At 38.0% G+C, this 72,089-nt stretch overlaps 2 protein-coding genes across 2 annotated transcripts; both read left to right on the forward strand.

Moving 5' to 3' along the window:
* The first annotated feature begins 5,823 nt into the window (after window positions 1-5,823).
* On the forward strand, window positions 5,824-49,269 carry vsnl1a (visinin-like 1a). The gene is made up of 4 exons (XM_084090696.1): window positions 5,824-6,086; window positions 13,085-13,251; window positions 46,081-46,296; window positions 47,585-49,269. The coding sequence occupies exons 2-4, from the start codon at window positions 13,090-13,092 to the stop codon at window positions 47,780-47,782; spliced, it is 576 nt and encodes a 191-aa protein (XP_083946822.1). The 5' UTR covers window positions 5,824-6,086; window positions 13,085-13,089; the 3' UTR covers window positions 47,783-49,269.
* A 1,285-nt stretch (window positions 49,270-50,554) lies between these two features.
* On the forward strand, window positions 50,555-52,780 carry sf3b6 (splicing factor 3b, subunit 6). Its single transcript, XM_084090951.1, has 4 exons — window positions 50,555-50,731; window positions 51,182-51,300; window positions 51,439-51,577; window positions 52,440-52,780. Exons 1-4 carry the CDS (start codon window positions 50,702-50,704, stop codon window positions 52,527-52,529), a joined length of 378 nt encoding a protein of 125 aa, XP_083947077.1. The 5' UTR covers window positions 50,555-50,701; the 3' UTR covers window positions 52,530-52,780.
* Window positions 52,781-72,089: the final 19,309 nt, after the last annotated feature.

Here is a 72,089-nt window from a genome sequence, read left to right on the forward strand (position 1 = left end):
AGACCTGATTATGACAGCTTTAAAGGGTTAGTTCACCCAAAAATGAAGATTCTGTCGTTCCAAACCTGCAAGACCTTCCTTCATCTTCGGAACACAAATTAAGATATTTTTAATGAAATTCGAGAGGTTTCTGAACCACCCATAGACAGCAACGTCATTGCAACTTTCAAGGCCCAGAAAGTTAGTAAAGAAATTATTAAAATAGTCCATGTGACTAGTACAGTGGTTCAACCTTAATATTATGAAGCGACAAGAATACTTTTTGTGTGCAAAAACAAACAAAAATAATGAATTTCTTCTCTTCCATGTCAGTTTCCTAAGCGGATCACGTAGTAAACACAGTGCAGCGCTTCTGGGTTCTACGTCAGAATGCCGGCTCATTTTTGGCCGACGCTGTTCATGTGAGCACCACGACTACGCGTGATAATGACGCAGGAGCTGGCTATGGTGAGCCGGCGTTCTGACGTAAAAGAACCCAGAAGCGCTGCACTATGTTTACGTGATCCGCTATAGCCGCCAAATAGCTCTTCAAGTGCTTAGACAGTTGGTTGCTGAACGGCTGGTTCAGTGTTCTAAACATACATCTTTGGTAAAGTCAGTTTTTGGTGTTCAATCCCTATTTAAGCCTGAAAATAGATAGAAGAATAGAAACATACTAAAAGAAGGGGAGGGTTTAGTGTCGGTGGTAAGGCGCATTGGAAAGCGCATTAACCTTTTAGCGCCACTTACCAGACATTTCGTTTCCAAACTGCTGCGATACAACAATGTCATAAAACGTTGCCAGATTCACATTAATCTGTTTCGGTAAAAAAACCCCCTGCTTTTAGCACTTCTTACTGGACATTTTAATTTGAAAGTGTCGTGCAAGAAGCAACGTAATATCATTTAGCAGAAATGTCGCCACTGGCCCATTTCTTTCCAATGAGCCTGCATGGGATTGTTAAGTTTATAATGGAAAAATGAATGAAATGAGAAATAAATGTTAAATGTTATATATTATGTTCCATAAGCATTTTACCCAAGAAACTAGTGGTAAACAAATTATATTGACAGTCTGGAGCAACCTGAGAGAAATTGAGAAATTATGGGTTTCCCTTTCTGTCAAAACTTTAACCTTTAACTTTAACCATTAGACAAATAATACTCTCAATTGATTGTTGTTTTGCATTCAAAAGCTTTGTCCATTACCAATATTAAAAGCAACGTTGTTGGACATCTTCAGTTTGTGTTTAATGAGGATGTTTTCAGGACTGTTTGTTCACTGTATTAGTAGCAATTTGTAGAATGTAAATGAACTGTAAAAATCTCTTCTTTTCCTTTTATTAATTCAAATGCATTTAATTTTTTGTGTTAATGTAGACCTGACCCGCATGGGTCGTTGTCCTCCGCCTCCACACCTGCTGGGTCTGGATTAGTCTGTGCCGCTCCACTAACGTCAAAACTCTCCACAGGCCTTAGGAGAATTCCATATGATGGATCGCCTCCGCTCTGCTTGAGTCAGCGGCCACCCTTGTGCCACCATGTTTTTTTCATGAATAACAGAGCGTCATAATCGTCTACATGTTGAATTTTACTTAGGTAACCTGTAACCTGATTTCATGTGGTCTGTTTAACAGAGTTGAATCCCATTTTGAAGCAAAATCCAAATGTAGCCAATTTTAAATGTCAAATCTTAACCTCTCCATTCCATCGAGCCTTTGTTGTATCAGTGTTCTCTCTGTGACATCTTCACATTCACTAATCTTGCAACAGCTGTATTTTGAGACTGTTACCCACTCGAGTGGCTGAATAGCAGGCGTCAGATTTTATCAAAGCTGACATATCGTCATCTTGATCTGATTTCTCTATAATTCCCTCAACAGGATTCAAAGTGTATGAATCAAATTACTGTGAGGTCGTGTCGGTTGCCAGTACGATAGTGTTAGTTTGCCATTGTCATATGAGCAAGAGTGCTTTTGCACTGAATAACATTGGATTTGGCTGTAGCAATTAACAGTGGAGTGACAAACTCTGAAATGTGTTAATGCCGTTATAAGAAATCTACCATAATAAAATATCATAACAATACCAGAACTAACTGTTGTATAAAACACTGCAATTCATGAACCTTTCCTTTTGAATTTTGCATAGCCCTGCTTGCTGCAATTTCCATATTACTCTTCAGTCCTTATTAATGTTTTTGCTTCTCAATCCAAGGCTTTAGCATTTCTTTTCAAAACAACTGTCAAATTTGGCAGCACTGTGCTTTTTCTCCCTGCCTGGGTGTGTATTCTGCTGTAGGATTTATTGTGCTATAAAAAAGACGTAATTTTGAGGCTGGCTGATCAGAGAGGTCTGGATAACCCCTTGATTCATTCCCACAGCTCTGATTCTGATTATAATAGACTAAATCCCCTCTTCATTCCTGCCATGACAAACCTTTGCACTTGCCAGGCTCTTCACTTGCACTGTAAGCTCTCAGCAGGAATTTTTCACAAGTGGAATCACTCATCAAAGCTTTGTGATTTGCAGTGACCCAGCGGAGTTTGATGTGATTGACGAGAATGCTTTGGATGCCTGCATGTACTGATGTTCAAATGATGCACAAGGCCTATTTGTGTAGCAGAATGGAAGCGATTTACAGAGCGATTCTTTAGTAAACAGGCACTGCTCTTCATTTTCTGCCATGTGATACTGAATTTATTAGCATGGTGTTAGTACAGTTTGCATTTTGCTTTAACACCCAGTAATATTCACTTGTATTTTATGAATTTTAAACACAAGTAGGACGATAAAATAACAGCACATTTTGACAGGATGCAATGCATCAAAGAAAGTGATTTCAGTCTCTCTCTCTTTAATATAAAAATGTAAAACTGCAAGAGATGTAATAGATTTATATGAGCATTCTGATTACACATAGAACTATCCATAAATTATTCATGACATTTTTAAGACACCTCCGTGAAAGTTAATGCATGAGTTTTGGTGCACAAAACATTTGGTAACACTTTACAATAATGTTTCATTTGTTAACATTAGTTAACATGAACTAACAATGAACAATACTTCTACAGCATTTATTAATCTTAGTTAATGTAAATCTCAGCATTTACTAACACATTTAAGATCAAAAGTCGCAGCTGTTAACATTAGTTAATGCATGTGAACTAATTTGAACATGAACATTTTTATTACCTAACATTATCAACAGTTAATAAATGCTGTAAATACAGTTTTCTTATTGTTAGATTATGTTAGTTAACTAATGTTAACTAAAGATACCTTATTGTAAAGTGTTACCAAACATTTGGCCAAAGATGGTCTCAAAACTACCGTTTTATATCTGTCAGGCTTTCCATCAAATAATAGCACACCACAGACCTAATTTTTCACTTTTCTCTTCTCGTCTGTTCCATTTGACACTTTTATTCTCAGTAGGTGGGTCACGAAACACTTTAGAATTGGTTAGTTTCAAAACAAGCTGCAGCTGAAAGAGTGGAAAGTCTGCAAATAACTTTAAAGGAGAAACTGTCATGGGACACTACTGTCAAACCACAACAGTGTTGGTGCTTTAAGAACCATATGCCACATATAATTTTAAAGAAACAGAGGGAAACAGTTTACACAACACCATTTTCTACTAAAAGCTGAAAACTTTATATGCGTTTTGGCCATTCTTTTACACGACAATGCCGTTTTGGGGGCCTGAAAATGTTATTGTAGGCTATAGGGAATAATGGGGTTGGTTGAATAGGGGAATTACAGTTAGACCACATCAAGGATACAGAAACATTAGTACTTATAGTCATATGGATAATCAGTTCACACAGAGCACTGATACAAACTTCTACACAGGATTTACTGTCATAGCTTAAAGGTAGGGTAGGCAATTTCGGAGAGGCAAGCTTTGAAAGCAAGCGTGCCGCACAAGCCCTGAAAAGTGAAGCCAAAACGTATCGATCGCCCCCCGGTGACTGGTCCTAGTATAGGTCATAAGCCCTGCCTCCCCGTGTTATTCAACGGGACGTGAGACCAACTAAACAATTTAATTACACTTCAAATATCTTTTTTCCAAAGGTGGTTTCTTTCATTTGCTGTTGTTTTTATCACGCTGATGTAAGTTCAAGTGTCTGTTTCAAAAATAAGTTGGTTTTTAGTTAGTTACGTGATGCGGTGGTGTAAAGTCATGATTGACAGCTGTGATTGACAGGTTCTCGAGCGAAGTAGTCACTGAAGCACCAACGGACATTTTTTTCGGGATCTTCGGAGGACTGAGGAGATTGTATACTTTATTTTAACAAGCCTCTTGTCGTACTGCAATCAATTTTTAAAAAAGTGTGCAGAATCCACTCTCCCTGAGTGCATTCTGCGAGAGTGAGGGCGGAGCGTTGATTTCGCGGCTTTACTTCCTGCTCACTACTGCGCAGGTCTGGTCCCGAGATCGCTACTGCGCAGACTCAAGTTCCAATATGTCAGCGCCATATCGGGACTCTGGCGGCTTCAGTTCTCATCAATGGAAGAGAGCGAAGGGGCGTCGTCCATCTTTTTTTACAGTCTATGTTTGAAAGCATGAGATCCCACCTTCCCTTCAGAGCGTCTCCAAAGCCACGCCTCCTCCAAAACACATGAACGTAAACAATTGCCTACCCTATACCTTTAACATAAAGTAACCAACGGTGCTATAAATCCTATAAAAAGAATTACACATGCTAAGTATGGATATGTGTTAGTGGATACATTATTGACCTTCATGACCTTAGACACAGTTGTCCTTACATGTCTCATACATACAGCTATCATAAGAATAAAGTTCAAACTGACAATTATCTTTCTACAAAATATGACTCTTGGTTAATTTATGACTCTCTGGAAGCCTGGGCTAAATGAGTAAACACTGTTACTGCATTCATGACATGGGTCAGACCCTCAGTCACCTATCAGATAGGCTACAAAATACAGACATTGTCTGTAACATAATTACCGGAATTAATACACTGGTTTTAAGAAAACTATGATTTTCAATTCATTGTTGTAAATTCACCTCCTTCAGTTGGCACAATTTTTCATTTTTTGTTAGATCTTTGTACCAAATTACCTAAGCTTTCATTTGTACCAAATTGGAATTGGGTGGGTGTAGCTTCATTGGGTGTAAAACTGACATATAAAAACTGCCTCATAAAAAAAAAAAAGTGTTATAGACTAAAGTTTTGTCACATCTAGGTAAAATTAGCCTATATGCACAGTGAAACATTAATCATTTTCAAACTGAGCACTACGCAACACATATCTGATATAGCCTACTTATTTTTATGATTATGATATATGATTAATTTTTACAGTATTATAACACTTTTTAAATCATTTAAATTCAGTTGACAAAAACAGGTAGCCTATAAGGTAAGGCAAACTTTGTTTCGCTAATTTAGTAAAGAGTTGTTAACGCGAATTCAAAAAGCTGCTTTGTTTGAAAATTGACCTCTCTGTGACATCGCTATAGGCTACATTATTGACAATCAGACAAAGCTTCTTTTTTTGCCCGCGAAATTTCGCAAATGCTTTACATTTACAATTCACAGGCTTATTGGCCTAATACGAATTGGTCTAGTGGACGTTTGTGTATTCTTGTGATCATCATTTTTAAAAACGGACCCCACTGAAAGCCATTGTAGCCTAAGTCACACATAGCATAATTAACACATGCTAAATATAAACCACAAGGAATGTGTGCATGTCGAAGACTTTGACATTTACTAACTTGCTGATGCCATTTTCAATCATTGTTCTATTCGAGTTCGGTCAGAATTTACACCACACACACACACACACCACAGAGCAGCGGACAAACACGAGATGGGTTGGTGTGGTGATGAACACAGACCGACGCTGGCTGACTCTGAGCTCTATTGTATCTCTATAGCGTAGCGTCACATCACCTCGAGCGCTGCGCGTGGACTGTCCTCGCTGCAGTAATCGCTGCGCCTCTCCTTTCACCCCAAAGAAACCTCACCGCAGCTGTCAGCAGATTAGTGAGCACTTCCATCGCGTTTACCTTTTACAGTCGCCCGAAGCAGGAATCGTCAGACCTTCTTTGGCTCTCCTTTTCGGTAAGCCCATCTATGACTATGTGTTTTCGCCGGAATAAGCAACCTTTAGAAAGTCGTTATGGATTGACGTGACGATTGTTGAGCTGGCTCATTAAGGCTATCTGCAGCATTGCAATGCATTGATTCATCACAGAGTATGTAATGTGCATGATTATGATATTTCAGAACACTTTTGCATAACTCCTCACCCTGGTAAACCACTTTCTTATATAGGCTATAGCAAAATGTATATGCATCAGTGTCTGTTGATTTTACAAATGCCATGAGTTAAAACAACTAAAGGGGATCCAGAGGACACAGTAGTAAAGTTGAGGTAAAAAATGTGAGCTTGCTATGTCAAATAAAATGAACACTGGTTGACAATGGCCCCAGGTGTACATGTCTGAGACAGCAGTGTGTCATAGCTACACTGTCATACTAGGGCTCGGTGAGAAATGTATTTGTCTGCACAGGTTGGTGAATATCATTTGTTTTGCATGCATTTTGACAGATTATCATCAGAACTCTGCCTGTATTGCATAACATTTTTCTTCTGGACAGTTTAAGAAAACCCCAAAGCCAACCAAGCATTAAAATTCTGAAAATTAATTTTAAATAAATGTTTGATGTCATATGGGGCAGTTTATCCTTTTGGTAATCATACTTGTCCTATACTATTTGTTCTAAAATATCTAGTTTTTGTTTTGTTATGATGGATTCCCATTGACATGACTTAGATTTGATTCCAAATTATGATAATGAAATTCCAACAAGATTACTTTAGAATTTTTGGACTAGGGGGATATCATAATACTGTGTTGTTGCTGTTTTTATACATCAGATAAAAAAAAAAAAAACTTTCCTCACTACTAATACAGTTTCTTATACACTGCAGGATCAATGCAGCTATAATGTACAAGGCCGATAAGAGCACAGTGACATTTTAAGCATGTATTTCCTATAATCGGTTACCCACAATCTTACAGCCTCAAGGTGATGCTGTGAAATAATGAAATAAAGTAAATACTTGTTATATAATGTGTCTTTCCAAATAAGCTGGATGTGCCAAATCACTTGGCTAGCTAAATTCACATGTGACATAATCTGTCAGGCTTGTGTGGATGTGAACACTGTTGTGATGAGTCGACTCAGGGTTTAAAACGCCTTTTGATCTCTGGACAGGGCTCAGTTTGCATAGTCATCATAATGCCTGCTAGTCAGTTCTTAGGTGACACGAATGCTTGTACAACATAACACAGCATCGTTGTGTTGATCATTCATAAAACAGCCTTTTCTGTGGTACAAACATAAGATGAGCTCAACATAGCACTATTTTAAATCAGAATATGGCGTGTGTTCTACCTCGTTGCTACTACTTTGAATACACCACTGCTAGTCCGTGTGTACTCCAAAGATCAGTTTAATCTATCTGCATTACAGCAGTGTCGCGTGAAAAGGCAAAATCATTTTAAAAGATTGATTCAACCTGTGCGTTATAGTCACAGGGGACAGAGTATTCTCTCTGGTCTCCTGTTGCAGCAGAAATAGCACTGATGCAGCCTAAATGGAAAATGGAGTGGACTATTGCTTTGTAGATAGACAGGCTCTTCGGTTCCTTTTATAGCCTGCAGTGACCAATTCTTTTCAACAGCATCAGTAGGTAGATCAGTGCTTCAGGTACAGATGGACCTTATTGTTCAGACTTACACTTCCCTTTTTTAATTCACATAGAATAATGCAACAAGTAGCAATATCTAATTTTTGGATGATCTTATTATTTATACTGGGAAAATTAAATGCTAAAAGTTAAAAATAGGTCTTTAAAGCTTTTGGAACTGAAATGAGTCTTAGTTTTGACACTGCACAAGGAAAATTTCTACAACCCTGAGACAAAAGATTCTCATGCATGCTCATAAAACATTCGTTAGAGCGCTCTTAAAAAGATTTAACAGTAGGAATTGGAAATTATTACTGCTGCATTTGCAATTTCTCTAGCTATTTTTGATCACTGTGCCACATGGAAACACCCCTCTGGAGAGTTTATTGGAAGTAACCTCAAATTTGGACACCTTTGACTGGAGGGTGTCTAAATTTTAAAGGATAGTTCACTTCACCCATGAATGAATATTAATTTACCCTCATGTTGTTCCAGACCTGTATCAATTTCCTTCTTTGGTGTAGAAGATATTTTAAAGAATGTTAGTAATCAAACATTTCCATTTTATGGACAAAAAACACACAAAATATCTTCTTAAATGTTCCACAGCAAAGAGAGAAAGTTATAGGGTTGGAACGACATGAGGGTGAGTAAATGATGACAGAATTGTGGTGACCAGGGGCTGTAAAACTCCAAAAAGGACAAACCCAAATGATAGATTTGTGTGCGACTGAAATTACAGGAGAAAGTCATATGGTGTTCACATGACATCAGGGTGAGTAAATGATGATTGAATTTTCATTTGCAAGCAAGCTATTCCATACTTAATTGGCAAAAATATTGTAAATCTTTGAATTGAGGAGAACAAACGTTTTTTTTTTGCCATTCCTATTGACCAATTACTGGATCCTTTGAACCTTCAATTTTGCGGCTTGACAGAAATCATGTAAATCTTTGACAATGATGGGATCATCTCGAGGAGGATTCAATTAGGAACGATGCTGATCATCTAATTAGTTTGAAATCATAAATCACACTCACAAAGAGGGAACGAGCGATACGACGATGCATTATCGCTGATTCATAGTCAGTTTTGATGCAGCTGTTTTTAGCACTCTTGAATCTGCTATGCTGTGCTTTTTCTCATGGGTGGATCCCTCATTAAGAATGGTATTCCCCAAGGAAACAGGGCTTCCAATGCACTCTGCAGATCAGGGAGGGTTACGCTCCTGCCATTAAAAGCTCACGACTCACAATCTGATGCTGTGCATGGGTTGGTGGCCTCATTTTCACCATGGATAAAATGTAGTTTTGTAGTATTTTCTACATCCATGTCTTTAGAGAACAATCAAGATTTATGTCCTTTACTCAGCCATTTGCTTGAAAATAAAATGCTGTTGTGTGGGAAACTAAATTAGCGCTCATTATCGCCAGCATCGCTGCTCGTTTGTCAGTCTCAGACTGAAAATTAATTTTAATGAACTTTGAAGTGCAATGTTCTCATCTAGTATTGACGTGAGCCTCGATGAGTGTGATGAGAGCTCATCTCTATGATTTAGTAGTGGTGAACAAATTAAAAAGCGTCAGAATTACTCAGAATTTCATCCACAGCACTGCTGCCCTGCTTCTGTCTATCTCCGTCTCCTCTCTGTGTTTTCATCGTATCCAATATTAATGTAGCAGAAGGAATCGGCTTTTTAGATTTGCAAAAAAAAAAAAAGAAAAAAGTAAATGTCACATTGAAGCTTAGGAAGTGATGACCTTTTGGTAATTATGCGATTGATGCTTTGTTTAATTATCTCATTTCCCTGACAGTTACACACACATCTAGCCATCTAGGGTGAAAAGGGCTACAGGCTGCTCTTACAAGAAAATGTGGGCAGAATAAAACACTATACATCCTCTAAAGGCACAGACAAATTTGTAAAAAATTATAATTATAAGCTGAAATAAGGGATTCCGGTAACACTTTAGTTTAGGGTCCAATTCTCAATATTTAGTTGCTTATTAGCATGCATATTACTAGGATATTGGCTGTTTATTAGAACTTATAAAGCACATATTAATGCCTTATTCTGCATGACCATATTATACATTCCTTAATCCTGCCCAATACCTAAACTGAACAACAACCTTACTAACTATTAATTATGAGTTTATTGAGGCAAAAGTTGTAGTTAATAGTTAGTTAACTGTAACGATGAGGTAGAATCAAAGGAGGAAGCAGGATCCAAATCCACATGCAGCACTTTATTAAATAAAATCAGAACTTCACAGATGCAGACATAGACTCAGGACCAAGACTCAGGAACAGAACAACATTCCAAATCAAGAACCCACAAACACTGAAACAAGACACAGGGTTTAAATACAGAGACTAATAAGCTAAACAAGATAACAAGGGGGCGTGGCTAATCAAACACCTGGGGAGCCTAATAAACAAGAAAAACTACAAGGGACTACAAAACATGGTACAGGACAGGAAATGACAAAAGTCCACACAAGACAAGGGGAACATAAGACAGGAATCATAACAGAGCCCCCCACTTAAGGAGCGGATTCCAGACGCTCCTCAGGAAGTAGTCAAGGAGGGTGGTGGAGTGGAGGCAGACCCGGGGGCGGGATGGAGGGCCAGGCCCGTGGAGCGGAAGAGGGCCTGGAGACTGCAGCAGGATGGGAGGCCAGGGCAGAGCAGGCTGTGCAGGTGGCCAGGGCGGACCAGGCAGTTCAGGCGGCCAGGGCGGATCAGGCAATTCAGATGGCCAGGGTGGATCAGGCAATTCAGATGGCCAGGGTGGAGCAGGCTGTGCAGGCGGCCAGGGCGGAGCAGGCAGTTCAGGTGGCCAGGGCGGAGCAGGCTGTGCAGGTGGCCAGGGTGGACCAGACAGCGCAGGTGGCCAGGGTGGACCAAGCAGTTCGGGTGGCCAGGGTGGACCAGACAGTTCGGGTGGCCAGGGCGGAGACGACCCTTCAGGCGGCCAGGGCAGAGACGACAGTTCAGGGGACCCACTGCCCCCTCCCAAAATTTTCTTGAGGGCAGCTATGAGGTTATGCTCAGGAACAGACACCGGCTCAGGATCAGGAACAGACACCAGCTCGGCGGCGGCCATCTTGCCCGGAGACACCGGATCGGCAGACGTGACGTGAACAGAACAGTCTCTGGATCGGCAGATGTAACGTGAACAGTCTCTGGATCAGCAGACGTGACGTGAAGAAGCTCAGGTTCAGGAACAGGCGAGGTCTCAGGAACCGAAAGAGGCTCAGAAAGCGTGGAGGCGGCCATCTCTGCTGAGGGCTCAAGTTCAGGCATGGCAGCGGCCATTTTTGCCGGAGACGATCTCTCAGGCGTGGCGGTGGCCATCTTTGCCATAGACGATCTCTCAGGCGTGGCGGCGGCCATCTTGGCCGGAGGCAAACTCTCAGGCGACATGGCGACAGCCATCCTGGGAACCAGAATCAGGCGTGGTCGCCTTCTTGGCTGGAGACTCTCAGGCGACGTGGCGGCGGCCATCCTGGGAACCAGAATCAGGCGTGGCCTTCTTCTTGGCTGGAGACTCCCCAAAGCTGCTGCTAGATCCATTTGTGGTGGGTTCTTCTGTAATGATGAGGAAGAATCAAAGGAGGAAGCAGGATCCAAATCCTCATGCAGCACTTCATTAAATAAACTCAGAACCTTACAGATGCAGACATAGACTCAGGACATAGACTCAGTCAGGACATAGACTCAGGACATAATCAGAAACACCTGGGGAGCCTAATAAACAAGAAAAACTACAAGGGACTACAAAACATGGTATAGGACAGGAAATGACAAAAGTCCACACAAGACAAGGGGAACATAAGACAGGAATCATAACATTAACAGTGAGATTTTGACCCTAATCTAAAGTGTGACCAGGATTTCTCTCGGTCACACTTTAGATGCTCTCATCCTTAGTGTGATATTATGCACTGACACAGTCTATTCTGGAACGTTTTCTAGGTTCTTTCTCACTTTCCCTAATGTGTTTAGAGTATGAACACCTTCAAATTATGGGACATCACCATGTTTTGACAAGATCTTTCAAGTAAAAAAATCTGTAACAAGCTTTTTCACTGGTGGTCTCAGACGTTTGGTCAGAGTGTGTTTGTCCCATTGATCTAAGCCTACTTTAAATATATTCAGCCAGCATGAAATTATATAATCCACAATGAATCACTCAAGCCATCATATTTATTCAACTGCACGGCTTGCTTAGTCTTATTTTAGCCATGATATTAATTATGAAATGAGTATTTCCACCCATGTACATTTAGTATATTAGTGTGTGTGCGCTTAGCAAAATTACTTAATATCCCATTCAATTTGTATAGTCTCTCTCATCTACCATTCCAGCCGTATCCGACTCTATTCCATGCCATACGCGAGGGACCATGAATTTTCTTGGCAATGTTTTTTCTGGGGTAGGTTGCCAGGTCTTTCCCCAACTCTCCCCATTACATGGCTTTGGATTCACACACATGCATTCACACCTACGGCAATTTTGGCATGTCCAATCCAACCAGAGCACCCGGAGGAAACCCACGCTGGCACAGGGAGAACATGCAAACTCCACACAGAAAGGACTCCTGGCTCAGCCGGGGCTTGAACCGGGGACCTTCTTGCTGTGACCCAGTGAGCCACCGTGCCGCCATAGTTTGTACTATATATATATATATTGTTCCAAAGCAGTTTTTTTAATGAATTGTGCTTTACCCCAGTGAGCAAGCCAAAGGCAACAATGGCAAGGAAAGACCCCATAGTATGTTTGGAATGAAGAAGAAACCTTGGGAGGATCCAGACTCTTCTAGAAAAGGCCACCTCCTTGAGCTGGCACTTATTTAAACAATTTCATGTTCCATTCTATGAAACGTGCCTTTTAAGTTAGATTTTAATGGGGATTATGAATGTGATTTTGTTTCTGAATTTTGTAAGGTTTTAAACATTCTGTCTTTCTATTTCAAATAATTGCTGTTATTTTGCGATATATATTCATCACAGAATCCTGAAAACAGTACCACTGTACTACACAAAAATATTAAGCAGCACAACTGTTTTCAACATTGATAATAATAAGAAATGTTTCTTGAACACCAAATCAGCATATTAGAATGATTTCTGAAGGATCATGTGACACTGAAAATGCAGCTTTGCCATAACAGGAATAAATGCATGAAATAAATGCAGCCTTGATGAGCTTAAGAGACTTCTTTCATTTTACCAATCCCAACATTTTGAATGGTAGTATATGTGAGGGACATAAATGGCCTATAGTTTATGCAGTTAAAATGAATTACAGCTCAAAGTGAGATCACAGCTGTTTTATTTTTCTGTTCATTGCAGACACCATGGGGAAACAGAACAGCAAGCTGACCCCTGAGGTAATGGAGGACCTGGTGAAGAACACAGAATTTAATGAACACGAACTCAAACAGTGGTACAAAGGCTTCCTGAAGGATTGCCCAACTGGCCGACTCAACCTGGATGAGTTCCAGCAGCTGTATGTTAAGGTAGAGGCCCTAGTCGCTCCCTAGTTGCTCTGTGATACATTTCTCTATGTGCCGGCTTTTTGTTGGTCTTGCTCCAGACTGAAGAGTCATTGAGAAGTGCATCAGATGCGCCATGTGATTTACAAGTGAGTGGAAGAGCCCTCTGAGTCATTCAGTTGGATAGTCTGATGTATAACTGGCACCAAACTCAATTCAGATCTCATGGGCTATGCTAGCTGGCTATTCATATGGCTGGCTTCTTTATGGCGTGTCAAGCACAAATAGTTGTTGTTGTGGCATGTTTTAGTAGTTTAGTCATTTAGATTTATGAGGTTATATATTTCAGTTTTGACTCTTTTTGAAGGAAACATTTTGCTGCACATAACACAATGTCTGCTGAGTTTACCTACTGTACAACCTTGCAACTCCAATTATAACACGACACTCCCTGCTGCTTAATATGAATATGAATTATGTAAAGACATTATGCAAGATCATTTACATCATCTACTAACAACCAGAGTAAATAACCACAGGTCTCACGGCTCTGCTCAGAAACCACAATGCTTTGAATTGGCTTGAAATGAAAAAAAAAGAATGGAAACCTGCTGTAGGCCAAGCCTTTTAGTGATCAGGGATAGCGGTTTTCCGCAAAAGGATATCAATGAGAGAGTTTTATTAAAATCCGAGGGAGAGGAAATGGATGACCTCGCTTTAGCAGGGCGCTGAGTTCCTGCAGACTGAGTGATTGTGTGTGTGTGTGTGTGTGTGTGGTAGGTTCAGGTATACCCTAGGTTATGGGGCACAATATCCTCACATAGATGGCATATCCGAAATCCTTGTCCTTGTGGGGCCATTTTTTGGTCCCCATGAGGAAAACAGCTTATAAAGGGGGGCGGCAGTGGCTCAGTGGTTCATGTAGGTTGTCTACAAACCGAAAGGTTGGTGGTTCAATCCCCGGTTCCACTTGACCAAGTGTCGAGGTGTCCATGAGCAAGACACCTAACCCCAGCTGCTCCCGACGAGCTGGATGGCGCCTTGCATGGCTGACACCGCCGTCGGTGTATGAATGAGTGAGTGAATGGGTGAATGTGAGGCAATGTAAAGCGCTTTGGTGGCCATAGGTCTGTGAAAGCGCTATATAAATGCAGTCCATTTTAAATCATACAAAAATCTTTTTATTTCAAATAATTGCTGTTCTTTTGCAATTTCATGTAAATGTATACATACACACACACAGACATATATGTATATATATATATATGTATATATATGTGTATATATATATATATATATATATGTATATGTATGTATATATATATATATGTATATGTATACATACATGTATGTATATGTTGCTTATTATTGTAGAATCTTAAAGTATAATATAACTGTTTTTTATGTACATGGATTTATATGGATTATCAGCATGAACCTATAACTGTGCGTGCTAGGCGAATGTTTTCAGATATTTTATTTAGAATGAATACTACTTTCTGGCAAGAGTTTTTCCTTACCACTCATTAGGTTTAAGGTATTTAAATTTTCTCTCTCTGTACTAATATAATTGTTCTGTAGATGTAGAGGCAATAATCTGAGCTCCTCGATATTGTATAGAGCCAATAATATATGTCCAGAAATGGGCATGCTTTGTGTAGACCAAGCTTAGGAGGTTGCTGGCATTTTCTTTTGTTCTGTTTTTGTGGAAGCCATATGGTTGCTAAATTTAGCATCTTTTTTCAATGATTCATGCTTTTTCAATAATAAAATTGTTGCCAGACCAGACGGGATGAGATCAGTCCTACAGAAAAACGAACTCACTCTGTTATCTGCAGACATTTGATACAGTTTTTAATATTCTTTGGGGTTAAATGGAGTAGATTGCGTAAGTCCAACTATTGCTAAGTAGTGCAGCCTAAACAAATAGACGTGCAGGACTGATTATGAACTGGAATAAAATGATGTGGTCATATCTATTGCTACGGGTGAAAGTATAGAAAACCACCCGCCAGTTGCTGGTAAAACAAGCATCAAAGGTTGTCCCGATATAGGAGTGACACGATATATGAACATCTACTAAACAAACTTTATCATTGTGCCTTTTGTGTTTATAAGACTCTCAGGAGTACTTGATTCTGATTGGACAATAGTTGTATTGAGTGGTAAGAAGGAAGAACCAGTATGAGACACAAAGAGCTGAATGAGAGGAAGCTCAATTGCAAATAATAATAATATATACACTAAAAAATACACATTAAAAAGTTTGGGGTCTGTAAGATGAATACAGTAAAAATATTTTTACAATTTAAAATAACAGTTTTTATTATAATTTCATAATTATAATTTAGATGTAGTAGACATATTTTGATTTCAGAGATTGTATGATAATTATAGATAATTTATGTATTTATAATTATAAATATTTTCATGTTAACACATCATTATTTCATATCCATATATTTACTTATTCAGTAAGTACCTATGAAATAATGGGATAGTGAGTCAGCCAGTCATTACTGCAAAATAATCCATTTAAGGTGATTATAAGACCCCTCCAACTTGCTTCAGGGTTTATCGGTTGACTACACAGTTTTACTGGGTTTGTACATTATTCCTTAAGTGTAACAACCTAAATAATGGAATGAACATGGAGTTAGGAAAATGGCTGGCTGGCTATTTAAAGAGACAATATGCGGCAAAGTTCCCATTTCTATTTATAGCATTTTACTTAATACCTCTGTGGATATCTTTTCATACTAGTGCCACACTAACTACTACAGTACATGGGAAATGATTAACCTTGCGGCTAAACGCTGTGCAACGCCTCTGTGATTAATCTGCCAATAGTATCCAGAGGTGATGGCTGTACATGGTGTCAGTAGTGATCCCTTTGTTTCCTGGGGTTTGACTGTTTGCTGCGGATTCAGATGTTAATACTATGACAACAGTGATGAGGTGCAGTGTAATGTACTTTAGGTTTGTTTTGTGCTAAATGAAGCACTTGAAATGGCGCGTGTTCAGATCTAATTGGCAGTTGAAAAGATGAGATACACAGTGATGTGATGGTTGGTTGGATACCAAAAATTTGACAGTAAATCTTTTGAATAGATTAGGGATGGGGGATGCAAGGGATGTTAGCTTTACCAGAGGATTCCAACGTGCTCCTTTTTGACACCAGTTTGTTACATCACCCTAAGCAAACAGCTCAGACCTCAATTGTGTGGCCAAACGGAGGGCTGTGGTGGATCGAACATCGACCTAGATCTGATCTCACAGCACATGAATGTGGAATGACAGGATGACGTCTGGTTTGCGGCCCTGTTGTGGAAGGCATAAACAATAATGTGGCTAGACATCTTAACATTAAATACTGGGCAAACGTGAAGATTTCTTTCTTTTATTTGATGGATGAAAATGTGAAGGTTTTTTCATCACATGAATGTGTTCATCTTTTTTTTTGTTACTTTTAATTCAAACTTTTACATCACTTATGCTAGTGTAAAGGTAACACTTTACAATAAGGTTCCATTTGTTAACAATAGTTAACATGAACTAACAATGAAAAATACTTCTAAAGCACAGTTAATAGTTAATATGTACATTTCAACATTGAATCAAAATTTTATTTTTTTAATGGACCATGAACTAACAGTGAACAATTGTATTTTCTATTAGCTAACAGTAACAAAGATTGTTGCATTAACCAATGGTACCTTATTGTAAAGTGTTCCCAGATTTTTTTCTTCTTAAAGGAAGTGGGTCGAATTTATTGATTTATTTAAATTCATTTTAATTATTATTGTAATTAATTTTAGAATGATAACAATTATTACCTAAAATTAATTGTAATTAGTTTAACAACAACAAAACTGCTCATTATGACATTTTATGGGGATTTTTAAGTTGCTTTGTCTGTCATTGTCCCTTTCCATAGATCGAACACATGAAAACAAACACCGTCTGAGACAAGCAGGCACATCATTGAAGTTGACTCCGATTGTAGTCACTACCAGCAGATTTTCTAAAATTAGTGAATGATCTTATACACTTTCATTTTCCCAAGCTGAGCATGAAAAACATGCATAGGCTGTCTGAACCTGTTTTTCTTTGCAGTTGTTTTATATGTACAAGGGTCAATGACGTATAAGGATTTTCGACAGGTCAATTTTAAAATACAAAAAAAAAAAAAATCTGTTGCAATTGTTTAAACATTAAGGATGTAGTGTACACCTAAATTCATTTAAAAAAATGTATTTAAGTGATTTTAGTGTTTTTTCATCTAGATGAATTGTCCGTAGCCTTAAAAAATGTCATGTGGTGCGACCGTGATTTATCTTAAAATGAATTAATTTCCTTAACATGCTTAAACATTTTTTTTTTACAAGTTCTTAGTAATTAAAGTGTTTAGAAACCAAGTTTTGCATTTCTTTTGAGTTTTTGTAAATAATGATCTCGTTTTTTGTTCTATAATTTCTGAGTTGCCATCTTAAATCTAGTTAACAGACTTACTTTTCCTGTAAATCACATAAAACTGATATAAATGTTTTAAAAATATAATTTACTAAAGCATACTATCACTGATTCATATTTCAGCCACAGAAATAAGATATTTTATTTTACATTTAATACAGTGATTGCTTTTATTGGTCGCACCACATGATAAGTGGTCGCTCCAAATGACACGAAGACCTTATATAGTTAAAAATCTATTTAAAGAGATCAATGAGCCAACAAGGTGTTTGGTGTTTTATGCCCCCATTGGCGCCTTCCAGGCAGCGAGGGGATGGGTAGGTTTAAGGTTGAGGGTAGGGTTAGCTGCCTCTAAGGAGCCATTGGGGGCTTAAAACACCATCGAGCAATGAACAATACATTTTATACAAAAAAAAATGATTTAAAACAGATTTCATACAAATTTCACAGAATTTTCCTGAACATAAACTTTTTTTTTAATATAAAAATCACATCACAAACACAAGTGCACCATTTCTTTTAACTTGACTTAGAATTTCTTTCTAACAAATAATAATGTTATAGATATAAATTATTTCATAAAATTATTGTATACAGGTAACATTGTATACAGTAAACAGGTCAATAGTTTTTTAAGTAATTAATACTTTTATTAATCAAGGACACATTCAGTTAATAAAAAGTGACAGTAAAGATATTTAGGCTATAATGTTACGAAAGATTCTATTTCAAATAAATGCTGTTCTTTTGAACTTTCTATTCATCAAATAATCCTGACATACAAAATGTATCACAGTTTCCACAAAAATATGAACATTGATAATAATCAGAAGTGTTTCTTGAGCAGCAAATCATTAGTGACCCTGGATTACAAAAACAGTCACAAGTCGCACAGGATATATTTGTGGCAATAGCCAACAATACATTGTATGGGTCAAAATTATTATAAAAAAACTGACCCATGTGACTGGTTTTGTGGTCCAGAGTTACATATTAGAATGATTTCTGAAGGATCATGTGACACTGAAGACTGGATTAAAGATGCTGAAGATTAAATTTAGCTTTGATCACAGGAATAAATTACAGTTTACTATATATTCACATAGAAAACAGATATTTTATACTGTAATAATATTTCACTCTTCCCCTATCAAGGTACTCCGCTCTTGCTGCAGGGTCAGAATGTTTTCGCTTGGCAGTGGCATCTGGTAAAATAGATTCAAATAGTTTTAAATAAATAAATAGGCAATAATAAATACACTACTAATAAATGCATAATTACTAAACTGAAATTACATGCTCTAATTTTTTGTTGTTGAATTTTTCTCATATTGTACAAAGAGTAAACAAACTTGAAATATATGAAGAAAATATCCCAAATTGCATAAAAATCTATTCCAAATGATACTAAATTAAAGTATTTTTTTGTATATAAACTGTCAATTGAATATAAAAGCATAAAACTGTCAATCTAGGACATATATCTATCATGGAAAACAGTCTGCAGTGGTCGCACCACATGATATTTTCAAATTCATTCAAAATTTACAGGCACAGAATTGGCCACCTAAACAAAACAAGCTAGCTTCCCAAAAAAAGGTCACTATGAAATTTATAATACAAATATATATTTGTAGAAATAACTTTAATATGATTTTTTTTTTGAGGTCATACCACATGACATCCAAATGTGGCAACTACATACCAACCATTACAGAGGTTTATTTTTTTTCCAATTTGAGAGAATTACAAACCTGCTTGCTGCTTCCATGGGTCCTTGGTAAATTGGTATATGATGTAACGTCCTGTGTTTGAATAGTTTTCAACATAAAAGTCCCAAAATGGTAGTTCCTTGATGGTCACACCACATGATATTTCATAAAATGGACATCATCGGACAAAGTTTGTTTGTATATTATGATGGAAATATAAATACAAATGCTTTGAATTTTTTTAAAGGATTACAAAACATTTTGGAAATCATGCCAAATAGTGCAGAAAATAAATTTGAATAAATTTAGAGTAATTTCAAAGACGTTTTCAAAACAGAAGTTATGGCCGGACGGTCGCACCACATGATGTTTTGACACTTTAAATAACAAAAAAAAAACCAAATAAGTAAAGGTTTTTGATGGGTTAAAGTGAGTACATACATGGGAGAGGTACTTCAAATATGCAGTATATCTTTTTATGCATTTAAACCCGTTTTTGCCTGAAAAAATGCAATCGGACAGAAAATTTAGGCGTCACGTCATTGACCCACAAAGAGACCAGAAAGATCAAAGCAGGCTTCGGGACTCAGAGTTTCTAGAGTTTAATTTATAACACAATGAAGACATCACTTTAAATAGGATGTTACTTTAACTGTGTCATGGGAATTTTCCATTCCTTCTTGTGATTAATTAGATTATCTGTCAAATATAGACACATACTGACAGATAATTCATTCATGAGATCGAGGCTAACACACCAGAACCAAGAGGAAATTTTGCTTTTTTATCATGGCATCAGGCATCATGTGGACTGATTCATTGTTTTTGCTTCAGAAATCAGATTGCATACAGAAACAAATTGAAACCATCCAAAAGGATCCTATATGTCACAGTTGAGATTTGGCAGGTGAGGCTGAACAGCCGTTCATGTGTGTTTAAGTACAGTAGCAGACGGGTTGAGTCGTCCCTTGTGTCGAGATGCAGTAATGAATGACCTACGTTCTCTGGATTTATTGAAGTATCCATTTTGTCTAATGATAGCTTTGTGGAGAAGATGGAGGATCTTGGTGTCACACAAGGTTGTCTTTGTGAAGGAGACAAATTGCCTCCCTGCGATCAATAGGATGCCATCTTATTCCCCATCCACTGATCTTGTAAGATGACCTATCAGAGATAACAAGCCTTATAGTATAAAATTCCATTTTTAATATTTCTAGAATCATTATAAGAAATCCTTGTTTTTGATAAGACATTTCATTCAGTCTATCAGTTCATTTGCATTTATTCACATTTATGCATTTAATAATGATAATAATCATAATAATGCCTTTTTTAAAACTATTTAAGTGTTTTGGAATTACACTATCAAACGAATATTTGTTAGTCATCTCACAAAGCAGTGCATGACTCACACATGAAAAAGCAATCATAAGCTTTAATATTAGTGGATTGGTTTAGCTTTATTTTAGATAATGACAGTGTTCAATATCAAGAAAATGATGCTCTTGACTCATTGGCTGCGTCTGAAAACTTAGGCAACTGACTTGTTGCCTCACTGCCACACAAAGGTTCCTCAAGATTTTGGACAGACTTCTGAGGCAGCGTAACGGTGTAATGATCGACACTACAGCAATACAGAACAAGCTTAAGTGATAACTAAGCAAATATTCCATTTTTTCAATAGTAATTTCTCGCTAGAAATGACATCAGAAGTGGAAAACATTGGTCAAAAACATACTTTTACACACAAACGGATCCATGCTGCCTTCAAAAATCCATCAGATGAAGGTATCTCCGGAGAAAGGAAGGGAAGTGAAGCTAACATTGGATTTGGATGTCAGGATGCTAAAACCAACAATGTTTTGATGGCTCCACAGTGTAAACAGCTTCATTTGGGAGTGTTCTAGTTTGGTTGTGTTGTGTCATTCATTTTCAGTGTGCAGCCTGAGGTGTACTATGTAAAAAATCTAATTTATGACCTATTATTTAATTTAATTTTATTTAATTTTATTTAATTTTATTTAATTTTATTTTATTTTATTTTATTTTATTTTATTTTATTTTATTTTATTTTATTTTATTTTTTTGGAGGGGGGGAACGGGGGCTGGGACAAACAAACACACATTGTATCTATTGGAGGAACTGAAAGGCTAGCATATGTGTTTGTGTGTACTGCAGCCTTGCCCCATGTGACTTCCTGTGACGTGCGAGGGCTGGGTGGAAAATTCTCTGATGGGTCACTTCCCAATGTCACCTCAAGGTCTCCCGCCAGCACAGAACTGTGCTTGCCTGTGATTTATGGTCAATCGGGACGGGTATGCGTTATACATCATTCAGAGGAGGGCTTTTGATTAGCCGGACACTTGAAAGGGGCTTGTACCACCCTGTTAATCTGCATGATTCCTATTTTATTTTATCCGACATATTCACCTAGGGTTAAGTGCCTTGCTTAGGGGCACAGTGGCTCTCTCCAGTTCAAAGGTCACTCCCACTGGGGTCAGAACGTACAACCTTTGGATTACCAGCCCAGACCGTTAACCACTCCACTGAAACCACTCTGTAAAGGGCAAGGTGTGCGACAGAATATTGTCACAATATATCACAATACAAAAAAAATATAGTGACAATATGTATCATGTATAGTTCACCAAAAATGAAAGTTTAAAGTTCAAATTTTGCATCAGATATGGTAGTGGCACGTCAAATACGATAAACCCAGAAGGTCACACATTTGAGCTTCCATATTTGTTAATTATTATAAATAAATATATAAAATAAAATCCATTTTTAAATAATATAAAGTATTTAAAACTTTTTTTTAAAAATATATGTGCATGCATATTTGTCTAACATTATTCTGTATTTTTAGCTAAGGAAATTATTAATTTATTAATTATTTCTGTTCTGGCGCCACCATTGTTCTGTGCTTAGGGGAGAAGGAGCCAAACCTATTCAAGTCCATTCCAGATGTAGTACCAAATTTAGCATTTTAATGAATGGTACTTTTTGTGAACTGTTTATCATATGTCTTTGATTCTATTTTGGCTTGGTTTAAAGTAACGTGAGATTAATATCGTGTATTGAACCGAATCATGGCACTATTGTTACACCCCTAATAAATAGTCAACACAATGTAAGGAAGCAACAACTCAAATAGTATTAGCATTATGAATTTGCTTGATTGTTTTCTTGATTTTATTTGTGAATGTTCACTAAAGCCCAACTGTTATGGGCTATAGAGACAGAGCGCAACGCGTCGTAATCTGAAGACCACGCCCACCGGGGGGGGAAACAATCCAACCGTCTCCATTGACTTTGCATTGCGAGAGGCTGCCTCCTTGTCATTTATGACTTTTAACAAAAGACAGAAAAATGCCTAAAAGCTGCTGTGTGACAAGGTGTACAGCAAACAAGCTAAAAAACCCAGAAATAAGTTTTTATAATCTGTCGACCCCAAAAAACGAGCGATTAAGGACACAAAAGTGGGTACAGGCTGGAACGAATGGGTAAATTGTGGGATCCTGACACTCAGTATGCACTAAAAAATGCAGTAAACATTTTGTCACTCACTGGTAAGTCAAATATCCATATGTCAGTTTTATATATTATATTTCTGTAAGCTAAGCTATACTTTCGCCGATTACGTTCCCTGCTCCAATGGACGTAGTTCTCAGAGTAATATGACACCTTTCAATTGCCTGTATCCACTTTTGTGTCCTTAAACGCTCGTTTTTTGGGGTCGACAGATTATAAAAACTTTCTGGGTTTTTTAGCTTGTTTGCTGTACACCTTGTCACATAGCAGCTTTCCGACATTGTTTTGTTTTTTGTTATAAGTCAGAAATGACAAGGAGGCAGCCTCTCGCAATGCAAAGTCAATGGAGGCGGTTGGATTGCCCCCCCCCCCCCCCGATGTGGGCGTGGCCTAAATACGTTCTGTCTCTATGTGGGCCATTGATTCAACTCTCATTACAAATGCCAACCTTGAAGTTTGATTGCACTGAAAAGAAAAGCAGTTCTCTGAAATGTCAGCAAATCTGTCATTTGCAGAAAATTAAGGAAATTGCATTGCTGCAGCACTGCATCCTTACTGAAAATAAATAAATGGTTTGTTTTTTCTTCCCATTCAGAATCTGATTCGAAGTGAACGGTTAGGAATAAAAAGTGTTTACATAATGCTATTGGGAGCTGTTGTAGTAATGGAAAGGTTGTGATAGCCAAGCTCAATTATCCCTTTGGCACATTGCCCATATAATTCAATCAGTAGTGCAGAGGGGAGGGTGATTATCCATGACCCGTGTTAGTGAAGTCAGCTCTGTTTGTGGCGCTAACCCTCCTTCTTAGGACATTACCTTAACCTAGTCCTGCTCCTTTGAGACCTTATTATCTTGTTGAAATGCATTGCACTTCAGAGGCCTAAGAGCTATCTGTAGCCGGTTTGATACACTGTATCATACAAATGGGAAGAATGTATTAGACTGAGAGGATAGTTTGGACTGGCTACAGCAAGCAGCTAATGTATATAATCAAATGTTGTAGCTTGCAAAACTTTTGTTGTGCTCTTTGAATCTTTTGCATCCTGAAAGTAAAGCAAAACCGCTGAGGCGAAAGGCAAGCAAAGAATAATTTATAAAATAAGTTTTGTCATTTGGTACAGTTTCTTTCTGTACTCTTAATGCTATAAAAAAAGGTTAGGGGAAAAGCAGTGACATTTTTCAACAAGGACACCTTAAATTGATCAAAATTGACACTGTATAATGTTATAAAATTTCTATTTTTCTTTTGATCTATTCATCGAAGAAGCCTATAACATAAGTATCCGAGTTTCCACATAAATTTTAAGCAGCACAGCTGTTTTAAAGATTGATAATAATAAGAAATGTTTCTTGAGCACCAAATCAGCATATTAGAATGATTCATTGTACTCTGTCTAACTGCCAGCCTAATTATTCAGGGCTTCCTTAAGACTAAATAGTCGACTAGTCGTTCAGGCAACCCTATATTGTTTCTTTGGAGTTGACAGTGGATCTTTTGGCCATTGACAATGCAGTTCTCATAGTTGCACCACTTGCACACATCAAGCACACTAATCACATCAAGCATTACAGTGCAGCTGCAACAAACTGAGAAAATCCAGATCTGTAATATGAGATGGCATGACATGACATTGCAACCTCCTCAGGCAATTCAAACATGGCTAGTCCTTTTAGGAGAAATGCAAACTGTTTATTTGATAATTTGCATGAAATTTCCCTGTGTAAATGTGCATTATTTCCTGGAAATGGCTAATTAGACATTTATTGCCAAAGCATGTCATTACTAGGCTAGTGATCAGCAATTCAATAGGTATACAGTTGATCTGAAGAGCTTGATTTTTTTTCATAGCTCCAACTCAAGTGCAAAAGCCCAGAACAACATGCCACCATCAGTTTACATAATGCATATCTGAGCTTAGCAATGCTCATTATCATGCTAATTTCACTGTCTTTTGCTGAATCAGAGAGTTCTTTAATTTCACTGATTTTCTCCACAGGAGGATGACATCATGTCGTTGTGGCATTCACCTTCTGAACGCTTTCCTTGGCCTGTCGTGAAGTAACTTGTGTATGTTGGGAGGAAAGGCAAGGTTGCATAAATTATAGGACATTGTTTATTCATGATTCATGCGCTTGAAGAGAAGCACTTTGTAAAGGAAGAAAAAGGCTTTTAAAATGTTCTCGTATAGAGGAGTGGATGAGAACCAGTGATGTGTAATTCATTTTCTTGGTACATTTTTGTGTTGTGAAGTAAAATATCCTGTGACAAAGTGGATCATTTTTAATCTTAAAAGGATAAGTGTGTTATTTTCTGTTAAAAAGGTAAGTTTTTTTTTAGTTCTTTCATATTTCCAGTGATGATACTTGAAAAAGGATACATTTAGAGACAAAACTTAAGAGTATTTTAGTGTGCTGACAGCATGCTGTTTTTAGTGTGCTGTTATCACAGTAATGTTTTATGATTTTTTTTCTATTTAATTTGTGTAATTACTGACAACAATAAATAAGCCATTCTTAAGCTGACTTTGTCCTGAAGAAAACACTGTGGTGCTTTCAAAACGTTACGTCCTGACATATCAACCAACGACGTGATGACATGACAAGTGACAATGACTTGAGTTTGGGCCTGGACTACCAGTCAATTCAACCCAAGACAGACGGGACAATTCGACAGGAGGTAGTAGATGTGTTTTTGAAAAGCATTATTTTTGCAGTACCTTTATTTGCACAGAAATTACATACTTCACCTGTAAAGGTCATACTGACAACACAATGCCAACAAACCTCTGTTAATATTGTTAACTAAAACTATTAACAAATGTTTTTGTTGATTGAAAAAGCAGAAATAAACGATTTGAATGAAAAAAAGATATGAATATTATATGAAAAACCTAAACTTGAAAAACTGAAATGAAAATTAGAAATTTTACCTTGACAACTGAAATAAAATAAGTTTAAGTGCTAAAATGACTAAAATAATAAAAATGACAAAAGCACATAAAACTGAACAAAAATGAAAACTGAAAAAATAAAAGCTTAATAAATAATAATATAATTGTCACAGTGTGGTTATCTCAGGCACAGACTGAAGACTCTGATTAAAGATGCAAACTCAAACTTTCATAATAACTCTCTGGAACAAGCTGACGGGCAGGGAAAACACACATTAAGGTAACGGAGACTGGACAAAGCAAGGGTGCATCCTAAATAGCAAACAGAAACGAGATAATTAATCAGACACAGCTGGGACAAATGAACTCATAATGACAGTAACCATAGAAACAAAGGAGTGGCGGGAAACAGAACAAATGAACACAGGAACTTATATCAAAGATACAAACAGAAAGTCCAAACATGAACTGAAACATGACAATAATAGTATAAATGAATAATACTAACATTAGGGCCAGATTTACTAAACATGGCAAATTAGCATGAGAGCGCAAAATCTAAAAAATCTACCAAGAGTAGCGTAAATTAGCGTCTGGTTTAAAACATGCTTTTTTGGGCGGTAAATAATGTCGCAAATACCAGTAAATTGACGAGCACAAACCTTAGTCAATCACCTAGCGTGATTCAGTTAAATGCATATGCAAACAACCCTGTCTACGCATTTTTAGCACAATTTTTTCCACTGCGTGTCTTGGTAAATCCTGACAGTAGTTTTTATACGCCAAAAGAGGGTTTGCGCTGGCGCAAGCTGTTAGTAAATCTGGCCCATAGTGTTTTTTGTATTTAAAGGGTTAAGTTTTGGTGGTTATCATGGCACTGTTACCCCCTGCTGGTAGATGCCTTAATTACACCACTTAGGAAAAAAAGGCATTTCAAAATTAGATTAGCATTCTGATTGAATACAATTTTTGCAAGCAGCATATCATCAATATTTCATTATAATATAGTAGATGTTTTACCGGTGTCTAATTCCTTTTTATAGGGCTCTTATAACTGACTTATAGTGACCATCTCAGGATAGTCACTAGTAAAGGGTTTGAGACAGTGCACATTGGAGGTATCTATAAAAGGAATTCTGATGAAGAATTAATCAGTTTAAATAAATAGAAGAACTCATTGGTTATCATGACATACTCAAAATGAGTGCTGCCACTATCTTACAGCTGTTTCTTATAGTAGGCGTCTGATTATGTTGACCCGTGTTTAGGTACTGTATGTACTGTATGTGTGTTTTGTTGAGAGATATGGCAGTCTTCCAGCAGAGGCATTACCATCCACCCAGTTAGTATTATCACCACTGAGGTCAGACCTGCTGTAGAAGCCACTTCATTTGAACTGCACGCTGAGCCCTCAACAGCTGTCTCTCCTTTGCTCACTGTGGAGGTTTATATGTGCGATGACAGTGATGGCAGCTGGCATGGTGACTTAGATGATGTAGGAATGTGCTTTTTGTGCATGTCTGATGGCAAGTAGGAGAATCTGAATCTGTATTTCTTGCCGAGAACATTTATACCCTGTAGTGCTGTCTTCTGGTCCTGTAACTCAACTGTGTAGCAATGCCACGCTCACGGGGAACACACTGATAAAGTCAAGAGAAGAGTCATGATGGTTGAAGTAGTCAGTTAGTGAGGTTGATTAGTCAAAGATCTAAAAATAGAAGAAAATGGCCAATACCGAAAAGTCGTCAATTGTTTTGTTTTTTTATGACCAACAATCAATAAATGGTAGATAATAAAATTGATACAATCATGTTTAAAAAAAAAGTAATCTAAAGAAAAAATATATCTATTTGTGTGCGTGTGTGTGTGTATATATATATATATATATATATATATATATATATATATATATATATATATATATATATATATATATATATATACAGTGAGGAAAATAAGTATTTGAACACCCTGCTATTTTGCAAGTTCTCCCACTTAGAAATCATGGAGGGGTCTGAAATTGTCATCGTAGGTGCATGTCCACTGTGAGAGACATAATCTAAAAAAAAAAATCCAGAAATCACAATGTATGATTTTTTAACTATTTATTTGTATGATACAGCTGCAAATAAGTATTTGAACACCTGAGAAAATCAATGTTAATATTTGGTACAGTAGCCTTTGTTTGCAATTACAGAGGTCAAACGTTTCCTGTAGTTTTTCACCAGGTTTGCACACACTGCAGGAGGGATTTTGGCCTACTCCTCCACACAGATCTTCTCTAGATCAGTCAGGTTTCTGGGCTGTCGCTGAGAAATACGGAGTTTGAGCTCCCTCCAAAGATTCTCTATTGGGTTTAGGTCTGGAGACTGGCTAGGCCACACCAGAACCTTGATATGCTTCTTACAGAGCCACTCCTTGGTTATCCTGGCTGTGTGCTTCGGGTCATTGTCATGTTGGAAGACCCAGCCTCGACCCATCTTCAATGCTCTAACTGAGGGAAGGAGGTTGTTCCCCAAAATCTCGCAATACATGGCCCCGGTCATCCTCTCCTTAATACAGTGCAGTCGCCCTGTCCCATGTGCAGAAAAACACCCCCAAAGCATGATGCTACCACCCCCATGCTTCACAGTAGGGATGGTGTTCTTGGGATGGTACTCATCATTCTTCTTCCTCCAAACACGTTTAGTGGAATTATGACCAAAAAGTTCTATTTTGGTCTCATCTGACCACATGACTTTCTCCCATGACTCCCCTGGATCATCCAAATGGTCATTGGCAAACTTAAGACGGGCCTTGACATGTGCTGGTTTAAGCAGGGGAACCTTCCGTGCCATGCATGATTTCAAACCATGACGTCTTAGTGTATTACCAACAGTAACCTTGGAAACGGTGGTCCCAGCTCTTTTCAGGTCATTGACCAGCTCCTCCCGTGTAGTTCTGGGCTGATTTCTCACCTTTCTTAGGATCATTGAGACCCCACGAGGTGAGATCTTGCATGGAGCCCCAGTCCGAGGGAGATTGACAGTTATGTTTAGCTTCTTCCATTTTCTAATGATTGCTCCAACAGTGGACCTTTTTTCACCAAGCTGCTTGGCAATTTCCCCGTAGCCCTTTCCAGCCTTGTGGAGGTGTACAATTTTGTCTCTAGTGTCTTTGGACAGCTCTTTGGTCTTGGCCATGTTAGTAGTTGGATTCTTACTGATTGTATGGGGTGGACAGGTGTCTTTATGCAGCTAACGACCTCAAACAGGTATATCTAATTTAGGATAATAAATGGAGTGGAGGTGGACATTTTAAAGGCAGACTAACAGGTCTTTGAGGGTCAGAATTCTAGCTGATAGACAGGTGTTCAAATACTTATTTGCAGCTGTATCATACAAATAAATAGTTAAAAAATCATATATTGTGATTTGTGTTTTTTTTTTTTTTCGATTATGTCTCTCACAGTGGACATTCACCTACGATGACAATTTCAGACCCCTCCATGATTTCCAAGTGGGAGAACTTGCAAAATAGCAGGGTGTTCAAATACTTATTTTCCTCACTGTATATGAAGAGTTCAGATGCAAAAGCCTCTAAGTGCCATCTGAAATTTTCTTCTAGAATGATCATTTTTATCAAGCTCGTATATTTAAGTTCAGTAATTTCACTTAAATGACAATTAATAGGTAATTTTCATTGCCATTTAAGTGAAATTACCGAATTTGAATATACAAGCTTGATAAAAATTATCATTCTAGAAGAAAATTTCAGATGGCACTTATATATATATATAATTATACAGTAATTATACAATAAAAATATAGTTAAAAAGACTAATTCAGTATCATTGAATATAATCTTTATGGGATTTCTTTAGATTAGTCAAAAAGTTTAAACAGATTTTGATAACAATATTGAATTATTACTGTTTTTAAAAATGAAAAAAATGAAAAACTCCTGAATGTTTTATAAAAGCATCTGTCAAATGAAGTTTATTAGACAAAATAAACATGGTGAATAATGCTTCATTCATTCCACTGTTGTTTGCACCATCCTGGATGTTCAGGCATTATATTCCGCTGTGCACATTTAATAGGTTCAGGTACTCTGATATGCTGCCCCTCGAGGAAATATCCATGACTTTCGCACCGTTAAATGGCCTGCATTAGGAGCAGCGTGACAGGGATGTAGACTGTCTCAGACGTGGCTAAGGTTGGCATCAGTTTGTGCTCTGATTACACAGGCGTTTAGTGGCTGGACTCTGCAGGGGTTTCTGTGGTCGTGCAGTTCGCCTCACACCCTTCATCAGTTTAATTCAACAACTGTGTAACCCTTGTATTCTCACCGGGAGTCTTTCTCACCTTCTCACTCATTTGCATTTATTTAGTTAGCAGATCCATTTATCCAAAGCGACTAACACAATTTCTTTTCTACAGAGACAGTCAACCTTGAGAAGTTTGGGATTAATTGTCTTACTCAGGACTTGCTTAGTTGAGAACTGTAATTTTTTGCAGAACTGCGTAATAGATAAATGAACTCATTTGATAATTCATGATCTTTACAATGGAACTGAATCAGCACTGAACTGACTTCAGCTGAACAACTGCCGAAATGCATCATTTTCCTGTTATCGCTGTAAAGCTGCTTTGAAACAATCTGCATTGTATAAAGCGCTTTATAAATAAAGGTGACTTGACTTGACTTATGGATACAGTGGTGGTAGCTAATGAATCATTTCAAACCCACAATGTTTTAGTTACCAGCCCAGATCTTTAACCACTAAGACACCCTTCTCCTCTGCAGTTTTGAAAGTTTATTCTCCGGGATAAAAATGGTCTCACAGTTGTTATTATTATAAAAAGGTCCTTCAGAGTTTTAAATTATGCATATGTATCCATACATTAAAGGGACTGTGTGTAGGAATTTCTCCCATCTAGTGGTGAACTTGTATTTTGCATTCAAACGAATAATGCTCTCCAGCGCCTCACTTTTTCAAATGCGCATTGCATCTACGGTAGCCGTTATGTACCAAAAAGCTATGACAGGATGTCTTATAATAGCACTTTGAGTTTTTCTTCGGGTGAACAGGTTTGTTATTTAAAACAAACTGAAACTTGAAACAACGAAAAAAGAATGCTACAGTATGAATTACTGACTGTGAAAAACATTAACTATGGTAATTAGTAGTATTAATAATGTTATTTGTATAATGTATTATTTTTCTTTTTAATATTTATAACTCTTTTATTTCTTATTAATGAATTTTCTCCCAAATTTTATTTATTTATTTAATTAATTTACATGTTTATAAATGTATTATTTAAATTTTTATACATTTTCCAACAAGCCATATTTTTAAGCTCTATACTAAACATATACATTCTTCTCTATGTTTTCTGTATAATATTTAGACACATTCTGCTCTTGGACATGCCTTCTTTACTCGATATATTTTTTGAAGTACGTGCATTGTTAGATATCATCATCATCAGCGGCAGCGCCTTCTCTAATGTTACTTTACTCAATAGCTGCTATTCATCAAAGAGCCTGTTTAACTTTTAACTATAAATGTTCTACTGTCTGTATAATAAAGTACACAACCAAGCAATGAAAAAAAAAGCTTGTAATTAAGACCGTAACATTGACTTACCTGTCGAGAAGAAAGCAGGCAACTTCAGCGTCTCTTCTGAAAGCTTTCTCCTGCATTAGCTATCCCGACATTAACCCTTGTTTTTGTAATCCTCCGCTTCTGCTGGCTTCAGTCACGTGACGCTGGTTCTGAACGAAAACGCGTTGTGGAAACGTGTTGGCCTAGTACTTTTTGTTCCTCTCTGCTATTATAGTTTTTCAAGATGGCGGAACTACATGGAAGCCTCCGTGGACCTACCCGTCCCATGTATATAAAGATAATAAATTCTTCGTTCACGAGGATTAGTCTGATCATTGGCATAGGTATTTGTACACCATTGAGGGCATATTTATTAATAAAAATATTGATTTTAGATAATAAAATACCTAAAAAGCTACACATAGTCCCTTTAAAGGGATAGTTCTCCCAAATATGAAGATTTGATCATCAGTTACTCCTCATGTCATTCTAACCCCATAATTAATTATTTCTTCTGTGAAACACAGAAGGAGATGTTAGGGACATTTCTGAGCTGCTATGTTCTGGACAGCAAAAGTAGATGGATATTAATACTGTCATGCTCAAAGTGATCACTAACGTTCCTATGTTTGGGTTGGTAAGATTTTTTAATGTTTTTGAAAGAGGTCTCCTATGCTCACCAAGGCAGCATTTATGTGATCGAAAATACAGTAAAAATTGTGAAATATCACAATTTAAAATAACTTTTCTATTTTCATATGCTACAATGTAATGTGCAATGTAACTCCTGTGCAAAGCTAAATTTTTACCAGCTATTAGTCTAGTCTTCAGAATCACATGATTCTTCATAAATCATTTTAATATTTTGATCTGGTGCTCAAGGAACATTTCCTAATATTAACAATACAAATGGTCAAACGGCTGAGCTGCTTAATTTATTTTTGGAAAACATTTATTTAAAATAATCTTTTGTAACATTATAACCTTCTTTACTGACACTTTTTATCAACTTAAAGCACCCTTGCTGAATAAAAATATAAAGAAAAATATTTCTTACAAAAAAAGTCTTGCTTTTAAATAGTACGTGTATATTACACACAAATTTTATTTTTATTTTCTTTTATGGTCCATTTTGCAACTTGGCAACTAGAATACCATCCACTTTCCTTATATGAAAAAAAAAAGCAGATCGGACAGCCTGTTGGAAAATTTCCTTTTGTTTCACAGAAGAAATAAAATAATACAGCCAAGGACATTAGAGCGAGTAAATGATGGCAGAATTGTCATTTTAGTTTCCTTTAACACAACCAATCTACTGTAAAAAGACATTATAAAAACACAAATAAGCTGGTATATTATTCTGCATTGTCTTGAATATGGCAAATAATCTCCTTTATGTACTCATCAGAGAATAACAGATACTTGGAACCTGATCAGGTGGCATTCTCATGTGATAACAACAACACATCCCCTGACAGATCTTATATACATGTGGAGATCTATTTCTACATTCGGATTGTGCTTGGATCCAAAACAAAGTGAAAAGAAGAATATTAATGTGATGTGAAATTCAAGAATTTCACACAGCCTTGCCCTAGATAGTTATTAAAAAAAAACTCTGTTTTACATAACAAAACATTTCATAACCTGCCAGATTCGCACGGAAAAACGTATGTAGGGGGTCGCACAGCCCAGCAGTAGCTCTCCAGTTCTTCATGACTTGCACTTTGTTTGTTTTCTTTTGCTCTCCTCTACTTTGGTGAAGGGCAAGGCCATATGGAGCAGAAGGGCCAGCCCCATGAGAGAATCATTTTGCATGTGTGCAGGGTACATCACAGTGTGCATTACTTCCTGTCTCAGCTCTCTCTTCTCCACCCAATGCCAGTCTGGCAGGGCTTATGACCAGACCTGTACTTTCCCAGAGGCCTTCTGCTTTCTGGAGGAGTTTGACACTGTAAACTCTTTGATATATGTGAGCATGCTGCATTATCACAGTGTGACGCTGTGTTGGATCACTTGATTTTTCTTTCTTTCTGATGAAATCAAAGACCACTGCGGTTTGTGTTGGTGTCTTGTGTTCAAGTATATGTACAGTGCAAAGTGTATCAGATATAGTGTATCTCATGCTAGAATTTTAGTTTGGGTTGCACTGCAAAAAAAAAAAAAAGTTTACTTAACTATTTTTGTCAGTACTTAAATATTTAGGTCAGTGTTTTTTATTAAAATTTTTTTTTTGAAAGTAGTATCTTATGCTCACCAAGGCTGCATTTATTTGGTCAAAAATACAGAAAAAGATATTGTAAAACTGTTTTCTATTTGAATATATTTTTAAAAAATGTTGGATCACTTGATTTTTCTTTCTGATGAAATCAAAGACCACTGCGGTTTGTGTTGGTGTCTTGTGTTCAAATATATGTGCAGTGCAAAGTGTATCAGATATAGTGCATCTCATACTAGAATTTTAGTTTGGGTTGCACTGCAAAAAAAAAAAGAAAAAAAAAAAAAAGAAAAAAAAAAAAGTTTACTTAACTATTTTTGTCAGTACTTAAATATTTAGGTCAGTGTTTATTAAAATTTTTTTATATTTTCATAAAGATATTATTTTGTGTATTTATTAAGCCTCATGAGGACCATTGCCAGCTCCCCATAATGTAGGTGTCAGGTTTGGCGTAGACGAAGCAGACAGAATGGTAAGTTAAATGCTTTAATTTGCAGAATGGATCGGTACAGCGAAACAGGTGAGTAAACAGTAAGTTGAATTTCAGATGATAGCTTAACTGAAGTGTAACCAAGTCTCTCTTTCTCTTGCAGATGATGGAGTTCCTTAGAAGACGGAATGGTGACTGGCTGAGAAGATCGAGATCGAAGGTAGGTATACAGGTAAGTATGGCAGAGAGTCTGTGTCATGTATAGACAATATCAGACAATGACTGAATGTTTGTAGCAGGTATATATGGGTGAACTGATGAGGTCCAGGTGACGGTGATTAGTAATCAGGTGACAATGAGCGTGTGAATGACTGAGTGGGCGGAGTGAGGGAATGAGTGGAAGGAGATGGTGATGGAATCCTGACAGTACCCCCCCCTCCCGAGGCGGCTCTTGACGGCTGGGAAGAGAGATGTTGCCGGCGGCGAGGTCGACCACGACCCCTGGGAGCTGGGTGGTCAGGATGGTCAGAATGGAACTGGGAGAGTAAGGCTGGATCTAGGATATCATCACGGAGCACCCAGGAACGCTCCTCTGGACCGTAGTCCTCCCAGTCCACCAGATACTCCGGACGGGGACCTCGCCACCGGGAGTCCATGATGGATCGAACTCTGTAGATGGCCTCTTCTTCCACAGGAATGGGAGGAGGAGGCACGTCATCCGAGGTGGAATCTGAGGGAACAGAAGAGACTGGGTCAGTGAAGGGTTTGAGGAGAGAGACATGGAAGGAAGGAGAGATCTTGTACTGAGGTGGAAGGTTGAGTCTGTAGGTTACTTCGTTCAACTGCCTCTGGATGGTGAAAGGTCCAATGAATCGAGGACTCAGCTTACGGCAAGGCAGGCGGAGGCGAATGTCCCTCGTCGATAACCACACCTTCTGACCAGGTTGGTATTGGGGTGTATCGGCTCGTAGACGATCCGCTTGATCCTTGTGCCTCTGCACTGCCTGTTGTAGATGCACATGAGCTGAGTCCCATACCCCCTAGATCTGATGGAACCAAAAGTCGACAGCTGGAACCTCCGAGGGCTCACCCGACCAAGGGAAGAGAGGTGGCTGATATCCGAGGAAGCACTGAAAGGGGGTGAGCCCGGTGGTACGCTGAGTGAGGGAATTCTGAGCGTATTCCGCCCAGGGGAGGTATCGGTTCCAGCTGTCTTGGTACTGGTGGCAATAAGTTCTCAGATAATGTCCTATCTCCTGAATCTTCCGCTCAGTCTGGCCGTTGGTCTGCGGATGATATCCTGAAGAGAGGCTGACAGTGACCCCGAGGAGCTTGAAGGCGTGCCACACCCGGGATATGAATTGGGGTCCCCTGTCCGAAACAATGTCTTCTGGAATGCCGAAATTTCTGAATACATGATGAAACAATGCTTCAGCTGTTTCTAAAGCCATGGGTAAACCAGGTAAAGGTATCAGCTTGCAGCCTTTGGAAAATCTATCCACAACGACGAGCACACAGGTAAATCCACTGGATCTAGGAAGGTCAGTCATGAAGTCCACTCCGATGTGTGACCAAGGGCGTCTGGGTATAGGTAGTGGCACAAGTTTACCCTCAGGTAGTTTCCTGGGAGTGTTGGTGATGGCGCAGACTGAGCAGCCACGGACGAACCTGGAGACATCTTCGGAGATGGACGGCCACCAGTACCGCTGACTGAGGAGCGAGAGGGTACGCTTGCTACCTGGATGTCCAGAGCCCGGAACTGTGTGAGCAGAGTCCAGAAGGGGAGTACGAAGATGTTGAGGTACGAAAGTACGCCCTTCTGGACCTCCCGGCGGAGCAGGATGGCGAGAATTTTCCTGAGAGATTTGCTGGTCGATGTCCCAGAGAATGGGACTGAGGATTAAGGCTGGAGGGAGGATGGTTTCAGTACTGAGGTCCTCTGAAGATGAATGGAGTCTGGAAAGAGCGTCTGCCTTGCAATTCTTACTTCCTGGACGGTAAGTAACAACAAAGTTGAATCGAGTGAAGAGTGCCCAGCGGGCCTGGCGAGGATTCAATCTTCTTGCCTCACGAAGATATTCTTTCTTTCTTTATTCTTTATTTCAAGGATAGCCCCTTGAGATGTACCATCTCATTTTCAAGGGGGTCCTTACAATCATAACGAACAATACAAGATAATAAAGAGTAAATATTAAAGATAATTTCAAACACATAAGCACAAAGACATACACACACTCACATACCCACACACTCTCCAACAATGCTCCCTGAAACTAGCCCCCATGAATAAATAAGTAAATAAAAATAAAAAAATAAAAATGACAAAAAAATAAGATCCCTCTGCGAAAAATAGTAGACATTTGTACACATAAGCATACTATACACCCCCTTATAAATACATCTGCTTGCATGCACAAATAAAGAATACAATACATGTACACAATATATATACGATAAACTGAACAGTGAGTAATGTGAGTCCAAAACCAGTTTAGAAACAAAGGCAGGATGTTTGAAAATGTGTGATTAGAGAAGATTTGAAAATATGAAAAGAAGTGATCGACCTAAGTGAGGAAGGAAGGTTATTCCAATCTGATGGAGCTTTATATTTGAATGCACGACGACCAATTTCTTTACTGATTCTAGGTGTAACTAGAAACAGTTGATCCAAGTGCCTTAGGCTATATTGAGAACTGAAAGGGATTAAAAGATCTTTCAGATATGAAGGAAAATTAAAATGAATACATTTGAAAATAAGTGTTAACCAATGGAGTTGCCTTCTGGACTTCGGGGCTGGCCAGTTCAAGGACTCGTACATTAAACAGTGATGGGTTCTATAAGGACACCGGAGCACAAATCTGCAAAGACTATTATATACCACATTAAGAGGATACAGATTTGTTTCAAAGGTGTTACCATAAATCACATCAGCATAGTCCAGTATTGGGAATATAAGTTGTGTAATAATTCTTTTCCTGACTTCTTGTGAGAAGCAGTCAGCAGAACGATATAGTGATTTCAGACACCCAAATATTTTCTTAGTGATTGAATTAATATGAAATTTAAAAGATAGCTGAGAGTCAAGCCAAAGGCCTAGATATTTAAGTTCTTCCATTTTATCTATTGCTGTTCCATCAAGAAGGCTAATAGACCAGTTAACAGTTAACAGCGAAGGATTAGGTCGAGTGCAAAACAACATATTATATGTTTTTTTCTTATTCAACAGAAGCTTGTTTGAGGAAAACCAACCTTGAACCAAATTGAAATCAGATTGTAAAGAGTACTGAATTTGTGAAATATCAGAGCTGGAAAAGTATAATACAGTGTCATCTGCATATAAATGAATTTGACAATCAGAACAGATTTGAGAAAGATCATTAATAAAGATTGAGAACAAGAGAGGACCTAAGGATGAGCCCTGTGGAACACCTTTATCAATGATCTTGAAATCTGATTGACTTCCTAGAAAGGAAACACACTGACTTCTATTATGAAGAAATGAATTAAAAAATAATAAAGAGTTCGAAGAAAGACCAATGGCATACAATTTATCTAAAAGAAGATAATGATCAACCATATCAAATGCTTTTGAAAGATCAATAAATATAGCACCCGTAAGCATATTACTGTCAGCTGCTGACAGTATATCATTTGTAAATTTTAAAAGAGCAGTGGTGGTTGAATGGCTAGGTCGAAAACCTGATTGATATGGAGATAATATATTATAGTCTGTAAGATATGTAGATAATTGATTAAATATTAGTTTTTCAAATATTTTTGCTATACTATTGATAATAGAAATTGGTCTATAATTATTAGTGTCTGAAGTGTCACCTCCTTTATGAAGAGGGATTAGTCTAGCACTTTTCCATGAAATGGGTGTTTCACAAGATGCTAAAGATAAATTAAATAAGTCAGCCAGTGGAAAGGACAAAACATGAGAGGCAAGTTTAAAGAACTTAATTTCCAGACCATCTGGACCAGCATTACATCCAGAACTTAGACTATCAATAACCCGCTGAACATCAATTGGAAAAATAGTTTTAAAACAAAAGGAGCTGCCACACCTATTCTGAGTCGATGTAAGACCAGAGTAAGTGTAACCGGACAGAGAGCTGCCAATTGTAGAAAAGTGCTGGCTGAATGCCTCTGCAATTAATAAAGGTTCACTCACAGTTTGATTGTTTAATCTAATATGTGTTGTAGAGCTTTTAATAGATTTATTGGTTATACCATTGATTCTCTTCCAAAATTTCTTCGGGTTCTTAAAATCAGTTGATAGGCAATCCTTATAGTAATTTGCTTTAGCATTTCTTGTATTGGTTTTACATTTATTCCTTAACTCCTTATATACATTCCAGTCAGTAGAGTCCTTTGTGTTACGGTATTTTTTCCAGGCCTTGTCTCTTTGTTTGAATAAGTATATGAGATCTCCCTTGATCCAAGGTAGATGTCGACCCTTGACCCTAATTGATATCCAAGGAGCATGCTTGTTAATAATCTCAAAAAACTCGGTATAAAAAAAATTCCAAGCATCTTCCACAGATGGAATTAATTGAAATCTCTCCCAGTTTATATTTAATATATCCTGTATAAAGAGTTCAGGATTAATTTTATTAAATTGTCTTACTTTAATCAATTTAGAAGGAAGACGAGGCACTTTAATTTTCCAAATACAAAAAACCATAGAATGGTCACTAAAAGAATCCGGTAATACCCCAGATTGTAAAATCCTGTCAGGGTGGGAGACTAGAATCCAGTCAAGCAAAGAAGAGGAACTGGGACCGACTCTAGTAGGTTCAGTTATAAGTTGAGTTAGATTTATACTGTTAAAGAGATTGCGATCTTTTTGAGATGAGCGATCTAGCCAATTAGAATTGAAGTCACCTAATATAATCTTTTCACATTTGCAGTCTAAAGAATTAATGGTAGACAAAATAAAATCAGTAGTTTCTGCTGGCGCAGATGGAGGTTTATAAATATTTCCAATGATTAATCGTTTGTTTTCATGAAAAATGATTTTGACAAAAAGGCTTTCAAAATGCCGGGGATACTCATTTGGAAGAACAAGTTCTGCAGTCAAATTTAAAGATACATATATTAAGAGGCCCCCACCTCTTGAACCTCTATCATTCCTAAATAGAGCATAATTGTCAAGTTTGACATCATCATCAGAAATATTGCTGTTTAGCCAAGTTTCAGACAAAGTAATTACATGGGGTTTATTATAGGTAAGCCAGGCTCTCAATAAATCCATTTTCGGTGGCAAACTCCTAATGTTCAAATGAATAACATACAGCCCTTTAGCACAATTCATTGTTCCAAAGTAACTGAATAAATATGTGTATAATCTGGCAATAAGAATGCACACAGAGCATCATCGCAGATTGAGGTATATAGCAGGCAGAATAAGTGGAGAGAGAGGCAGAAGGAGAGCAACAAACAAAAACACAGGCACACGCACTCACACATAGACCAAACAGGAAAGCGCATATGGCATTGGAGTAAACACATACAGCTCTTTCCAAATAAGTAATAATAAAAAATAAAAAATAATACGCAGCTCAATCTACATGGCTCAGCATAATGCGAACATATCAAATGAAAAATCCAGATCTACTAACAGTAAGATAAAGGGCTTTTATGAAGTCGTCAGAAGACAAGCAAACAAAAATAAGATAAGATAATAATAATAATAATAATAACAATAATAATAATATGCTTCGACAGCTTCATAATTTATTAGCTTCAAAAACCCAAAACAATTCTATAATTTTACTAAACAAATTATTTATGGGCATCTATCATACCCAGTTTACATCATTTAGACTAACCCATCTTTTAGTGATAAGCTATTTTACAACACTTGTGTTATGCTATAGCCTACGGCAAACAGTAATAAAGCAGCCGCCACTAGCATTGCACATAAACAAGTTTGCCAAAAAGAAAGCAAAAGTAAAGCAGCAGTTGCCAACACAGTTATTCTGTCAGCGACAAGACTGAATATATGAAACATAAACTCAATGCCAGTCCGATGATTAAATAAATTCACAGATATAAATAACAGAAGAGTTCTAAATAAAAAAAAGTTCATCAGCAGGCAATGTATTATGCTAGCGCTGGTACTATCCACTGATCACCAGTCATTAGTCTGTTGCCATATCAAAGTCAATGGAGGAGTTATTGGAGGAAATTGCACCGAGGAATTTCTCAGCTTCACCAGGAGTATGAAAGAAATGTTTCTTACCAGCGTGGGTAACTCTCAGCGTGGAGGGAAAGATCAGGCCATATTCAATGTCCCGATCACGGAACTTTTTCTTCACAGTATCAAATTCTCTGCGTCTCTGGACTACACCAGCGGAGAAGTCCGGGTAAATATAGACTCGAACTTCTTTTGAGGAGCCCTCTCGATTCACAGCCCTCACTTTGTACTGAAGGAGGTCCTTCTTGTCCCTGGCTAGTTTCATTATCTTCAGCTTGTCTTGGAAATGTTGAAACTTTACCAAGATAGGCCTGGGACCCTTGGCTTTAACATTGTCCATGATACCGATGCGATGACAACGCTCAATCATAGGAGGAACGGAGAAATTTGTTTCACCTAGGAGCTGTGGAATCAGATGATTCATGAAGCCGAGAATATCTTTGGCCTCAGCCTTCTCAGGAATGCCGATGAATCTTAAATTAGAGCGTCTGCTTCGGTTCTCGGCGTCTTCAGTCCATGCTTTAAGGTCAGTATTTTCCTTTTCGAGCAACTTTACGCGTTTGACCAGATCAGCTATGTTATCTTTGTTTGCGCTAACTCTCAGCTGAATCTCATTGACCTGATCTCCAAGCATATGAAGTGAGTCATCTATTTTCTCCAGACTGGGTCGAAGTGAATCTATTTTAGAGTCAATATGTGAAATCATGTCGAGCTTCATTTGCTGCATCATATCAAAAATGCTTTGGAGAGTAATTGATTCACCCATTGTGAGGCCAGTTGCGTTTCCACTCGCACAGAAAGAAAGGTGAATTCACAAAGCTCATATGGTTGAAGCTAGAGGCTGTTTTAGTATTTCTTTCTTGTTTCACCACATGTAGATCGTTAGCACAAAATACTTTTTGAAATGAAAATATAAATCACAACATCCTTAGTAGACAAATAGTAGAGCCAGCAGAAGAGAGCTCACAGCACTCACTCACTACACGGCAGCCATCTTGTAAACACACTAACTGGCTCGGCTGAGTCACGCAAAATCACGCTGGGGTGTTATGGTTGATAGGATGTTCTGGGTGATTTTAGGATATTCCAAGTTGCGATGATCTGTAATTACTTCGAACTGGTGATTTGCTCCCTCCAGCCAATGTCTCCATTCTTCTAAAGCCAGTTTTATGGCTAGCAGTTCCCGGTTGCCGATGTTGTAGTTTTGCTCCGCCGGGGACAGCTTTTTGGAAAAGGCACATGGATGGAGTCTGGGAGGCTCACCCTGCCGCTGTGACAGCACCGCTCCAACCCCAGTGGAAGATGCATCGACCTCAACGAAGAAAGGAAGTTCTGGATTGGGATGGATGAGGATTGGTGCTGTCGTGAAGACTTCTTTGAGGCGATGGAAGGCTTGGATAGCTGTGGGATTCAAGGACAGAGACTTGGGTCGATTCTTTAATGAAGATGTGAGAGGAGCACTGATGAGACTGTAGTTCTTGATTAATCTTCTGTAGAAGTTTGCAAAACCGAGGAATCTTTGAAGTTCTTTGACAGATGTGGGTAATGGCCAGTCTTGGATTGTTTCCACCTTCCTCTGGTCCATCTGGATACCATGCTGATCTATGATGTAACCCAGGAACTGAACAGAGGTGATATGGAACTCACACTTCTCCAATTTCAGGTAAAGCTTGTGTTCTCTCAGTTTCTCTAGTACTTGAATGACATGACGATGGTGTTCAGCAATTGAAGATGAATAGATGAGGATATCGTCAATGTAGACAATCACAAAGCGGTTGAGGTACTCACGGAACACTTCGTTCATGTATCCTTGGAAGACCGCTGGAGCGTTGGACAGCCCGAAGGGCATAACCTGATATTCATAATGGCCAGATGGGGTGACGAACGCTGTCTTCCACTCATCTCCATGCCGTATTCGGATCAAGTTGTATGCACTCCGAAGGTCCAGTTTCGAAAATATGCGAGCTCCACGCACCTTCTCCAAGGCAGCTGGGACCAGAGGAAGGGGATAACTGTATTTGACGGTTTGAGAGTTGAGATGACAATAATCGATGCAGGGCCTCAAGCCTCCGTCCTTCTAACCCACAAAGAAGAAACTTGAAGCGGCAGGGGAGGTCGATGTGCGGATGAACTGTTGTTGTAAAGCCTCCTCCACATACTCCTCCATGGCCTTCTGCTCCGGGATGGACAGTGGATAGATACGACCTTTAGGTAGAGTGGCTCCAGGTAGCAAGTCGATTGCGCAGTCCCATGACCGATGAGGTGGTAGTTTAGTAGCCAGTTTCTTGCTGAACACATCCTGGCACGCCTGGTACTCCACTGGAATCTCTACTTGATGCTCTACTTCAGGGCTCTCAACCGAGGTGGAACAAACAGGAACTTTGGACCTCTTCTGAGGCGTCGATGATGAAGGGATTTTCTTAATGGATGATAGACAGGACAAATGGCAGGACTCACCCCAACGTAATACTTCACCAGATTTCCAGTGGAACGTCGGCTGATGTTGAACTAACCAGGGGTGTCCCAGGATGACCTCAGCGGTGGACTCCTCCAGCACCATAAAAGAAATCTCCTCTGAATGAAGACAACCAACACGCAGCGTCAGAGTAGGTGAACAGTGACGAATTCGACCTAGCGGTTTTCCCTGGATGGTTTGTACATGGAGGTCTTGAGAATTGCGATGTTTGCGGATGTTCAATTTTTGGAGAAGCTGTGTGGAGATGAAATTCCCCGCCGAACCAGAGTCAATAAGGGCTTGCACTGAGACACAAATACAAGAAGTTGATACATGCACAGTGGTGCGATTTAAAGCTTCAATTTTAGGTGAGACTTGAATTGTGCTTACCGCTGGGCATGGAGGTCGAACAGGGCAAGAGCTGAGAAGATGATTATCAGATGCACAATAGAGACAGTTTATGAAGAATTCGTTGTTGACGCTCTGAAGTTGGAAGATGGGCGGAGCCGAGATCCATAGGCTCTGGTGCTGGAGGAGTGACTGATTGAACCGTGGGCGGAGGACATACAGTGGGAGTCGGAGAATCACAGGCTAATAGTCTTTGCGAAACTCAAATGGATTTTTGAATTAATTTCTCAATTCCCAGACTGTCGTCGTAAACCACCATCAACTGACGAATGTTAGGGTTCAAACCATGACGAAAAGCTGTGATCAATGCTGCCTCATTCCAACCACTGGATGCCGCTAAAGTGCGGAATCGTAAGGAGAAAGTACTCACAGAAGATTGGCCTTGACGAAGATTGTAGAGTTCATCATGTACTGATAGATCGGCAGCTGTTTGACCGAAAACTTCTTTGAAGTGTTGTATGAAACCGGAGAGGGATTTGACGACTTCCGAATCCGAATTCCACAGAGACTGTGCTCACTGAAGTGCTTGCCCAGACAGAAGTGAAATGATGAAAGCAACACGAGCTGAATCGTTGATGAATTGATGTTCTTGCATGGAGAAATACAAAGATACCTGAAGTAGAAACCCACTGCAGTCCTCTGCCTCACCGGAGAATGTCGCTGGTCGGGCCATGGGACACGCTGAGGCAGTGAACAAAGCAATGGGCGCTTGAGGAAGTGAAGCTGAAGAGGTGTGTTGATGAATGGCGATCGGATTGACAGGTGAACTCGCTGTGGATTCCGAAAGATTCTGCATGGTGGTCTGATCTTCTGTCAGGTTTGGCATAGACAAAGCAGACAGAATGGTAAGTTAAATGCTTTAATTTGCAGAATGGATCGGTACAGCGAAACAGGTGAGTAAACAGTAAGTTGAATTTCAGATGATAGCTTAACTGAAGTGTAACCAAGTCTCTCTCTTTCTCTTGCAGATGATGATGGAGTTCCTTAGAAGACGGAATGATGACTGGCTGAGAAGATCGGGATCGAAGGTAGGTATACAGGTAAGTATGGCAGAGAGTCTGTGTCATGTATAGACAATATCAGACAATGACTGAATGTTTGTAGCAGGTATATATGGGTGAACTGATGATGAGGTCCAGGTGACGGTGATTAGTAATCAGGTGACAATGAGCGTGTGAATGACTGAGTGGGCGGAGTGAGGGAATGAGTGGAAGGAGATGGTGATGGAATCCTGACAGTAGGCAATTTCAAGTTTTGATGTTGCGGGCACATTTGGTACACAATCACACACTCTTTTCTCCCATTTGGTGCAAACTATGAGAATCTCATTTCCCAGTCTTTGAGCATGGCATCTGTTCCTAAGTGCTCAGAATTTATTATTAGCTTAGTTCAGCCCTGCCATCACACTCCAGTGATTCCATCGTTTAATATTTAGCAGGCAAATAACTCAAATGTGAGGTTAGGTAACATTTAAAAACATTTACACTGGGTTCTCAAATATGGAGTGATACACTTGCAATTCTCAGCTATTGCATTTGCTCAAAAAAGACCTTAATGTATTTGCATTTCCCTTTCGGGTTAGAAAACATCATATATTTGTTGTCAGTGGTGCCTATAAATCTTCACTTTATATGAGTGTCTTCATCTTGGCGCCAGCATGAAAACCCTTTATCTCCCCCTGTTGCTCATTAGATTGCAAATCAGTGGTGTTTTTGGCACTATAGGTGACAGATAGTGCTTTGGCTGGGACTGCATTGGGAACGCGTGAATGTAATGTTTGCCCTCAGTCACTGAGAGGGTAACAATATTAGAAGGGGAATGATGCCCTTCTTCAAAGAGAAGCTGTGTGCTGCTCTTGTACCGACTGCACAGCTCACTTCCGCATTGCAGCCCTCTTCTGCAATGAGGCAGACACTGCGCTGATTGCCTGAGTTAACACACATACTGTACACATACACTCACCCACCTACCACTAAGATCTCCTGCATACATAGTGCTATCTGTGAAGTTCCTGTTGTTTCAGCTTGATGCAACAAAATGACAGTTAAAGTCCCGCAGCACTAAAACGAAGCTGTTTTTTAATAGGAGAAAATATAAAGATGAGCATTTCTGACCAACAGAAATAACAGTATTGAGGTCATTCCTGTGATTCAGTACCTTTTCAACTCTGCTGCTTTTTAAAAAATGAAATTACTTCTGTAATTAAAGGACGTACGCTACCATTCAAAAATGTGGGGTCGGAAGGATCTTTTAATGTTTTTGAAAGAAGTATCTTATGCTCACCAAGGCTGCATTTATTTGGTCGAAAATACAGAAAAAGATATTGTAAGACTGTTTTCTATTTGAATATATTTTTTAAAAATGTTATTTTTTTCAGTCATGACAGCTTAATTTTTTGCATGATTCTTCAGAAATCATTCTAATATGCTGATTTGGTGCTCAAGAAACATTTCTTATTATATTATTGATGTTGAAAACAGTTGTGCTGCTTAATATTTTTGTGGAAACCATGATACATGTTTTTTTTTTCAGGATTCTTTGATGAATAAAAAACTGCATTCATTTTTATAGCATTGTAAATGTCCTTACTGTCACTTCAGATCAATTTAATGTGGTCTCGCTGAATAAAAAGTATTAATTTCGTAAAAAAATGAAATCCCAAATAAGACTTTCAGGAATATGCTTTGCTCAGCTTCAGGGACTTTGAGAGTTAGAATTGAGAGTTATCTTACGAGGGGTTGCTTAAAATGATTGATTTTAATCTTTTGTCTTTAATGACCAGGCTTTTGTTATTTTAAAGGCATTTTTCAAAAGACTATCAAGATAGAAAATGAATTTTAGGACAGATAAAAACAAACAAACATAAACTTAGATTACCAATTAAAACAATATTGATTATAAATTGATTAATTGTATTGTCTTTCCTCTTTTGCAGTTTTTTCCTTATGGTGATGCCTCAAAGTTTGCTCAGCACGCTTTCAGAACCTTCGACAAGAATGGAGACGGCACCATCGACTTCAGAGAGTTCATCTGTGCCCTGTCCATCACATCACGAGGCAGCTTCGAACAGAAACTCAACTGGGCCTTTAACATGTACGACCTGGATGGAGACGGCAAAATCACACGAGTTGAGATGCTTGAGATCATTGAGGTACTCGATTCAGTCTGTTCTTCTGTTTACTTGCGTAAAGAAATGAAAGATAATCAAAACTAAATTAAAATTTAAGCCACCTAAGAAAAGCCCCAAGGCCCCAACTGTCCACAACATTTTTTAAAGGCCCACTGACTTTTACAATTTTCATGCTTTACTGGATAACATAAATATGTTTTACTCACAATTTCTATAGAATAAAATATTTTAGAGCTTGGCATAACTAGAAAAATGTATATTCTTTATAAAAATTTATTAAAACATTAAGATAATTTACATGATTTTTCCAAGTCTAGAAATGGACCATGAGAATGGATTTCACACTTTTAAATTTAGGCTACCTCATATTATCCAGGTTTTTCAAGACTGTGGGAACTTTGGTTACTCAAAGAAAAAAAAGAAAACATTTGTTGTGGGGGTGAATTAAAATAAATGTCATGATTTTAAATTGTTTCGATATATTTTAATGCTAATTTTCTTTCTTAGAAACCATTGTTCTATGTCTATTAATTCCAAGCTCTGAAATATTTTAGGGATGCACGATATATCGGCCACCATATCGGTAGCGGCTGATATATGTTAATTTTTAATGTTATCGATATCTGCCCGACAAGAAAATGTGGCTAATATATTAAAGCCGATAAATAATGGATTATGTCCATCAGCTGAGACACTTCAGATGTGCACTGTTCGCCATGATGGTTTTAAATTGCTTGAAATATGACTGGAATCACTTCAAAAAAGGAAAATACAGTTAAGTGCAACATGTGCAACGCAAGCATGTAATATAGACTACATATAATTATAATGAGAACATTTGAATTGTGTGCTTGGGACATGGCTTTTAATGGCGGTGAGACTTTTGTATTTGTAATCAGGTTTCTCGGCCTGTATGTTGGTTATCGGCTTTCAAATATAAAGAATTATCGGGCAAAAGGTTCATATCGGTGCATCCTTAAAAAAAAATTTGGGGTAAAAATTGTTGGTAAAAATATTTCTTAAATTCTTATCCTTGATCCTTATCCAGAGAATCATAAACAACTGGAAAATACATGGGGCTTTCAAATATTGTTGTGGACAATATGGAGCCTAGGGCTGCGTCCGAAGTCGCATACTCTCTCGGTACTTATTTAGGAGTTTAGGAGTCAAAAAGTTTGAGGACCACTGTTCTATGTGGAGTGAGTCGCCCCCTCATGGTCAGAGAGAGAGTGGACAGGAAATGGAGGGGGATTGACTCTGACTTTCCAAAAGATTTGAATCTAAATTGTTCTGCTTTTCTCATTTCAAGGCAATCTACAAGATGGTGGGGACTGTTATCATGATGAAGATGAACGAGGACGGCCTGACGCCCGAGCAACGGGTCGACAAAATCTTCAGTAAGATGGATAAGAACAACGACGACCAGATCTCATTGGAAGAGTTTAAAGAAGCAGCAAAGGGTGACCCCTCCATTGTATTACTGCTGCAGTGTGACCTGCAAAAATGAGCGTCTCGGAAAAGAGCCAGGGACTGCACAAATGATTAATGTTCCATTCAGTTTGCAGCTATTTCCACTGATAAAAAAAGTTGCTTGGACTACCTTTCAATGAATCCGCTTCCTGTGTTTGAAACACTTGTGTGCATGAGAATGTTCTTTGCTAACGAATTTCACATACGCACCCACACAAACACCTTTGCACACACAAACACTCTCTCACACACATACAGAACATGCCATGCATACACACATACATGCACAAATAGAATTATATGAATATTAACACATACATATTAAGTTGTCAAAATTAACTGCCAATATGTGAAGAGTGTGCAAAGTACCTTCTGAATCCACTGGAGCTTGCGCATCATTGATGTGCTGTATTAAATCGAGCTACTATTTATTGTACTGATGCTAGCTATGTGTACCATATACTGCGTAATGTCAACCGAACTGATTCTTATGGTAATCGTAACTATTCCGGATTTACCCACTCGTCTGGATGGACAAAAAGATAAGCTCATGTCCATCGAACTTTTCCCTTCAAATGTGCTTGTTCTGTTGGTGAATATAAATGTAGTTTCTTTGCATGCCATTAGGTTTGCCTTAATAATGCTTCCCTCATTTGCATCCTGCATAAAGAATGATAACAAGCCTTATTTAAAAGAAAAAAACAGCTATTGAAATTTGAGTTGTGCAATAGAATTAGATGGATAATTCATTGGTTTTGCAAAGATCTTCAAATGTGGTGCACTAGATGGGAAAAGGCTAGTATTATAGTACACCTTCTATGTCTAGCATGTACATCACATGTGAGGGGGTTAAATGTGACCGAATGTAATCGGTGAGAACAATTCCACCACTGAGACCATGCATTCATTGTCATGGTCGAAATATTATGCCATTAAAAAATATCCCCATATTAAACTTACAAGCAGAATGTGATCAGATGAAATAAATTGCATATCAGTGTGCAGATTAATGTGGGGCCTAGGCATGGAATGAATTTGTGAAGATCATTTTTGAGTTGTGTCATTAGGTTTAAAGATGATTTTGCCTCAAACATGTACCTGTTGGAACTCCCAACTCGTTCTTGACAGCTGAAACCATCCAAGACTGTATTTAATCATACTTTTTACACGCTGTTCTTCAATGAGAACTCCAACTGAGGGTTTTAAAGGTCAGCCCTAATGTTATTACTTTTTAAATCCAGGCATTTGCACCAACTGCACATTTTGAGCACTGACTCGATTTCTAAATACGCACATTTCTGTGCTCCATTTGAAAGTACATTCTGCCAGTGTCAAGAGCTTTACACAAGCATAACCTTTGTCATTGTAATGTTTACCTACGTAGGCACCGCACCAAATTCATGCAATGGCAAACTTTTCCAATTTAAAAGTTATTTTGTACATGTAGCATGTATTGTGCCCCTGACGCCATGGCTGCACTAACTCCTTGTGTTGTGGTTTAAACTAATAAAAGAGTATATGGGATATTTTCTCAATGTCTGGGTTTATTTGGTTGTCAATGTAGATACTGAAATGTATTACCTCACCTGCACTCACCATATAATTTGTTAAAGGAATAGACTGTTGAGGGATAGATTAGATCCTCAAGTTGTTCCAAACCTGTATGACTTTCTTTCTTTTGCTGAACACAAAAGAATATATTTTGAAGAATGTTGGTAACTAAACAGGCCCAGGGGTCCCATTGACTTCCATAGTATGGAGAAAAAAAATTAACCAACCGTCTTCAAAATATCTTCTTTTTTGTGTGTTCAGCAGAAGAAAGCACTTAGCACAGGTTTGGAACAACTTGGGGGTGAGTAAACTGTGAACTATCCCTTTAATGAGCACAAATCGGGACAGATACAAAGTAACTTTTATGCAATTTGGAGTCACTTTTGAATACACTTGTGCTGTAATTTAAAGGAAAACATCCATGAAACGCTATCATTTTAATTAGAGAAAGTACAAAATCAAGAAACACCTGGGATAGTTGTCAGTTGTCGGAACAAATTGTCAGTTTTTCATGTCAGAAGTTCCTGTGGAGTGTGGACATAGCATCAATCACAACCAATAAGTGAAATTATTATTTTGATATAAGAAAAAATGATTTCAATTTCAAGAAGTTTATTATTTCACCCATTACATGATGGGGGCATGGAAATTCCTGCATAACAGAAATGGCCCATATCATTCTGGACCGCAAATCCAGTAAACTGTGATAACAGAATAAGTCCGTTAGATGGCAGCAAAGTATAGAGGCTATAGCCTATGTAAATAATGAACAAATGAAATGCAAATATATACTTAAATGAAAAATTACTAAAACAGGCCAAGGATATAACTAAATAAAATAAATAAGATAAATAGATAACAAAAATAAAGTAAAATATTACACCTCGACAAAATATACGGCATTCTTTAACAAAATAAATGAATTTATGAAGATTTAATAGCTTGGATATATAGCCTATTGCTCGATATCTTTTTCAAAGACAATTAAAGGGCTTTTGAATGAATGGATTTGTTAAGGAACAATAAAAGAGAATTAAGTAGCCTAGTAGTTTATGTTTTTTTGTTTTGTTTTGTTCACGTTATAGGAACCAAACCAAACAAATAGACCAAAATATGTGTAATAAATCAAAAAGTGCCGTTTCATTGGGGGCAGGAGGCAGCACAAAACGAGCAACTGGTATCTAATAATATTATAATAAAGTTACACAAGTAGAATCGCAGTTTGACGTCACCTCAAAGGAACCTGGCCGCAGTCTTCCCGGAAGAACGTCATCACACTGCGCGATCAAGCCAACATAGCAAAGTGCGCAGCTACTTAGCTTGTGCTAGCTGTTACAGATTATACAGTAGTTGAGGCTTTTTCTCGCAAAGTTTGAGTTTTTGTTTCCTTTAAACAGACCCAACCATGGCGATGCAAGCAGCTAAACGAGCGAATGTAAGTCCAGCTTTGGTTCAGATGATCGTTATGTTGATAGGTTGGCCCTCAAATGGCCAATCCGCACTTTTAAGATGGATGTTTATTGTTGTTTTCCTGGTATAAAAATGACCAATTACCTCTAAGACAAACAAGTAAGCGCTATTGCTAGTGGTGTGATCAAATATATATTCCCTGCTTTTGTATTTATACATGTGGACATATTATTTAGGACTCGAATTACCTCTTTTAGAATTACCTCTTTTAGTATAGAAATGTGGTTAACATATCATGTATCATGTTACGTCCATGTGGGGATTCATAAATTCACTTTCATACTTAAATGTCATTCAAAGCACTTGAGGGTGTTCAAATTCTTTAAATGGTGGCGTGGTTTGTGTTTTAATGGTAAGAAACAATTATTTTCAATTTATGTTTATCTCAATCTTCCTCTTTGCTGCTATGTTTCAGATTCGTTTACCTCCAGAGGTGAACAGGATATTGTATATACGTAACCTTCCGTACAAGATCACTGCAGAGGAGATGTATGACATCTTTGGAAAGTACGGGCCAATTCGTCAAATCAGAGTGTGAGTATCAGTTTATTTCTTACATTAGCATACCAATATGCTTGACAGACACTTACTTACAACTACTGATTGTGTTTCATTAATCACGTTTATATTTGTAAGTGCAGCCAGAAACTGATTGTTCTTTTGTTCTTTCAGTGGGAACACACCAGAAACGAGAGGAACAGCCTATGTTGTATATGAAGATATCTTTGATGCCAAAAATGCCTGTGATCACCTTTCTGGATTCAACGTCTGCAACAGATACTTAGTTGTATTGTACTATAATGCAAACAGGGTGAGTTTAACTCTTTTTGTCTTTGATTCAATCACAGTGCTGGGTAGATTACTTACAAATTGTAGTCCATTACTGAATACAAATGACATGATATAAATTGTAGTTAGTCACGAAATTTACATGTAAATTACATTTCACATTTTTTAGGTAATATATTCTTGATTACTTTTGACCTAACTTGTTTATAACGATTCAAATAGTATAACCTTGTAGCCTATTGGTAATTTCAAAGGCAAAGATAAATAATTCTATTTTGTTGATTTCAACAATATGAAGTGCATTACACATTATGACAGGGTTTCCCTAACTAGCATTTGGGAAGGAACTGCAGGGCATTCATAAATTTATGAAAAGCTTAATTAAATCATAAAAAAATATGAATTATAAGAAATTATCTAATAAAAACAATTCAAATAAAATACTAACTAAAAACTAAAAAAAATATTCTATTATTTTATGCTGTGCAGCCTCTCAATTTTCCAATTAATACGTATTATAATCTAATTAGATTTTTGGAATCTGATTACATAATCTAGAAGATTACATATAATCAGTTACTACCCAACACTTATACACAACTTGATGGTGTGAATTTCAAAAAGGTTTTCATGTTTCAATAATTGTTAAATTAGTAGTTCACACATGAGGATACATAAATGACAATTAATATCGTCATTTCTGTTTCAAACACTATGTTATCTTTCTTCTGGGGAACACAACACAAAGATGGATATTATGCAGAATGTTCTTTCCATAAAATTAACTATTGTCCAACGATTCATTTTTGGGTGAACCTTTGACATGTTAATAGCAATGAGAATGTGATAAAAAAGTTCTTACCTTTGTTTCCCCTCCCCCCAAGGCTTTCCAAAAAATGGACACAAAGAAAAAGGAGGAGCAGCTGAAACTTCTCAAAGAGAAGTACGGGATAAACACAGACCCACCGAAATAGTCAACATAGTTTTTTTTTCTTTTTCTGTTATTGTTGTTCTGTTATTGCATCCATCTCCTTTTCCCTTCACCCCATTAAGTAATGTTTTTTTTTTAAAATGTCAGTTGAACACTGTTCATTACTTGGCCTGAAGTCTTGTTATATATATTGACCCCATTTCTTTTTCTGTGAGTTCTGTTAATATCGAATAAATTGGCATTTATTCATCAACATTTGTTTTATTAAATCACTGATTTCCTTTTTTAATATAACTGTCTGGTGTCTTATTTGCACATTTTTATTAAACTAGTTTCACAGTTCCAGAGTTCTAGTGTTTACAAATTAAAATGAATATAATGACTTGATTGATGAACTCTTGGATTCACATTTCTCTGATTAATAATAAAATATTGCATATAACTACACAATGTATATTACTTTATTTGAAGATAATGCTTGTCATTGATGTTTTTTTGTTTGTTTCTGATTGCAAAATAAATATTCAAATAATATAATTGCATATATGGCATTGGTTATGCAGTAACATTAAAGTTGCTTTAGAGATGAGTAAAAAAAGCAACAACATTTTTGCATCCTTAATGCAGCCCCCTATTTTTTGTCTTAAAATATTTTGTATACAGTATTATTTTTAGTAATCCAGTATTATTATTCAATATATTGCGTTGGATTATTATTGGACTATTGTTGCTTCCGTTTTTAATGCACTTCCGTCTGACCATAAATGAGCCAATCATCTGAACGCGCGAGAACGAGGCGCGAAAGCGACAGTCGTGTCTAGTTACGTATCCTAATTTCTCCGTTTGAACATCGTTTGTAGAAATAGTACGCTTACCCTGATTTTTGTAGAACTGATTCTTAGTTGTTCGCTATAACTAATATAAGTATCACGTGGTGAAAATCAATTTTTCGGTTTTTGTGCCTTTACAATTTAATCCGCCTCGACGGTTGACAAGAAGCCAAGATGTCGTCGGTCATCAGTGAAGTAAAAGCGGAATCTACCCTAAAGTGGTGAGTGTTCGTAAGTGTTCGTTTTATGTTGGCTATATCTATTAAATGTGTGCTACTGCTAATCAAAATGAGCGACATTTGTCGAGATTGTTTTATCGCATTTTAGTCATTCGCACAACTATGTGGAAAGTTACGACTCTGGATGGGTTAAACTTATTGAGTTTATTTAATCTAACGTTAATTCACTTGTGGTGGGAGAGAGTTTAGTAAGTCATACATTTGAATGTAAAAGTCTTGCTTTTTATTATGCTAGATGCGGAATCCAGTTAAGTTAACATTACTCGTTTGCCAGTTAAAAAAAAAAAAAAAAAAAAAAAAAAAATGTAGCAGCTACGCTCTCTCTTGCAGACCTGACGCTTTATTGACGCTACCGTATCTATAGCGATGTAAAATAATGATTATCAATTTATTAATGATCCTATATTAGAATGCCAATTCGTTTTACTTTACTTTACTTTACTTGTTTATTTCTTGTGTTGGTAATCAGAGGCTGCACCTGTTACAATCTCTCAGATCTCACCCGTGAGAGGTCAGCTGACAGACTCCTTCCAAAAGCACATTTTCTAATTTTAGTTACTTTACTTTTATACTGTTAATGTCAAATTGCTGTAGTTTCCAGCTGGTGTCTTGAGCTAAATTGAGGGGTTAATGCGGAAGGTTATGTATTGTCTCATATGTCAAGTTGTGTGGTCCGTAAAAAAAATACAGTATGAAGTGTTCTTAAGATTAAACATCAGCTAAAGGCTTCTTCCAACTTATATTTTAATATTAACGTTACACTGTCTTGTGTCCTGTCACCCCACAGCTGTGTTTTACATAACCTTGAGAATCAGTTATCAAAAATCTTTACCTAGTCAACTGCTTGGTCTATTCTATGAACAGCAAGAAATTAAACGGCCAATTTGAATTACTGTGCTGCTGCCAGACTAAACCTTTGTAAAATGTACAATGTTCAGATGACCTCATATCAACTAGGCTAAATGTAACGGGTCTATTCAGGGCTCCAACTAACATTTGAGAGCAGTGGCAACAGCGCTTTTAAGTTCTACAGATGGTGGCACCAGCACCTGATTTGTTGGCGTTGAAGGGAATATTTATCTTAATTTAATCATAAAATTACTAAGTGCAGTTACTAATAATAATACATGTTTGTTTATTGGAAATTTAACAGTGAAGCACTGAGCTTGAATTTATATACGATAAAATTAACTTTTATTAACAACAGTAATGCAAAAACCTAATTTTATAGGGAATTTTTTTAATATTCTACTCTTATTAAATGTACCATTGTTCTTTTATAGTATCATACTGAACTGACCGACAGCTTCAGTGATTACAAAAGGAGCACACCTTACTTGCTTACTGTGTAATTCAGTCAATTTGAAGAAAAGTTTTTGCTTTTCATGAGCATTTCTATGGCTCAAAGTGAATAAGTGCTCCTCTGCCACCATCTACTGGTTATAGTGGTAATTCAAGTTTTTTTTTTTTTTAATAAAAGTGCTTGTTTGCCACAAAATGGCCTACACTAGGAATGAATCAGCCGTTTGAACGAATCGATTGAATTGATTCAGTTATAAAGACGGTGGCTGAATCCGAAATCGCCCCCTATACCCTCAAATAGGGTTTTATTTGAGGGGACAGCAATTTGTAGTTTCCGAAACCATAGTGGACGTTATTGAGTGCACTTATTTAAAGGCACACTATGTACGAATTGTACCTTAATATAACAGCTTCGAAATCATTTCGATGGTAAAACAACTCGTAGTAGGGCGAATTAACCCGATAGCAAAGCCTGGGGAGGACGCCGCTGGAAAAAAACAGCAATGCAAGTTTGAGAGGTGGCGCCCTGACAAATCTTGCGAGAATCACGACTTGCTTTACGGCATGGCGCCACATATATCAGCAACATATGAAGCAGCCTCTATGGAAAACAATAGCACGCATTACAGACGTGAATCATGTCAGGGTAGACAAAGAAAACGCGGTCAGTGAACAGTATTAGTGGACTAACATGAGTTTAGGGGTGATTTTTGGATTCAGCCAATGACTTACCGCTCCCTACTGGCAGTTTGTTTAATTTTTTTTAATGATCATTTCAGTTATTTTTATTTAATATTTCCATATTCAAAACATGAATCTCAAACATTACTATTTTAACTCAATTTATAAATATAAATGTTTGAATTTGACATAAATATGACACATTTAATAAGATTAGAAAAAATGCCCTTACTAAGGTTAAAAAAAAATGCACCGGCAAGTCATTTTAAGGAGTCAAATATCACCTCATTATGGCAGTTGAATTCTTCCTAGGGGTGGGCGATATGGCAAAAATATCATATCATGATTTTTTCAGGAAAATCACGATTTTATCACAATTCTTTTTCAAGTTGTTTTTACTATTTTGCAAGTGACTGAGCAGTACAGCCACACTAATGTCCCTATTTTGGCCAAAGTGGCAAAGATAAAAATCTTTCATTATTTTCTTTATAAAAAAAAAGAATAAAGATACACATTACACAACTTATACAAATGAAATAGTGCTTTATTTTTACAGATACAGTTGGTGTATTTAGCAGTACAGGGCTCTACGCTAACTTTTCTCCCAAGGAGTACATGTGCTCCTAAATGAAAAAATTTAGGAGCACACAAAGAAATATAGGAGCACAGTGAAAAAAGTTGATTAAACTGCTCAGCTCATATGGATTAGTTTTATGATCTTTTTATCAACTTTTTTTCGAAGCATTAAAGTGGTTGTTGTGTAGGCTGTCAATGGAGGGAAAGAAATCTCTCAATTTCATCAAAAAGTTCTTCATTTGTGTTCCGAAGATGAGTGAAAGTCTTACGGGTTTGGAACGACATGATGGAGAGTAATAAATGATAGAATTTTCTCTTTTGGGTGAACTACCTGTTTAATAATTATGCAATTATTAGTTTTAGCCTACTTCAAAATATATAAAAGAATGAACACCTCAATAAAGTATAAAGTGCTAAAAACAAAACAAATGCCTTTTTTCCTTTGCAGTACTTGCAGTAGCCTATATTAAGTTACATCAAAAATGAGTTTTTGTCGTCTTCCTGTCCTCAGTGTCGACTGTTTTGGTCGTAACTTAAGTTTCTGCACTTGGTCTTTTTTTGAGACCTAAACGTTGCTAATACAATTTTGATACTCATTTGCAAGTATTGATAGTGTGCGGGAGTTCCTTGTTTTTTTGTTTTTTTTCACTTGGTCTTTTGAGATAATGACTATAGGCATCATACTGTGTTGCGTATCTAGCTCACTTAGTGTTTACTGCTTTTATGGTGTAGGGGCCTGTTTACACCTGGTCACTTCATGCGTTTTAACTGATCAAAAGCAAAACGATTCCATTGTGTGTTTTCGCAAAACTGATAAATAAATAAATCGGATCTTATATTCCCGCGCAATATGCAGATTTAATGTAGGCCTATGCAGAGTTCACGTCACCAAAAGCAACAGATATGAGCTGCATTTTATTGATCATAAGCTCATTTCAAAATGAGCGATAGGAGAGCGCGACAGCAGCACTGGTAGCCTAATATTTCGTTTCTTTACTATTAATGAATATGATTGTGTGAGCATCTACGACTTACTTTCACTTTCATTTGCGGCAGTTTGCCTGTTGGCTTGATCAATAGATCGCTCATCTGTCATGATGCGTGTTGCAGTAGCGTCATCATATCTGGCTATAACATGACATATAGCCAATAACAAGCTCTCACACGTTTATTTTTAGCACTGTTGGGAGGAGTCACTTGACTCTCTCACTTAAAATCCAGCAGTTCCCGCACATTCCCACACTATTTCAGTGATTGGCTCATTGGTTGCGAATCGTCGCTCTCATTTGAATGTAAGCGCGTCATGTTCACATCGCGCAGTCGCGCCCCGTCCTCGTCCTCTTGCTTGCTTTCCATATGAAATCAGTGGTATGTTTCGCTTCACCGCGCTGTTGTTCAGTGTATTGAGAACAGCCTGTCACTCGCGCACTGTGCTCGTAAATAATTTTTCAAGTTCGCACATAACTATTTTTAGGCGCAAATGCAAGTGAATTACTCGCACTGTAGAGCCCTGCAGTAGCATTGAAGAAAGTAATTAAACAAATATGAAATTAAAACACTACATAGACTGTATAAATTATACCTTCAGGGCTCGCAAAATTTTAAAATCACTGGTAGCCCTTCGGGCAGGCACTCTTCAGATTTTGGTAGCCCGAAATGAATTTTACTAGCCCATATAAAAAGACAAAAATTTTTAATGTAGAAAATTGTTTAGGAGTCAAAATAATGAATCAAAAACTTTTTCAAAACACAAATATCAACAAATATGCACCTGGTTCTAACTGAACTGAAATGTGTGTGACCAGTATGGAACATGAATCAGTCTGTGTTGGTGGCTCAGCCCCCAATGAGGGTATGATAAAAAAATAAAAATAAGTAACTCTTAAGTTTAGGATCTAATACTCACTATTAACTTGTTTCATTAATATGCAGATGGCAGTGTTTTATCAACACGGAGGTCCCGAATGTGAGGTAGACTAGCCAGGGGGGTTCGGGGGCACCCCCGATAAATTTTTGATTTCTCTGATCTACATATGTGCATTTTAAGATGTTTTGAAGGCCAAAAAAAATTGGATAACAATAGCTTTAAAACCATGTAAGTGGGCAGCTGATTATTTTTCTCTCCTCATCAGCATCACACTCCTATTCTCTTTTTGTTTTTCTCTTGCTCTGTCTCTTCCCCTCCTAAAGCTGAGCTTTGACTGATATAGGCTTTTCATTTTTGTCTGTCAGTGAAGTAAACAAAGAGTCAACTGATTGATTTATGAATCATTTTCTCAGACGCGTTTATTTACTGAAAGCTACTAGGAAAGCTAGGTAGCCTAACTAAGTTTATTAAATTCATTCACAGTATGCACACATTCATTATTGATCTTATTCCTAATACAGGGCCATAGACAGGGCTTTATAATCAAAGAGGTCCTACTTTCAAGGTTATTAGGGGGTTCAATTTTTTTATTTCTCTGATATGTCCATTTCAAGACATTTGAAGGCCAAAAAAGGATAAGAAATAGCTTTAAAACCATGTTAGCTGGCAGCAGATGATACCTGCTCTCACTTCTTATCCATCACTCTTTCTTTTTCTCTCAGTCTCCTCATCTTGCCCTGTCTCTTCCCCTCCTAAAGTTGATTTTTTTTTTTTATTTACTGAAGGCTACAAATTGTATATTAATTCTCAACATGTACACATTCATTATTAATCTTGTGCCTAACATGAAAACGGCTCTGCTAATGTCCCCTCACAATGACAGTAAACTAATTATTAGTCACGTTACTTGGGCCTATTTTCAGTTCAAAATGGCGAAATTCGACAAAAGTATATTCATTTGCCTGATTATTTTTGTCATTCGTTTCACATTTATGACCTAAAAAAGCTGTCAAATATGAAATGTTTAGTTTAGCTACTTGCATCTTATCTCGCACTTGACCGTAAACTGAAGCGAGTTGCTCTGATAAAATTCGCGCTCAGCAGCTTCTTGTGAACATAAAGCCTGCCTACTTTGCAGGGCTCTACGCTAACTTTTTTCCCAAGGAGTACATGTGCTCCTAAATGAAAAAATTTAGGAGCACACAAAGAAATATAGGAGCACAGTGAAAAAAGTTGATTAAACTGCTCAATTCATATGGATTAGTTGTATGATCTTTTTATGAACGTTTTTCGAAGCATCAAAGTGGTAGTTGTGTAGGCTGTCAATGGAGGGAAAGAAATCTCTCAATTTCATCAAAGTTCTTCATTTGAGTTCCGAAGATGAGTGAAAGTCTTACAGGTTTGGAACGACATGATGGAGAGTAATAAATGACAGAATTTTCTATTTTGGGTGGCCACACCCTCGAATGCAGAAATTTAAATATTAATCAACTAAACGGATGAGTTATAAAAAAATGCACCCCCCTCACAGTTGTTATGAAGGGCAAAATTAGCTGTATAGACCAAAGCCACATAGAGATCCAGGCTGTAAACATGTTTTTTTCTGCTGTAAAGTTGGTAATTTTAACATGGGGGAGATACAGATTTGACTCGCTTCTGCAGCCAGCCTAGCTTGATGAATGGATCGCTCATCTGTCGTGATGCGTGTTGCAGTAGCGTCATCATATATGGCTATAACATGACATATAGCCAATAACACGCTCTCACACGTTTATTTTTAGCACTGTTGGGAGGACTCTCACTTAAAATCCAGCAGTTCCCGCACATTCCCACACTATTTCAGTGATTGGCTCAATGGTTGCGAATCGTCGCTCCCATTTGAATAAAGTTAAGCGCGTCATCAAATGTTCACATCACGCAGTTGCGACCCCGTCCTCTTGCTTGCTTTCCATGTGAAATCAATGGTATGCTTCGCTTCATCGCGCTGTTGTCTTCAGTGTATTGAGAACAGCCCGTCACTCGCGCACTGTGCGCGTAAATTATTTTTCAAGTTCGCACATAACTATTTTTAGGCGCAAATGCGAGTGAATTACTCGCACTGTAGAGCCCTGCTTTGATATGATTGGTCATCTCAAATTTTCTGACATTGACGAGCACCACAGACCAATGAGACTCAGATGAACACACACATATACACATCCTGTCCTCTGTTTCTGACGTGTGCTCTGCTCGGTGCCACTGCTGATTGAAGAAGAACGCGCTGAATCTGATTATAACAAGACTGAAGTGAACACTATTTCAGATAGCCTGTCGGGCAGGCCGGTTATGCATTTTGGTAGCCCGACTGGAAAACACAATAGCCCGGGGACGTCGGGCAGGCGATTTTTGCGAGCCCTGACCTTGATTCTTAAAGTTCTCAGTCAGTGAGTGATTTTTCTCTTCATGTTTTGTTGTTTTATCAACATTAAAGGCATAGTTTCCCCCAAAAATGAAAATTGTCATAATTTACTCTTTTAAACCCGATTTTTCTTTCTTCTGTTGAAAATAAGATATTTTGAAGAATATGGGTAACCAAACAGTTGCTAGAACCCAGTGTATGTTTTTTTTTTTTTTCTCCTATGGAAGTCAATCGGGACCAGCAACTGTTTGGTAGGGCTGGGTACCGAGTTCGATACTTTTTAGGTACCGACCGAATTGCCTCGATACTATCGAGTATCTAAAAATGACTTGTTCGGTACCAGATTTTGATACCTAAGGGGTTAACTCGTCAACGTCAGTGCTCAAACAAATACATATGAAATGCACAACGACACACCTAAAGTCGCTCACGCACATACACGCAAACTCTACTCACACGAGACGCGCGGAACTCTCCGCGCACATACTCGTATGAGACCATAGACTGTAAAAAAATATGGACGTAGTGTCCGTGACGTCACCCGTAGGTTTCTGAAGAGCATTTTTGAAGCCTAAAGTGGGCGGAGCCGGCCGTCGCCATCTTGGCCTTGCGTCACACCCGGATAACAGAAAATGGGCAAAGAGGCTGAGAAATCACGCCCAGATAGCTTGACGTGATCGAGTTAGCCCAGGCTGTTAACGGCTCTGGGTAATGCTATTGACAGTACCAAGTCTGAGACTGCACAGGGCCTCGCGCTAAAGTGACACTTGATGATGTAAAGCCAATTAAAAAGTTCCTGTTTTTGCCCTTCGAAATATTATAATAGTTAAAAGACATGGCTACAAGTGAGACTGTGTATCGTGATTCTGTACTATTCTGCTAGTTGAAAATGTATTATGCAGTAACTTAATATTACTCTGAGAGTGTGTGTGACAGTGATTTATGTGCATACATGTCAGTAGGGCTGGTCCGAATACCATTTTTTGAGCTTTGAAGCTTCGATAGGAATTAACATCGAATATTCGAAGCTTCGGAGGGAGGGGGCTGAACATATTCTTCTCTCTAATAAAGGCAGGAATCTCTATGCGTCTGTCTGTTTGCATTTAGATTATTTATCTTGCATTTAGAAACGTTTATTTTTTCATCATGAAAAAAATTCTCAGCTCTCAGGTTCTGTCCATTTTATTACGAAATTCAGACAATAAATACCGTTTTGGTGCTTGTAAATGTGACATGACCGATCGCTGTAGCGCCTCAGTTCAAGTAAACTGATCATCTGTTACTTTTTATTTAAAGATGCAGTACAACTTACCGAAAGGTATTTATGCCTCATACATAATATCGATCAATCAGTGTTTTTCAACCATGGAAAGAGGTCAATAAAACTGCAGGTGAACAATTGTCACAGAACCTCAGGAAAGCTATTATGGCTTAATGACCAACACGTTAGTTGACTAGAAAAAATAGCTATAGAGAGGAGTATTTTGCTAAATATGTGCACTATATTACATATGTAATATATTTTAACTTGTCATATTTGTTGTTATAATGAAAACCAAATTATATTTAATTTCATTTGTTAATTTTTAACCTTTTAATAATACCAGCTGACAGGGCTCTCTGTATGTTTACAGCATTATGTGAGATTTTTTCTTGAGAAAAATTAACATGTAGGCTATCTACTGTAGCCTACCTAATATTTATCCAAAGAGTCAATATTGAATCAAGATTGAAATCAAATCCCAAGAATTGAATTGAAATCGTGAAAATTGTGTAAAATTCTGTTTAGTTATGATTAATAATTCAGTTAATGATTTTGAAAATTCAGCTTTGACATCACAGGAATAAATTACATTTTGAAATATATTCAAATAAGATTTTAAATTGTAATACTATTTCACAATGTTACAAGTTTTACTGTATTTTTGATTAAAAAAAAATCAGCTTTGGTGAGCTTGAGCTCTTTATAAAAAAAATGTGTTCCTTTGTGCACTGGCTAAGGAGCATGAGTCAAACTGAGAAAATAAAACCAAAGTCTTTCTGAGGTAATGTGTTATGTAATCTTGTTCAAATGGATTTCATAAAATTGGTATCGAAAAAAGTATCGTTCAGGAACCGGTATCGAAATCAAGGTATCGGTATAAATTTTTTGAACGATACCCAGCCCTACTGTTTGGTTACCCACATTCTTCAAAATATCATCTTTTGTATTCAGCACAAGAAAGAAATACAGGTTTGGAACAACATTAGAGTAAATAATTTTTTGGTGAACTATCCCTTTAAGGACAAGCGGCAGCATGTTTACTATAGGCTACTGTCGCTTTAAAACCGGCATGCGATGTATCTAATATACACTCATATGACACGCAACAGATTTTCTCTCAAATGTTTGCTTTCACTTTTAACAATGTAGGTTGTTCCAAAGCAGCTTTACATTGATAATAGAAAATGAAAGTAAAGTATTTTGGCTTTATAGCAACTCTAGAATAAAGTTATTGTCCAGCTAAAGTTAGTTTGATTGATTCACTTCCGTCGCAACGATCATTAGTTATTAACTTAGGGGCCACTAACACAACACTGTTTTAACAGAAAACTTCTTTCTGCGCAAACTTCAAAAACGCGAACCAGTGAGAACGTGAACCAGTGAGAACGTGAACCAGTGAGAACGCGAACCAGTGAGAACGCTGATGGCGTGCACATGCGTATTACGAGTTCAGTCTATAGGTATGCGCGTTTGAATATGTGAGCGCAGGCGTGTAGTCCTTCCCTACAAATCAACCCTCAACACACAACTTGTCTGGCCTTAAAATTAATAATACAGAATTTTTATCGCTTCCACGTAGCCACGCGAACCGGAATTATACTGACAACGCTTTATCTGTAGATAGGTAAAGGGAACAGGGAAGGAAGGGGAATTTCTTTTCTCCGCTGAAATAGACGCCTGACAAGATTGACTGAACCCTTTGACACAAAAGCCGGTATTTTCCACTGTCAAGGCATCGCGAGTTCATGTTTTACAGCAGAAACGACAAGCCCCGAAAAGTCTGTTTTAGCGAATCAGTGCGCAGTATTCAGGTCGGGTGACAAGGTTGCTTGCTTGTCACTTTGAAAAGACGCGCTAGCTGAGAGGAGCTTCGTCAAAGCTGACTAAAAGTGATCGAGGATGGATTTCAGCGAACTTGATGAACCTGTGATATCTTCTTTGGGGCGTAAAAGGAAAATAAAAGCTGAAACTTTTTCACGGAATCTTGCTAAAACAGCATGTTAGTGGTGAGGGGAAAAGCTCTCTGTATTGCGTGTACGTTAATCACAATAACAAAGTTTGACAGGCATCTATGTCAGCTGAGAAGATTAATGTTACAAAGATTAACCAAGTGTTTTATTATGTATCATAGCAATTACTTGGCTTTGTTTAACTCTGAAACATGAAATGTGGAGTTATCTGCTTTTGCCACACACACACACAAAAAAATAATATATATAAAATACTTTCAACGAACTTTAATTTTATAAGTTACCTGTATTTTTTGTTTTGTTATTATTACTTAATCAAAACAACCCAGCTGCAGTTTGATTGATATTCAAATGCACAATATAAAAAAACATGATATGAAAATGAACGTTATAGAGTTAATTTGCAAAAACAGAACTCCGTTCTTGTTCATTTCATATATCATGGTTTTTTTATTATTATTTGTAACAAACAACTTGTAAATGTCCCAATTGGGAGAGGGTGTGCAATTTTCAAAGAGTTTAATTAAACTTTCATGTTATATATTTTTGCATGTATTAGTGTGAGTTAATAAACGTAACTGGTTGTGTACACTTGGCACATAATTTATGATCGATCGATTAATCGATCGATATAGCCCTGAATCGAACCGTAATCGTATCGTAGAATTTTTTTGAGGTATCGGCAAATTTCGTATCGCTGGCTGAGAGATTCGATATCGTATCGTATCATGATTAACTGTCCGATTTACACCCCTACACAGTATCATATGGCGTGTGTGTTTGTTGAATTGCCGTAAAGCAGTTTGTGTTTCCCGCTCGTTCTCGCTTCTAACGAGACTTCCTATTTCCAACTTACCGGGACGTTAGTCCCCCTGTTGCAAGGTTGGTTTTCCGCTGAGGAACGCTGGGGGGTGCGGGGAAAGTCACCATTCTCACCAGAACAGGTTATTTAACCATCCAAATGATTTATTTAACAGATTTATCAAGTTGAAATAGTTGCCAAGTTCCCCTTTAAATAATGCGATATTTGATATGTGATACGATAATGCTTAAAGTGTGTAAAATGAACTTAAATTATCTTTAAAATATATTTAAAATTATGTAACCTACATAAATGAATGTTTCACATTCTTTTTGTGACAAGAAAACATCCCTAAAACTTCTGAAAGTGAACAGCAGTGTTTTGCTGTAGCATAAGAAATAAGAGTTATTTTAACATCAGTGTAAACCACGGTGTTTAGGGTTTCAGGTGGGGCCTACATTAGGTTTATTTAACAACAGAAAATGAATAATCAAATGTAAAAATAAAACACTGCTTAGTTTTCACTGTATGAATTAAATGTATATTCTGATTCTTATTAAAGCTACAAAAGTTATTCAGCCAAGAGCAGTGAGTGTTTTTCTTGTCTTTTGTTCATGACCCCAGTTATTGCAAGCCGTTGCGATATGCATATTTTCGATAATTTCGATATATTGTAGTAGTGCTGGGCGGTTTGACCTAAAATTTATATCACGTTTTTTTTTCAAAATTATGACGGTTTTCCGGTTTATGGCGTTTTTTTTATTTTTATTTTTATGCATAATCAGGTGTTCAATCCATTTTCTACTGGTTGAGAGAGGAATTACTGCAGTAAATTGACTTAGTATGGTCTATTTTACTGTCATTGGTGAATATTGTAGAATAATTCCACACTAGTAATACAGGTTTGCATGGCCCCAGAAAATTATGCTGTTGTTTACAAATAAGAGCCAGTCATGATTCTAATGAAGTGAGGAATCAGAATGCAAAGACAATTGCAGTCAAAATACAGAACTTTTACTGTGCAAATTTCACAAAAATATTTTTTATAAAAACCAATACAAAAAAGTAGAACAACTTGCAATACTTTTGCTTCAAGTTCAAGCCCAGGTACATTACACCGTATTCAAGTAAATTAAAAAAATATATATATAAAACAAGTGACTTAGTGAAGTGACAATTTGCATTAATATATGGGCTTTGAGGTATATTCACATTCAAATAAATAGTAAAACTAAGTGAACAGCATGCCAAGGCAACTTACATAATAAGTACAAAAAGGTGTGCAACTTGCATTAGTTCAAGCCCAGGTACATTACACATGTATTCAAGTAAATCTAAAAAGAAAACTTGCATTGCTTTTGAGGTCTATACACACACAAAAAAAAAAGTAAAACAAAATTATGCAACTTGCATTAGTTATTACTTCCTTCAAAAGTATTGCTTCGAAACCAGTATTGAACATATAAAAGAAATATAAAGTGCAACTTGGCTCACAGGATTATCCTGTATAATGGAAACAATAATCACACATTTCAACATTTACAAATTTTTTGCCAGGAAAACCAGACGGTCCACAGCATCTGGTTTGAGTGCGGCCCTGTGGCAAGTGACAATGTTGCCACCAGTGCTGAACACTCTCTCAGATGGAGCACTGGTGGCAGGGATGCATAAATACTGCTGAGCTAGCTTGGCAATGCGAGGGAAATTTGTCTGATGGCATCTCCACCAGTCTAATGGCGCTTTTCCACTGCATGGTACGGCACGGTTCGGCTCGGTACGGTTCGACTCGGCGCGGAACGGTTCGGCTCGCTTCGCTTTTCCACTGCGTGGTACGACTCGACTCGGTACGGCACGGTTCGGTTCGCTTTAGCTCGGTTGCTTTTCCATTGCAGTTAGTACCGCTTCAAACTGGGTGGGACTGATCGTTATAGTTGCCGCCTCTACTGCCATGACATCATCGTAAACGCGCCACATTTCAAACGCACAACACGGGATGGTGCTCTTGATTCTCGGCATGTGGATGTTTTTAAATTAAATTAAACGTTCTTATAATGGTTTACTATATGGAAGGAAAATTCTTAACGTGTAATTAAACGTTGCGTTCATATTCTGGGCTCATCTGATTTTTTGTACATAGCATAGCCTACTTTGTTATGATTTTAGTATCATAATGATTAATAAATGCACGCACAATTATCCGTGAACTTGATTTGAACAAATGCCTTTCAACTTGTGTGTGCAAAATTCAGAATTAAATGAATGTGCAGCAATCTTTACAAATAGAGAGTCTAGGCCTAATGTACTGTTTTAAACTAGCCTACTGCCATTAAAAAAGCGCATTTAGTTAATGTTATGTTATTTTTTTCCATCTGCCTATGTTGATTATGAAAAGTGAACAGCACGAGTAGAGAGACATGGAGCGAGTCGGACATAATTTTGACCACTTCATTAAGTTTTGTTTTGTAGAAAGCCTTTCTTTAAAGTGAATTTCGTTTTGTATAAATTGTATCTTAATTTTAATATTTTTTTCATCAAACAATTACCTGGATTGAATAAATAAGAGCAAAATAGACAATTTAATCATTGAGGCGCCCGAGCGGTCACTTGCATTGTACGTTAACTGGAGCGCATCTCATCCTCAAATACACAAAGCTTGAAATGTCTTTAAACGAAATAATTCAAAACAAAAAGAAATAGGCTACTCTCTTATGTAATCCATTATGTGCATTTCTCTCTATAGGCGCGTTTACTACGAATATGGCGATCGTCAACTTCATCTTTGCCATGCACAGACACTGACAGAAAACACTATTTTATAAATAAAAATCAGTGCACGCGTTTTAATAAAATTAAAACTTTAATTGTGATCATTAAAATAATTGAATATTAAATATTTTGTGGCCAAGTTTTGCTCATTTATTAATAGTGTATATATATATATATATAGGCTATATATAGGCGTAATTTTATTAAATTGAACAAGCGCAAAATTCAGCATTCAATCAAATATTCAAAAAGACTTAATAATAATGTTATTTCAACATAATATCTCGTTATTTCGACATAATGTGCGTGCAACAAGCAAGATGTGCATTTGTAAATCCGGGGATGCGTGCATTGATTTTTATTTATAAAATAGTGTTTTCTGTCAGTGTCTGGCAAAGATGAAGTTGACGATCGCCATATTCGTAGTAAACGCGCCTATAGAGAGAAATAACATTATTATTAAGTCTTTTTGAATATTTGATTGCTGAATTTTGCGCTTGTTCAATTTAATAAAATTAAAACTTTAATTGTGATCATTAAAATAATTGAATATTAAATATTTTGTGGCCAAGTTTTGCTCATTTATTAATAAAAAAAAAAAAAAAAAATATATATATATATATATATATATATATATATATATATATATATATATATATATATATATATATATACATACACGCACACACACGCACACACACACACATGTGCCCTCATCACATGCGTTAAAAATTATCCGGCGCCGCCCCTGACTGCAAGAAACAGTTTGCAAGAAACTTTTTAACTGCAAGAAACTACAGCGTTGGCTGTTGTCTACTGGCTATTTAAATCTAGCGGGTTTGTCGCGTGCATGGTCTCGTGTCGCAAATACAATGACACTGGTAGTGACGATTCTGTCTGACCAATCAGTGATCTTCAGTGTTTTCACGTCACATTTTAGTATCGGTACGGTACGCTTGGAACATCAACAGAGGTGGTACCATTTAAAGCGAGCCGAAGCGAGCCGTACCGTACCGTACCATGCAGTGGAAATGCGCCATAAGTGAGCCGTACCGAACCGAGCCGTACCGTACCATGCAGTGGAAAAGCGCCTTAAAGGGTCTATCACTGTCAACCTCTGTGGTCTGTAAATAGACTGTCAGCTCCATTCTGATGCTTTCCTCTTCTGGCAGTGTGAGTGTGCTGCTGCTGCTGGTGGTGCTCTGCCTTTTGAAAAAGCTGGCCAAAGTCTTTTTTCTTTTTTCCTCAGGAGGAGGAACAGGCTCTGCTTCTGCTGCTGCTGCTGCAGCACCAGCAGCCCCTGAGAGTGTGTCCTGTTGAGCCTTTATTAGTGGCACTATCTCTTCAACTGCTCTGGATAGAACCCGCTCCACCTTTTCTTTATCCATATATTTGGTTCTAAACCGTGGATCAAGAAGAGATGCAATGTCAAGCATGTCATCTGTGACCTGATCGGAATATTTCTCATTCAAGTAAGCTAGAATGTTTCTCTTGACATCCTTCGTCAGCTGAGTATCATTCTCTTCCTCAGCAAGAATGGATGTGTTGAAGAGACTGAGCACTGGCTTGAGGTAGGAGACACTGACATATTGCTCTCCTGACAAGGCATCTGTGAAGTCCTGGAGTGGGCTCAACACCTTGTTGACAGCCTCGAGGACATCCACATCTTGCCAGCTAAGGACCAAGTGCTTTGATTTCTTGTAAGCTTTTAGAACCTGACTAATGGCCCTCTCTTGCTCCAGTACTCTTTGAATCATCATTTGACGTGATCCCCACCTTGTAGGCATCTGTTGTGAGCACATGCTTTGGAAGACCCAGATCGTTCTGAACAATGGCCAGGTCCCTCCTTTTCTTCCAAGAGTATGAGAAGGCTGACACAATTTTTTTGCAGACACCTACTGTACTGCACGTTGTATGCGGTCATCTTTCATACCTCTCTCTATAAAAATGACAAATAATTATATAGTTCACTTTTCCTAATGTTAATTAAAACATTGATTTTACTTTAGCCCCAAACCAAATGATTACAATAAACTCAATAATAATGATGATAATAATAATAATAATACTAATAATAATAATGAGGATGATAAGAGATAACAGAAAACTCCTTATTAATATCATTTTTAGGGCTGGACCCGAATATTCGAATATTCGTTCGGTGGGTTGGTATTCGATTTGAAAATTTGACATTTGAATATTCGTTTTTTGCTGCTGCTTTTTTTTGCGCACCTGGGATCCCCCGCGAAGCGGTTCTCATTCGCGCTTGAATAAGGCCGGCAACACACTGGCTACGTGGCGTGTCCGTTTTTATTTCGGCTCCCATGTTAACAGGTTGGGAGTTTGCACACTGCCTGCGTGAGACGCGCGTCTTAGGCGCGGCTCGAGCCACGTGGAAAACGCGTGCATGCTAGAAATAGAACTGACGCCTAAGTGTTCCAGCAACGGGAGAATTCTCTGGCTAGAGCGCAGAACAGCGGAGTTTGTATGGACCGAAGTGCATGCCTGAGCTTGTGTTTTGGGTTAAGCTGCGTTGCTTTGACATTGTGGAAAATAGAATAATAGAAACAAAATGTATTAGCCTTTTTACCCGTTATTATCAATCTAAATTAATCTCATTTTTAATTTAACTTAATTTCATTTTTCTTTATTTAAATTAAATTAAATATTGAAATTTAAAAATTTGGGGTTTGGGGACCACACGATTTCATCTCTGCTCTTTGCGGATGATGTTGTCGTGTTGGCCTCATCAGACCAGGACCTCCAGCATGCACTGGGACGGTTTGCAGCCGAGTGTGAAGCGGCTGGGATGAAAATCAGCACCTCCAAGTCCGAGGCCATGGTTCTCAGTCGGAAAAGGGTGGTTTGCCCGCTTCAGGTTGGTGGAGAGCTCCTGCCTCAAGTGGAGGAGTTCAAGTATCTTGGGGTCTTGTTCACGAGTGAGGGAAGGATGGAACGGGAGATTGACAGGCGGATCGGTGCAGCTTCTGCAGTAATGCGGTCCCTGTACCGGTCTGTCGTGGTGAAGAAGGAGCTGAGCCGCAAGGCAAAGCTCTCGATTTACCAGTCAATCTACGTTCCTACTCTCACCTATGGTCATGAGCTGTGGGTCATGACCGAAAGGACAAGATCCCGGATACAAGCGGCCGAAATGAGCTTTCTCCGCAGGGTGGCTGGGCGATCCCTTAGAGATAGGGTGAGAAGCTCGGTCACTCGGGAGGAGCTCAGAGTAGAGCCGCTGCTCCTCCACATCGAGAGGGGTCAGTTGAGGTGGCTCGGGCATCTTTTCCGGATGCCTCCTGGACGCCTTCCCGGGAAGGTGTTCCGGGCATGTCCCACCGGGAGGAGACCCCGGGGAAGACCTAGGACACGCTGGAGAGACTATGTCTCCCGGCTGGCCTGGGAACGCCTCGGTGTCCCCCCGGAAGAGCTGGAGGAAGTGTCTAGGGAGAGGGACGTCTGGGCATCCCTGCTTAGACTGCTGCCCCCGCGACCCGGCCCCGGATAAGCGGTAGAAGATGGATGGATGGATGGATTTATTTAAAAAATATTAGACTACCTTAAAAAGTATTGCTTAATTTAACAGACCTGTGTTTGTGCGTTTTATATCACTAGTGCAGTGTCCATTCTCGGAGCATATAAGCCCTGCCCGCGTGAGGCGCGCCGCTTCCAGCTCGCACTGTTCTATAGTTTACTAAAAGTTTATTAATTCTGAAAGTGTCGCGTCTCGCGTGTCCATCTATATTGCACCAAATGCGACACTGCACTCCCTTGTGAAGTCGATTGGATTAACGGTTCTCGAAATAATCAAAATGCAAACGGACATACAGACACATAGAGATTACTGCCTTTATTAGAGAGAAGAATATGTTCAGCACTCTCTCTCCGAAGCTTCGAATATTCGATGTTCATTACTACTGAAGCTTCGAAGCTCAAAAAATGGTATTTGGACCAGCCCTAATCATTTTACAGCTATCAAGTATAGTTCACTATTAATATAATAACTATTGCTTACCTATGGCTAGGTGAAGCCTGTGACCAAAGCACTGGAGTCTTGTCCAATTGTTCAGTTCGATAGCCTTCTTGATGTTGGCTCCACTGTCTGTAGTGATGGCCACTAGCTTCTGTTCTGAAAGTCCCCAGGAATCAAGTGCCTCTTTCAGGCCTGCTGCAAGTAACTCTCCAGTATGGTCATCAGGAAAGTAGCTTGTTTGCAAACAATGACTTTGCAACACCCATTCGTCACTTATAAAGTGAACTGTAAGGCTAAGGTAAGGCTCCATAGTGCGACTGGACCACATATCAGTCGTTGCTGTGAAGTGGAGGACGGTCGCCAGGTCTGTTTCGAGCTTAGCTCTGTGCTTTTTACAAGTTGGGGATAGCAACTTGGCTAAAGTACTTTCTGCTCGGAATTTCATACCTGGGATCCAGCGTCTTGATCATCTGCTTGAAACCTTCTTTTTCGACTGTATTTAGCGGGACCATGTCTTTAGCAATGTGGTTAGTGATCGAGTTTGTAATCTCGATCCACCGTTTGCTTTTTCTGTCGTAATAAGTCCCTCTAGCAAATGCGTCTTTAATTGACATTTGGCTCGACTTTTCTTTTGCTTTCCCCGTGTTACCTGCTGATGTGGAGGGCGCTGAGTCCGCTGACTGTCCACACATTCTTGATATTCCAAGACGTGCTTGCGGCTAAGGTGCTGGAGCAAATTGGTCGTGTTGCCGCCTTTGGCGTCAATTTTAGCCCGACAGCACTTGCATAAAATGGTTGTTTGGTCGACGTCGGATTTTTGGAAACCAAAAAACCTCCAAACAACAAACCCGGCTCCTCTTTTTGGCACAAGTTCTTCTGTGTCATGTTCTTCTGTGTCATGTTCTACTAGTTCTGCAGCATCCATCTTCCCTGTA

The sequence above is a fragment of the Abramis brama genome (assembly GCF_963993115.1).
Source record: "Abramis brama genome assembly, chromosome: 18".
NCBI classification, from domain to species: Eukaryota; Metazoa; Chordata; class Actinopteri; order Cypriniformes; family Leuciscidae; genus Abramis; species Abramis brama.

What these genes read in the sequence shown, in the direction of transcription:
- vsnl1a (XM_084090696.1), top strand. Translation starts at nt 13,090, where the DNA reads ATGGGGAAACAGAACAGCAAGCTGACCCCTGAGGTAATGGAGGACCTG. An exon ending in TCCAGCAGCTGTATGTTAAG is followed by an intron (nt 13,252 to 46,080) that starts GTAGAGGCCCTA and finishes CCTCTTTTGCAG; the next exon opens with TTTTTTCCTTATGGTGATGC. An exon ending in AGATGCTTGAGATCATTGAG is followed by an intron (nt 46,297 to 47,584) that starts GTACTCGATTCA and finishes TCTCATTTCAAG; the next exon opens with GCAATCTACAAGATGGTGGG.
- sf3b6 (XM_084090951.1), top strand. Translation starts at nt 50,702, where the DNA reads ATGGCGATGCAAGCAGCTAAACGAGCGAAT. An exon ending in AAGCAGCTAAACGAGCGAAT is followed by an intron (nt 50,732 to 51,181) that starts GTAAGTCCAGCT and finishes GCTATGTTTCAG; the next exon opens with ATTCGTTTACCTCCAGAGGT. An exon ending in CCAATTCGTCAAATCAGAGT is followed by an intron (nt 51,301 to 51,438) that starts GTGAGTATCAGT and finishes TTGTTCTTTCAG; the next exon opens with TGGGAACACACCAGAAACGA.